General features: G+C 32.9%; 7 protein-coding genes and 1 long non-coding RNA gene across 15 annotated transcripts; 3 read left to right on the forward strand and 5 right to left on the reverse strand.

Annotated features, from left to right (window-relative positions):
* Positions 1–12466: 12466 nt before the first annotated feature.
* Positions 12467–16833, forward strand: LOC108847213 (CMP-sialic acid transporter 2). Its single transcript, XM_018620400.2, has 15 exons — positions 12467–12741; positions 12961–13148; positions 13295–13411; positions 13757–13813; positions 14034–14111; positions 14757–14861; positions 14995–15117; positions 15282–15359; positions 15537–15606; positions 15729–15836; positions 15949–16082; positions 16186–16265; positions 16386–16431; positions 16527–16589; positions 16673–16833. The coding sequence occupies exons 2-14, from the start codon at positions 12981–12983 to the stop codon at positions 16575–16577; spliced, it is 1215 nt and encodes a 404-aa protein (XP_018475902.1). The 5' UTR covers positions 12467–12741; positions 12961–12980; the 3' UTR covers positions 16578–16589; positions 16673–16833.
* Positions 16834–16974: 141 nt separating this feature from the next.
* On the forward strand, positions 16975–19153 carry LOC108847210 (uncharacterized). Its single transcript, XM_018620397.2, has 6 exons — positions 16975–17722; positions 17929–17984; positions 18079–18188; positions 18275–18434; positions 18545–18637; positions 18740–19153. The coding sequence occupies exons 1-6, from the start codon at positions 16999–17001 to the stop codon at positions 18884–18886; spliced, it is 1290 nt and encodes a 429-aa protein (XP_018475899.1). The 5' UTR covers positions 16975–16998; the 3' UTR covers positions 18887–19153.
* A 3003-nt stretch (positions 19154–22156) lies between these two features.
* On the reverse strand, positions 22157–24538 carry LOC108847209 (probable methyltransferase PMT19). Its single transcript, XM_018620396.2, has 6 exons — positions 23745–24538; positions 23459–23669; positions 23101–23389; positions 22638–23018; positions 22480–22557; positions 22157–22389 (listed from the first exon to the last, which is right to left on the reverse strand). The coding sequence occupies exons 1-6, from the start codon at positions 24444–24446 to the stop codon at positions 22188–22190; spliced, it is 1863 nt and encodes a 620-aa protein (XP_018475898.1). The 5' UTR covers positions 24447–24538; the 3' UTR covers positions 22157–22187.
* A 645-nt stretch (positions 24539–25183) lies between these two features.
* Positions 25184–27625, reverse strand: LOC108847211 (probable serine/threonine-protein kinase PBL8). Its single transcript, XM_018620398.2, has 5 exons — positions 27248–27625; positions 26764–27180; positions 26342–26478; positions 26133–26256; positions 25184–25906 (listed from the first exon to the last, which is right to left on the reverse strand). Exons 1-5 carry the CDS (start codon positions 27318–27320, stop codon positions 25437–25439), a joined length of 1221 nt encoding a protein of 406 aa, XP_018475900.1. The 5' UTR covers positions 27321–27625; the 3' UTR covers positions 25184–25436.
* A 2076-nt stretch (positions 27626–29701) lies between these two features.
* LOC108846623 (uncharacterized) lies at positions 29702–31895 on the reverse strand. Of its 6 annotated transcripts, none has more exons than XR_008943501.1 (8): positions 31714–31895; positions 31402–31497; positions 31128–31332; positions 30989–31048; positions 30751–30858; positions 30447–30664; positions 30254–30323; positions 29702–30021 (listed from the first exon to the last, which is right to left on the reverse strand). It is a non-coding gene; the product is annotated as an uncharacterized LOC108846623 (long non-coding RNA). The 6 variants fall into 6 exon arrangements; XR_008943500.1 differs by having other exon boundaries at positions 30934–31048; XR_008943498.1 differs by having other exon boundaries at positions 30741–30858; positions 30934–31048.
* Positions 31896–39794: 7899 nt separating this feature from the next.
* On the forward strand, positions 39795–42106 carry LOC108847342 (uncharacterized). Of its 2 annotated transcripts, XM_018620559.2 has the most exons (7): positions 39799–40231; positions 40512–40996; positions 41072–41194; positions 41278–41419; positions 41506–41708; positions 41792–41828; positions 41899–42106. In XM_018620559.2, exons 1-7 carry the CDS (start codon positions 39910–39912, stop codon positions 42015–42017), a joined length of 1431 nt encoding a protein of 476 aa, XP_018476061.1. In that variant the 5' UTR covers positions 39799–39909; the 3' UTR covers positions 42018–42106. The 2 variants fall into 2 exon arrangements, 1 of the variants encoding a protein (XP_018476061.1); XR_001948947.2 differs by lacking the exon at positions 41899–42106 and having other exon boundaries at positions 39795–40231; positions 41513–41708.
* LOC108847341 (clathrin interactor EPSIN 2) lies at positions 42045–47393 on the reverse strand. 2 transcript variants are annotated; one of them, XM_018620558.2, is made up of 15 exons: positions 47379–47393; positions 47124–47279; positions 46659–46750; positions 46528–46579; positions 46255–46334; positions 46081–46159; positions 45905–45988; positions 45656–45801; positions 45137–45448; positions 44898–44939; positions 44705–44803; positions 44418–44632; positions 44013–44221; positions 43013–43913; positions 42045–42921 (listed from the first exon to the last, which is right to left on the reverse strand). In XM_018620558.2, the coding sequence occupies exons 3-15, from the start codon at positions 46691–46693 to the stop codon at positions 42362–42364; spliced, it is 2814 nt and encodes a 937-aa protein (XP_018476060.1). In that variant the 5' UTR covers positions 46694–46750; positions 47124–47279; positions 47379–47393; the 3' UTR covers positions 42045–42361. The 2 variants fall into 2 exon arrangements, with proteins under 2 accessions (XP_018476060.1, XP_018476059.1); XM_018620557.2 differs by lacking the exon at positions 47379–47393 and having other exon boundaries at positions 47124–47332.
* Positions 47394–55443: 8050 nt separating this feature from the next.
* LOC108845231 (extensin-2) lies at positions 55444–59598 on the reverse strand. The gene is given in 4 exon segments (XM_057004538.1): positions 55444–55795; positions 55882–57836; positions 58173–59198; positions 59201–59598. Coding segments are annotated over 3 exon segments (3189 nt in total). The 5' UTR covers positions 59445–59598; the 3' UTR covers positions 55444–55795; positions 55882–55917.
* Between the last annotated feature and the right edge of the window lie 11469 nt (positions 59599–71067).

Raw genomic sequence — 71067 nt, forward strand, 5'->3', positions numbered from 1 at the left:
CAAAATTAAATTTCAAATAAAAAATATACCCGCCCTTTTAAAGGCGTGTCAAAATCTAGTTACACACTTAAGCCTTCATAATGGATTCATGCACTCCCAATTTATCTTTATATATAAAGAAGTGTTTGTTTGCTTCACTCTCATAAAGCCACATCATAAAGTCATTGATTGGAAGAACGACACCTGTCCTTTCTACCAAAACACACAGTTTCATATATTTTCTTTTTTGAGTTTTGTTAATTTCCGTTTGGGTTATTCATGGGTTTTCGTATTTACATGTGAGCTGTTTTTGGTTTGCGCCTAGCAAAAGAAGAAGGCATAGAAAAAAGCCATAAAGAAGAAGGGATAGGATTTTCTCGGCCGACCAAGTTTCTTCTTAACCATCGACGTCTTCATTTGTGGAGGTGGCAGCGGAAGAGACGGCGGCTGCACCGTTGCAGACAAAGTCATCCTCATGTGAATGATTTGATCGAAATCAGAGTATATGTTCTCAGCCCTAGAGAAACGAGGTTCCGGATTGTGAGCCAGATGGTGATGAACGTTAGGGTTTGACATTGGCTTCATTCCTGGTGGCACGTGAAGTCCACTAGCGATCCGGGCAGCTGAGAGATTCATGAAGGCTCCTCCTTGGATATACTAGAGAGGATGTGAGCCTGTAAATGACATTTTTTATCTCCTGTCCATTGGATTTAAGAAAATAATTTAGAGTCTTTCACAGAGATTTCAAATGGGTTTTGAACCTTTTAGATGAAAGATTGACACTTTATGAAGACCAGAGAACACACTACTCATAATAAAACCCTTTTTGCCCGAGTTAGCAAAAAAATAACAATGGCGGATTTTGTGTGAACCCTAGAAAGAACAAAGCTTAATCTTGAGCTTAAGATTTGGATGAGAGTAAAACTGAGACAACAAGAGAAAGTAACTTATCCTAATATTACATTTTAGGAGAAGGAAAAAATCTAATTAAAAAAGAAGAAGCATAAAGCTTGTTGGGCCGTTTGTATTTAGTTTTTAATTGTTTTTTTTTTGTAATCTGGTTTTGGCCGCTTTATAAACCATCTATTCTATTAATTTTTCTGTATGATCTATTGATAATAGGTTGTGTCCAACTATTATTTTAACAATACATATTTTAAAAAAATTTAACTGCTTCTTTAACGTAACCACCACATATATCCACCTAATAATATCTAACCGTAATTATCATATCATTTGTAACTTCTAATCCAAAAATTTCGGTACCACCTTTTCTTTTTAATACAAATATCACCGATAATTATATAATAATATAAGTATTCCTTCTTTTTGGGTTTTATTAAATCCAGCAAGTGAAAACACGAACAAGTGAAAACACGAACAAGTATTACCGACAGTTTGATCACTGGGTTTCTGTCAATTCAGCAAGTGAAGGCCACTTTTCTAAGCACATGCGCATAAACAAATATGAGGAAAGCTTGATTATTAACTTATAATCGGCTAAAAAGTATAAAATTTGATTATTAACTTATAATCAATTTATATTTGCTAAAAATAGTACAGAATAAAATACTTACAGTAATTTCATTTTTTATTCTCATCTCTGATATTTAAAAATAAAATATATACTATTTTCACTGACAATTACAGTATAATCTAAGATTATAATTAACTTTGATATATTTTATACAAAAATCATTATCACACTATAACAACATCACTTACATCTCAGCCAAGAACTTATATATGATTTATTTAACTAGACATTAATTTATTGAAATTTTGAATGTTATACACACACATTAAGTTTATAGATTAACAAAGTACATGATGTTAAAATGAGTTTAACGGGTTTTAAATGAACTTTTAATAGAGTTAACTAATATTAATATTAATTAATGGTAAAACGGGTTATTAATGACATTTTTTATGATTAACGGAGTTTAACGGGGTTTAACTAGATTTTTAATACAAATAAATATTCATATCAACTCATTTAGTTTAACGGGTTTTGAATAGATTATTCGATTAAAAATATTTATTAAATATGATTTTACTTAAAGTTAGTGAATACCATATTAATTTTTCAAATGTTTTTCAAAAATTATGTTTTGTTTTCGTTGCGGATTAAGTTTGATATTGGTTCAGATATAACACTTTAAGAACCATTCGATTATATAGACCAAATCTAATAGAGTATGAAACTTCGATTTTCAGGTCGATTCCGAATTATAACTTTTGGATACAAATATTCTTGACTAATTATGTTAGATAACTAATAATAAAATATAATATGTTACAGAGCTTAGGAATAAAGTTTAAAATAAATTAAAATACAGCACAAGTATATAGTTATGTAACTTGACATATTTAATATAGTTACCAAAAATATATATTAAATTAAATTAATATTAAATATAAATATGATTGAAAAACACATATATAAAAATAAACTTCTCAAAAATATTTAAAACAAAAAAATATACCCGCCCTTTCAAATGGCGGGTCAGAATCTAGTATTTAATTTAATTTGTAACTAGATTTTGACCCGCGCTTTGGAAGCGCGGAATATTTTACGATGAAAAATTTCACTAATAATTTAACAAATATTTTGGTAATTTTAAAAGAGTGTATTTAAAATATTTTTGCATTTAAATCAGTGTTTTTAAATTCAACCCGATTGTGATTATACCGGTTAATCCGGAGATCTAACAATTCAATTTAGGTTTTTAAAATATACATATTAAAAAAAATCATTAAAACCCGAGACTAACCGATTGAACTGATGGATGACCGATATGTAATCTAATTGGATTTAAATTGTAATAGTTTCATAATTTGTAATCTTATAATCCAAATTTTAAAGTTTATTATTTTTGCAGTTTATGAAATTATAACGTTTCTACAAAATTTTAAAGAGAAAATGATATATATAAAATAACTAAGATTAATTATTGTATTGTTTGGAAACATTGATAGTAGTATAAAAATATATTGTTTGGAAACATTGATAGTAGTATAAAAAATAAGTATATTGTTTGGAAACATGGATAGTAATATAAAGAAAGGAACATTAGTGATTTAATGTAGGTCTAACTATAAAGTATAAATGTGTATTTAATTTAAAAACTTACAAAATAAATGTTAGGTCCAACAAAATGTTTCTGTTTAAATAAGATAGATATTTGGAAACATGGATAGTAGTATAAAGAAAAGAACATTAGTGATTTAATGTAGGTCTAACTATAAAGTATAAAGATGTATTTAATTTAAAAACTTACAAAATAAATGTTAGGTCCAACAAAATGTTTTTGTTTTAATAAGATAGATTTGGTTTGGGCCGGTTAATTACTTTTTTCCGAAAACTACTTCTACTATTAAGTTGGGTTTTCTTGAAATACTAAAATTGTTCTTTGCATATGAACTTTCTTTGTTAATTTAGCAGACAAAGTTGATCTACAATAGTTGTCTCAAGAGAGGAGTTTAGTTAAGGTGAGTGGGAGTGGTTGATCATATTTTGAAAATGGTCTTTTTCTAATTGTGAAACTTTTGTAGATACATATCGGAAGAGATTGTTATAAAGCTCAACTTTGTCCCTCCATATCAAATAAATTTTGTGTCTACGTTGTCCTTCAGCAACGGTTTTCAACTTTTTAAGCAGGTTGTATTCTATTTGTTTAACTTCATAAAGTTCTGATTCTCAGCCGCTAAATAAATCAAGTTGCTTTGTGATGTTGTTGTGTTTCACTTGATAAATCTGATAATTACAATAGAATTTTAGATGTAACAGTATTCTCTGATACGTCAAGTTCTTTATTCTACTGATAATAGTAATGAAATCTGCTAAGACAAATGGTTTAATATAGACAAGAAGGAAGAGATTGTAAAAATAAAGAATGGAAATTGGATTTGCATAATATTAAATAAAATCTATGGTCTTATTATTATTTATTTTTTGTCATAAAATCTATGGTCTTATAAATTAACTTATATAAGTAAGATAAACCAATATTTTGATTATGAGTCCGATTAGTTGGATTGTAAGTGTATAAATTTTTTTTTTAAGAATTTAGTTTGTAGATTTTAGGTTGTAGTGATGTAATTTTAAGCATTTTAATGTAGAAAAATATTACAATTTTAAAACCGGTATTTTAAGAATTTTTTTAAGGATTGTATTTTTAAAGAGGATGGTCAATTAAATTACCAAGAGAATAAGTAAAAACAAAAATTCATTTAAAAAATAAGTGAAATGATACATTTATACAATCCAACCAATCAAACACATAGATAAAATTTAATCAGTTTTTTTTTTCATTTTACCTTATATGTAGTTTCCAACAACAAAACATATTCGAATTTGAATATTTTTTTTTTTGAAATTGGTAAGACAGTAAAAAATAAATGACTGAAAATAATTTTATAATTGTCTAGCTACTTATATTTTTTATAATAGTTATGATATTTATATACAAAAATAAACTTATAAAATATATAATAAAATGTAAAATTTAAGCAACAAACCCGGGCTACTCCGATCCTAGTTTTTAATAAAAGATAAATCAAAAGAGGCTCATATGTGTTTTGAGTCATAATGGATATTAAGGTTCAATAATATTTTATTTCCAACCTAATATTAATATCTTCAATTTATTTTCATTCTTTTAAAATTTTTATGTACTCTGGAACCAATATAATTTTAATAAATTATAACTATATAACGTCGATAATAAGAAAATTACTGTTTGTCGACCATAATAAAATTATCGTTAGCTGGATAATCCAGTAAACTTTTTTTTATATTGAAAACTCCACTAAACATACAATTCCAAATTGTTTTTTTTTGCACTAATCTGTATATCAAATGTTATTTCTGCTAATCTATACCATATTATAATATGTCATTTTTTCTTTTACTTTTTCAATAGCTATAGATTAAAATTTATAATATATTTAAATCCAATCACTCCGCGCAGGACGCAGATTATCACCTAGTACATGAGTATATTATAGTTTCACTTCACCAACACCAAGGAAACAACTGAACCAACTAAAATTGTATTAGAAAAATGTTAAATTTGATGTCTGAAACCTGATTTGTATGTAAACATTCATGTTAACCTCCAATCTACAGTATCTCACATTAAATTTCATAGTCTATGACTCAACAACATACAATAAATGCAATATAAGATCTGGAAAGTCGGTATAGAAATCATAACAATTTTTTTAAGCAAACACTGTAGCGCTAGTGTGTTACCACCAAGAATCAATAGAGTCAATTGTTATTTTTCACTATACCACCAAGAGTCAATAGAATCAATAGAGTATTCCTCTGTTTTCTAGTTTAATTCTAAAATTAATAAATGTTATTTAAAAGAATATATTATACTAAATCCATTTCTATCATACTACAAATCTTCTATTTTAGAGGATGTACTAGTATGTAAATTCTTTTTAGTCCAAGTCTTAACATTAATTAGTATGTAAGTGTGTATTATCATACTCTTTTTGTGCAGCTCTATAGTAAATTCTTGGATTATGTTTTGACTAAAAATCTATTATATTAGATATGAAAGGAAATGTTATATTCTCTTATATATCTTTGACCAATTAAATATTTACTTTTTTAATGAGTGTGTGTCATTATATATATAATCAGACAAAGTAAAGAAAAATTCAACAAACAAGAAAATTTAAAGTTATCACCATGAAAACTTTAGTTATGTTTGTTTTTACTGCTTTTCTCATCGTATCTTTTGTTGATTGTCATACAACAACTGTAGCGGTCACCCCTGCTAATACTCCAGGTAAAATTTATTTTTATACAACATTTTTAATTATAGATACAGTTTTATCCTTTTTGATATATATACTTGTTGGTTTAATAATATTATTTATATAAATAGGTTATGGAATAAATTGGGCGACTGTAATTTGCTTCCATATCTCAGCACCGTGTGATTATGATGGGAAATACGGATGTGCAAAGTTTTGTGACAAGTGGGATTATATATTTGACCGGTGTGAACCGTATAAATGTTGTTGTCACCGATAAGTTTGCGTTCAAAATAAAATAATCTAATAAAAATGTTTTTGGCATTTATTTGAAAATAACATCAACCTGTTTCATGTGTTTTAACAATATATGATCAAGAATTGAAATTATTTGACTGATACAAGTAATAATGTTTTTTTTTCAAAAAGATTTAAGAGAAAAACTAAAATTATTTTCAGAATACAATTTTTTTATTAAAATTTTAATTTATGTAATTAATCAAAAGTCACAAATTACTATGATTTCTAGTCATACAATTTCACATAAACTTCAAAATGTAAGACAATAAGAAATTAACATGAAAACATGAAGATTGCCTATAGTCAACAGAAACACAACTTGATGGTGTAAGATCTTTACAGAGCTGAGTGATATGTGAATAATAATATCTTTACATGTGAATCGTTGGCTATCAGAAACCTTCTCGAGCCTGAAAATATAACGGAACCAGAGTTTCGTATGAGACTATTAGCTAGACATTGCACCTTGTTTCCCATCTAAAAACATCCACATTAGTAAGTTCTTGAGGAATCTCTCATGATTAAAAATGAAAATAATTGAAAAAATAAGAGAGATAATAGAGCAGATTTATTTCCAAAGAGACTTTAACTATTTTTAAACAAACCATTTCTACACTTGTCCAAAAGTTATTAGTCTAATTATTTTATGGTACTAAAATAATTGTACATCAAAAGTTTATTTTTTTATAACTTTTTAGAGCTTTACATGGGTTAATCCCACTAATGATGCTCTAAGGGCATGACCAACGGTAGTATCTAGCATAATATCTAGTTATTAAACAAAAACAACAAAAAAAAAGAATTAAAACGAAGAGACATCGTGAATATCTGAGAAGAAGTTCTCTGCTGCAAACTTTTCTGACTTCCATTAGATACCATTTTGCCACATTATATTCTGAGAGGGTGAATATAACAATTTTCATCATGTAATTTTTCTTTATTAAAATTATTACTCCTTCCGTTTCTTAATATATATCACTTTTATATTTTTTTCTTGATAAACAAAAATGTCATTATACAATTCCAATGCAATTTATATTTACTTTTAGCTCAGTATTAATTGCACAATGCATTGATCTTATATATAAATTTATTTATCTAAAATACTATTCCCTCTATATCTTTTTAAGTAGATTTTAAAGTTTTTGCACAAAGATTAAGAAAATACAAGTCTTATGTAATTTATCTTGGTTACATAAAAATAAAATTAAATAAAAGAACTTCAACCAATAAAAAAATTATAGTATTTTGTAATTGGAAACAAATTTTAAATGACATTAAATCTTATCTAAAATAGTAAAAAATCACTTATTATGAAACAAAATAAAAATCCTTAAACACCACTTAAATTGATACGGAGAAAATATTGGTTAAATAGATGAAATTAATGAAAATATAAATGTATTTTAATAATTTTCTTAATATATGTGAAATGCGTCTAAATGACACTCTTTACGAAACAAGAAAATATTATTTAAACTATGAGATACACTAAGTCACATCTCAACCAGTAATGTTGTTCTAAATATCTCAACCAAAAATTTATTCAAAAATATACATATATTAAAAATAGAATTTTACAAAAATATTTTCCAATAACCATTATTAAAAAATTGTTTTCAATATATATAAGAAAATACAATAAAAAAACCCAATTTCATATACCAATTTAAATAATGGTTTTTATATTTCACATTATGTTTTAAAAATATAATATATGTGATATTTTATATGGTACATATAAAATACTATTAATTATATGATTACTTATATGATAATACGTACAAAAATTGAAGTACATTTGAGATTTCTTTGGAAACATGGATAACAGTTTGAAAAAATGTTTTGCTTGAAAACATTGGTAGAAGTTTAAAAAAAAATTGTAAGGAAACATGAATAGTAGTATAAAAGAGTAAATGTTGTTTGGAAACATAGATATCAGAAAAGAAGTAACGAGTTTATTTTTATTAAGAAAAATTAGAAATCTATTATATCATGTGAAACTATCTTTTATGGGTTAGCTTTAAAATACACAAAAAATGAGTCAATCTAATTATCTAAAAACATCTTTTGTCTAAAATAACCAAAAAACAAAATTGAAACTTTATATACATATTTCAAATCAAAATAATAACAATTATTAAATTTTTTACTAAAATATTTTTCAATAACCATTATTAATTTTTTTAATATATATAAAAAGATACAATACAAAGCTCAATTTCATATATCAACTTAAAATATGGTTTTTATTTTAAAAATATAATATAAGTGATTATTTTATAGATGATACGTATAAAATACTATTAATTATATGATGATACATATAAAATAGGATTAATTATATGATGACACATATATGATGTATAATAGTGACTAGGAGTGAGCATTTGGGTTCGGTTTGGGTCTGTTTGTGTTTCCGGTTTCTAGGGTCAAAGATTTCAGCCCTATACGGATATTTCTAAATTTTGGTTCGGGTTCGATTCAGATATTTGCGGGTTCCGTTCGAGTTCGGATAACCCATCTAAATTATTTTAAAATTTTTAAAATTCAGGATATACTTTAAATTTCTCAAATTCTATAAACAAAATAATATATTACATATAAATTTGAATAAATATGTCTGAATACCTAAACTTAACATATAAATTGGTTTGATTTAAATATTTGGATAAAATAAGTATTTTTGGTGTTTTGAGTATACTTTAACTATTTTAGATATTTACTTTTGATTATTTTATATATTTCCACGTATTTAAACCAACTTAAAAGTATCATATAAATTTTAGATGTTTTTATATACATTAAATCTAAAAATAATTACTATATATAAATTTATAAATCTATTTCGGCTACATTCGGGTACCTGAAATACTTCAGTTCGGATCAGATTTGGTTTTGGTTCTCTAAATACCAAAATTTTGAATTATTCGGATATTTAATCAATTTCGGTTCAGGTTTGGTACTACTTTTTCAGATAGAGATCGGTACGGTTTATTGGATTCAAGTTTTTTTGCCTAGACCTAATATTAACATGAAAAACAAATAGCAACATATTTAAAAAAAAATATGTTCGAACGCACATATCAAAATCTAATTTCAAATTATATAACAAACCAACAAAAAAATACAATTATGAATAACATTAATGTCAAAAAATCCGCGCTAAGGCGTACATACCATTAATCTATCTTATTAAAACAGGAACACTACAATTTCTTCTAGGTGGATTTTTAAAGATGGACCTCATATATTTAAATTAAATGTCTCATCTTTTATATATATAATACGTACCATAGTCTAACTTTGCATTGATGTATTTCCTTAAATACAGTTCTTCTTTTTGTCCATATTCCATATATGATTTTTACATTTATTACATGTCGATTTAAATAAGATATATACTAAGAATACTAAAAATATTAATCGTTCTATAATTACCCTATACAATTCATTTTAAATTGATCAGTATACTTTCATTGGCCATATTAATTTTATTAGTACGAATAACATTAGGTAAATAAGTCATAGACACATACATAAAGATATGACTATTCTTATAACTATGTTGGGTCTAATCTACTTTCTAAAACAAATAACACATAGCTTCATATATTGTATATATTGTATAGAATATAGTAATATTGTATAGTATTATATTTATACAGTAATACTAAAAACAAACCAAACTGAAATATAATATATATCAAAAATGCTTTGAACCATTACACATAAAATATATTAGACCTCAGAGATCAAATTCATTTTGAAATTCCGTAATAATTATTTAAAAAATTAAATTTCGTAATGTACAAAAAAACATAAGTTTTATATAAAATTTTGTGTTACAATAAAAAGAAACAACTCGCGATTGTAAAATGTTATTTTTACATACGAAAGACAGTTTTGATATTGTTCTTTAAACACAAAATTGAATATACAAACTCGATACTACATAAAACTAAATAATATAGAATACATTTTAAAAATAAAACCCGTGCGGGTGTGCATATGTTTATATAATATATAAATATATTATGTTACACATATTTTCATATAAATAATATCCCAATGTAAGTTTTATATGATAAATGTTGAAAATACAAAATATATAGCACTATATATTTTAAATAATATAGAAAAGAATACTTTACGTTATCATAAAATTTAAAAATCAAATTTAGTAATTAAACACATTGCTTATTTAAACACATTAGTACACATTGTTATTTATCAAAATTTTATATTAATACACATTGCGATTATGTATAATATTTAGTAAAAACAAAGATAAAAAAAATTGACTCCCGCTCGGTCGAGCGGGTCATGATCTAGTTTTAATTAATTGAGAACTCCAACAACAAAAACAGATCTTGATTAAAAAAAATCAATGATGAGGCTCTTGATTAATAAAATAAATTCGATTTCGATCCGCATAATCATGTAGGTGTTGATTTTCGTTTTATACTAGATGATAATATGCGCCCTGCGCAGAGTAAATTTTATTACTATGTTGTATTTAAATATAATAAAAATACATATTTTGTTATCAATAACCAATTTTTTACATTTGATTAGGGATGGACATTGATATACTATTTTTCGGTTCGGTTTGGTTTAGTTCGATTTTGTTCCGCTTTTTGCAGGTTCGATCCGGTTAGGATCTACTGGTTTGAGTTTGGATTCGGATATCACATTTAATTTTGTAAAAATAAAATAAAATTCATTTATATTTTAAATTTCTTAAAATCTAAAAATAAAAATTATATATGACATATAAATATAAAATTTTGGTTAGGTATGTTGTTCGTTTTAATAAAGAAGTATAAACAATAAATAATAAATAGCATATTTCAAAAAAAAATAGTATATATAGTCGGTTCAGTTGTATGCATATAAATGCACATGATGACCGAGTTTCTATAATTTGATTCTTTCTCCCTTCGGTATCAATGTTAATCAATACTCACGTATTGTTAGAGAGAGGAGAAAATATCGGTAAATATATGCTATTGAGTAACATATTGTTACAAATATATAAGTTACCAAAGGTGTGATTAGGGCTGGACAAAAAATTTGAATCCTAAGAACCAAACCGAACCCGATCCGCAAATGTAGCACCGAATCCGAACCGAAATTGATTAAATATCCGAATGGGTTCAAATTTTTGGTATTTAAAAAATCGAAATCGAACCCGATCCGAACCGAGTATTTCGGGTACCCGAATGTATCCGAAATAGATTTAGATAACTAAATATATTAATTATTTTTAGATATAATGTATAATAAAAACATCCAAAATATATAAGATATTTTTAAGTTTTCCAAAATACTTAAAATATGTTTAAAATAGCTAAAGTATATTTAAAATACCAGAAATACTTAAATATTTATTGATTTTCTATCCAAATATTCAAAGAAAATCAATTTATATATTAAGCTTAGATATTTTGACATATGTTTTTCAAATTTATATGTAATATATAATTTATTTTATAGATTTTAAAAAATTTAAAGTATTATAATGAATTTTAAAATTCTAAAAATAATTTAAATGAGTTATCCGAACCCGAACCCGCAAAGATCTGATCCGAACCCGAACTGAAATTTAGAAATACCCGAATGAGGCTGAAATCTTTGACCCCGAAAATCCGAAACCCGAATAGATCCGAACCGAACCTGAACGGATACTCGAACGCCCACCCCTAGGTCTGATTGGTAGCGGCTGTGAGTGCTCTCCACAGCCCAATTTATTTCTAAAGCACCAAAATCAGAGCAATCAAGCTTTAATTTATTTTTTAAAACCACAGCTCTTGAAATAACTAACAGCTGTAGAAGTGCTCTGAAGAGCCAAATATCTAAATCAATTTTTTAGTATTTTCCATAAAGTTCAACAACAATAAAATCTAAAACCACAGCAAAAAGTCTACATATTTTTTTTTACAATAATAATTTCGAAGCTACATTCATTGCCAACCGAACCCCAAACAACACTAAATCTATTGAAAGAGTGTAAACAACTTTTATAGGTAATTTTTTTAAGACTCTTTCTCTTTTAATAGTACAGTATTGATAAGATGTATTAACCTTCTAGTCCTTAGTTGATTAAAAACTCATATAATTAGGTATCTAATACAACAACAACAACAAAAATCAATTAAAGTTGGTTTTTACGTTAATGACGTAAGTAAAAAAAAACGACCAATAGTTACGGGAACTCTCACCACCGAACTAAAGCTTCACTACAACTCTTACTCAAATGTCATTGGTCTGTCACATTCACCGCCAAGTATCACCGCAGGAAAGAAACATAAAATAAAATAAAAAATATTTTATTTTATTTTATTTAATTCAAAGAAACGCAATAAAACGGTGTTGTGAAATCAAAGCAAAGCAAAGCAAAGCAAAGGCAAAGGAGGTCGTGCGAGATATTAAGAGCGCACTTGAATCAACCGACGGACTCCTCTTCATCGTCCTCTTCCTCATCTCTCTCTCTCTGCATTCACATCTGTTCTCGAGCTGAAGAGAGTTCTCTAGATCCTTTTGAAATCTCTGCAATTGAGATCTCACAGACGACGTAGAGGAACGTATCGAGAATCCATCTGCATCTTATACGCGGTTTAGGTGGGGGAGGGAGGTTTTGGTTCGGGGAATGCGTCACTGAGCTGATCTAATAACTCAATTGAGGTTAGTTTGATCGATCTGTTCTTCACAATGCGGACACTTTTGATTCTGTTACCAAAGATCTATTTTTTATGCTCATTGTATTATTTTTGTGGGGTTTTACGGATATGGGTTGTATGCAAAATCCACTCTTTGACACTTTTCGTTTTAAAAGGAGTTTCTTTTTTTTTTTGTTTTTGTATGATGAATATGCTTCCTTGGCTGTTGTTATGTGTTGTTTAGCTTTGGGGGGAGATAGGCTGATGAAGAACGGGATGGCTGAGTGCAGCGTGTGTCGTTCAAGGTTGGTTTCTCCCAGTGCCAAAGCTATAGCCAGAGCTTATGATAACCGCAAGATTAGAGTTTCATCTAAACAACGAGCTCTCAATGTTTTTTTGGTTGTCGGTGACTGCATGCTTGTTGGTTTACAGGTAATTTTAATGTTGCTACTACAATACATCTGTGGTTAGTCATGTACAGTCGTAGTAGGTTGTTGTCTTTGTTTCGGTTGTCATTTGCTGTTCAAAATTGTTTAAAAGATTTCTTTTTTTTTTCCTTCTTATTATGCCTCTTACAGCCTGTGTTAGTGTACATGTCTAAAGTGGATGGAAAGTTCAATTTTAGTCCTATTAGCGTCAACTTCTTGACGGAAATCGCCAAGGTTATGTTTGCGTTTGTCATGCTTCTGATCGAGGTACGTTTCTGATTTGACTTTACTTCTTGCGAATCATCATTTCTCTTCGCGCGTAACTTATATTTCTTAGATTTAGAACTAGTTGGTAGATGTTTCTTCTGCACTAGAACATGAAAGCAATTGCTGAGGTTTTTTCCAAGAGGGTTAAAATCATATTCCTTTGCTATTATGCATCTAGATTGTAGGCTTGGTTTGATTGATTAACTGGTAACGGGAGGAGGTGGGCGTTAATTTTGTTTTATTTGTGCGCATAGAGGCAGTTACTGTCACGTGTGTTTTGCTTATTCGGTAGGAAAGTGACCCCCCTTTTAATACTCAGACTTTTTTTTTGTGGAACTATTGTAGGCCAGGCATCAAAAAGTTGGGGAGAAGCCTCTACTATCGTTTTCCACATTTGTCCAGGTACCTCTTCGTGGCAGTTAACAGACTGGGATATACTGTAAAAGACTTTTGTACTAGGATTGTGGTATGGCATAGTCTCAAATTTAAAGTTAGTTTCTTTGGGCTCTGAGTGTCTAATAAGTTTTGTGTATATTATACATCTGGTTGTCAAAGCATGATAATTTGAAATGTATATAGTATGTGATCACTACATCTATCTAATACTATACTTTTTTCACAGGCAGCTCGGAACAACGTGCTTCTCGCTGTTCCAGCAGGGTTGTATGCCATTAATAACTATCTAAAATTCACAATGCAGGTACACGTGCTTCTATTTTGAACTTTGTCGATCGTTTGGTCTAATTAAGATTCAGAAATGCAATTTCATTGTCATAGCTGTTATAAGTTTTGCTGTAAACTTTTTTCCAGCTTTCTGGTGTCTATTGGTGCTTTGACACTATAAGAACTTAGGAATGGTTCCATCTAACACAAGAGTAAAAGCAGAGACCTTAGCTATGTCTCATTTTCACTTCTTAAATAGAGTTGTCAGGAGCATAAGCTTTTTTGCTTTGGAGATTTTCTGTTATTCCGACTTAGGAACCATAATTTTGGAATGTCAGGGAACCTAATATGGTTGTAAAATAATTCTTGGTTTCTGTGCGACTCCTTTCCTATGTTGCCTCTGTAGAATATTACTCTGTCTGATCAAATTTGTTGATCCTTGATATATTATCATCTATATGTTTCCCAAGTCTTGCTTAGCATTCTGCAATATGTTTACTTTCTGGTGATAGATGTTTTGTGTTTGTTGTTAAAGCTTCACTGGACAAATGCTTTGAAATAAAAAAAAATTACATCATGCTCTACTTTTTTTATTTGTCAAACCTTCTTGTCTACTATTTGGTACTCTCTATCTATCTTAATTTTTAGTTTCACAAAGCAATTCACTTTTCTGGTGTGACAGCTATATTTCAATCCTGCAACTGTGAAGATGCTCAGCAATCTTAAGGTTCTGGTAATTGCTGTACTACTGAAGATGATAATGAAGCGACGGTTTTCCATCATACAGGTCAGATTCAATTATTTTCGGTTGTTTGTATATGTATGGTATCAGACACATTACTATGGACATTTCTGTTTGACCTTCCTTGTCTCCTCCTACTCTTAAACGGAATTGAGTTTGTTTTGACTTTGTGTTGTAGTGGGAAGCACTTGCTCTGTTGCTGATAGGGATTAGTGTAAATCAGCTGCGTTCTCTTCCTGAAGGTGCTACTACTATTGCTGTTCCAATTGCTACGGGTGCATACTTCTGTACCTTTATCTTTGTAAGTTACACTTTTTCGTGCTTCTATCTACTTTTCTTGGAAATATAGTATGGAAGTGATTCTATGCACACACTCTTTTAAAATTCTTGCAATCGCTCACCTAGTACTGCAAAAACAAAAGTTGTAGTTCGTTTTAGAGGCTTATTAAGCACATTATCTTGCAGGTTACTGTCCCATCCTTGGCATCTGTCTACAACGAGTATGCTTTAAAGAGCCAGTATGAGACGAGCATTTATCTTCAGGTTAGCTAATCCTCATACATAGTTTCTTTCCATATAGCATCAGAGTAGTGAGATGCTTCTAGTAATATTAGAAGACTTGTGGCAACCGTTGCTTGTAACTTGTGGTTAAAGGCTTAAAGCTATATGCTTAGTTTGTTTGTGTGTTTCTGATTGTAAAGCATTAATTTACTGGTGCAGAACTTATTCCTTTATGGTTATGGTGCAATATTCAACTTTCTTGGAATACTAGGAACTGTTATATATAAAGGTATGGGTTTTTTTCTAATAGTCAGAGTAGAATATGATAAATGTTTAAGCGAATTAAATGCCAGAAAAGCTTTTCCAAATTATGTTAAGACATATTGCAAACGGTTTTGCCACTGTCGACAGGTCCGGCCAGTTTTGACATCCTGCAAGGACATTCTAGGGCTACCGTGTTTCTGATAATGAACAACGCAGCACAAGGGATTCTATCCTCCTTTTTCTTCAAATACGCAGGTATAGAAAGACCACTTTAGAGAATTTTGAATTTGCTATATATACATGAATGAAAAATATTCTTTCATTGATATTTACGGTAGTTGTCTTACATTATTGTGTATGTTGTCAGATACAATATTGAAGAAATATTCATCCACGGTTGCCACAATATTTACTGGCATAGCATCTGCAGCACTCTTTGGACATGTATTAACCATGAATTTTCTTCTGGGCATTTCTATAGTTTTCATTTCAATGCATCAGGTAAATCCATACAAAACCGCTTTCGGCTTGTATCAATTAGCTTATTAAAAGAGAGGAACCTCGTTCCCTAATGTTTTTTTTTCTTCTTACTCATGCTATGCAGTTCTTTTCACCCCTTGCAAAAGTGAAAGATGAGCAACAAAACGGAAACCTAGAAATAGTTAATGCAAAGGATGGTCATAGGTCTGTTGTTCATTGATGGATGATCAGTATTCTTTCTATGATACCATCTCATTGCAAAGCGTGTGAGATTCATTTGCCACCATCTAACTTTTTCTCTTACTCTGTTGTTATCTCCACCAGGGGTAAAGACTCATTCATCAACATGGCAGCAGGAGCAAATGAAGAGGTGAAGTACACAGCACATACATTTTCCCATCTTATGTGAAATCTAGTTCTTGTAATGTTCTAACTTAAAGCTGTCTTTCTTCTCCGTATAAGCAGGCTACTCACCGTGTTGAATCGAATGATAGAGAGCCACTTCTTCCCAGATAAAACTCTCTCACCGTAAGATCATCGTCTTCTCAATCTTAAGATTAATACTCTGGAGTCTCCAATGTTTAATATGACATCTAAACTTCCTATTGCAGGATTTTGTTTCACATAATTCTTTAAGCCAAGATTATTTAGAGACCAGGGACGTTACCGTATACCACCTTGTTCCAATGCAATAAACATGTATTCTTTTGCATTTCAGACACAACAAAATCAAAAAACAGCTCGTTATAGCAGTTATGTATTTTTTTGCAGATCTCTCTTTGTAATCCCTTTTTGTTTTATTTGCTCTATAATATATACAGTATTTTTTAATTAAATAAAAAGCGTCTGAACCGGTTCAAACCAGTTTGTACGACCAAACCGGAGCTCTTCAACTAACTCCATTCATTATTGTCCACAAGCGAAACAACATCACACAATGAACATGACCACTTCGTGTTCCTCTTCTTCTCCATCTACCACGCGACTCTTCGCCACCAAACCTCAACTCTACAAATCTCCTCTCTCATCCTTCTCCACTCCAAAACGCCGCCGCTCCCCTGCTCGCCGTAACCGAAACTCCAATGACTCAACAACATACAGCAGCGACGGCAACCTTCTTACAATCTCCACTTCGTCTTACTCTGAAGACCAAAGCCTAAGCTTAACCCTAGACGTCCACCGTATCTCCTACCTAGCCTCTTCCCGCTTCAAGCTCTTCCTCGATTCGGGGAGAGACGCCGTCTCCGACCTGCAAACTCTGGTCTCGCTAGACGACAACAAGCGCGTCGTCGTCACGTGCAAAAAATCAACTGTGCAGTTCGTTGGAGGCGTGGTCTTGCTCGGATTGGTGTTTGGTTTTGCGGTTAGGGTTCTTGTCCGGTTAGGAACAGCTTTCAAGGGTGGTTTACAAGGGAGGCCAAAGTTGGTAGTTAGGAGAGATAGGAGTCTTGGTGGTAAAGAAGTGGTTGTAGCTGTTGATAGCATTCGTTCGTCTTCTTCTTCAAGCTCCGTAGCTGCTTCTCGAAGTAACTCTGTTGCTAGAACCCTCAAGCTTAGAACTCAGAACAGTTTGCCGAAATGGTGGCCTGCTTCATTGCCTAGACAGAGCTTTGAAGTAGACAAAGAAGACTATCAAAGAGAAGCCAACAGAATCGTTCGAGGTAGCTTCTTTAAACTCTTTCAAAGTCATCTCTTTTGGGTTTTTCAGGACAAACTTTTGCTTAAAGATAACTTCTTTTTGTCTGTTGTGTTTCAGGTAGAAAGCTTTAAAAGCTGAAAGATTTGATTTTTTTTTGCAATGGTATTAGTATTGCTTATGTGTTTATGGTTTCATTTTATAAATGTAACTTATCAATTTAGTTTCCAGCAATCGTGGATAACAGAACCAGTGGGAAGGACATCACTGAGAATGATATCGTTCAAGTTTAGTATATGCTTCCTTTCTTTTTTTCTATTATCACACTTGATTGTGTGTAACTAACTTGAATTAACTATATTAGATTACTTGTATATACAGCTGCGTAGAGTATGTAGGATTGCCGGAGTACAAGTCTCTATTGAGCCAACAAATACTCGAGATTCCTTTTACAGAACATCTGTTGATTTCGTCCTAAATGCTTGCAGCAGGTGCTGACTCTCTATTCACCTTTACTTATTGAGTTGATTTTGTTTCTGGTGTGGTGCTGAACTTGTTTAAAACAAACTCTTTGTAGAGCTCCTTGGGAATCTTCTTCTGTGGAGATTTGTAGTGAAGATGCTCGAGAGTTCATCGCCGGGCTTGCTGAGAACATTAGACTTGCAAAGATAGATGCTGCTAGGATGGTTTCTGCTGCTGTTGCTGCACGGACACGTTCATGGTTTCTACAAGCTTGGGTAGCTTTCTGTTCCTTCTTTTAGTGTCTACTAGTTACTGCAAACTTATAGATGGTATGATCATAATCGAACACTAAAGTATACTTTGTGTCCTGTGCATGCTACTGCAGGCTCTGGAAATACAGGGTAAACCTTCTGAATCGGTGGGAGAACTATCGAAAATATGCCTCATTCATCGCATATTTCCTCCCGAGGAGTACTCTGTATGTGTTTTCTTTTCAAGTTTTCACCATTCAGTCTCCGCTTCAGTTTCTCATTGTTTTCACTAAACGTCCTCGTCCTCGCTTGTTTATATGATCCATCAGGCTGAGATGGAAATGGTAGCACGAGGGTTGGAGAAACTCATGAAACTCGAAGAGAGACAGTCTCTACTGAGAACGTTTGTTGGAATGTGTTGCAGTGAAGAGAGTCAGAGAAGCGCAGCTGAGGCTCTTGGTTTGATTCCTTCGTAGTTTAAACTGCTTCTACGCCATTTTTTTTTCTCAACTCCATAGTGATAATTTAAAGCAACCATTTCCATACACATGTGTCCTAATCAACTTAACTTAATGATTTTTAATCAGATGACAGAAGTTATTGAAACATTTTGTCCTAGTATTATGTCTTGAAGTGACTCTTTGAAGAACAAAAGCTACTAAAATAATGTATGATTATGATATTGTAATATATTCATATGTACTCAGAAAAGATTTGTGATAAGTTTGTGTACATTTGAATGATTTCCATGAATCAGTAAATCATGAACCCAAATCCAAACCTAGTCTTCCTCATCTCTTTCAAAAGAGCCTATGAAGCCATGTGAATCCAATATGCAAGAACCACAAAGAGAGCAATCACTTGTCTATGAGGAGCAGTAGCTGTTCCTGAAGACCTCAATAGCGGTTGAAGAGCTTTTACTACAATGCTCATCATGTTTGGCCTACATTCTGCTTCATATTGCGCCTGCAACCACTGCACGCTGTTGTTTATCATCCAAACGCAAGTTTTACCTTAAAAGAGATGCTCAACTGATTATAGAATGAAGAGTTTCTAACTTCTATACTTTTGCAAACTGCTTTAGGATAATACTCTCCTTTGAGTGTTGGATCAATACATTGCTTCACTTTGTCTTTACTCAGCCTTGAAGTAGCCTGAATATAAACTGCTTTAGCGTAAATACTCTTTCTAGACTAAACTGCATACGGTCTTACCATATTTTCAGACTTGTGAATCCAATGGAAGTTGTACAATGAACAGATACACTTGTGTAGATACCAGAGACAGATCTAGAAAATAGTTTAATGTGTGACACAATAAGTAAAACATATATATATATATATATAATATTAAAATATTAAATAACTAAGTGAATTGGACTTTAAAAAAAAAAGTTGCATTAGGCACTAAAATTTCACATCTTATTTTTAAATGAACCATATAAAGAAATAAAAAAAATTCATAATTTTAAATCTACATTTTAAGTAATGTTATCAATTATATACTGCATATAATAGTTAAAAACCTTTATTCCTTTTAGTCTTATTAGATAGTTAGTATTAGAAAGAAAAGAAAAATATTATGAAGAAAAAAGAATAGCTTATGTAGCAAAAAGGTTAAAGAAAAGAAAAATATTTAACTAAAAGTGTGTAGAAATTTGAAAACAAAAAAAATTTAGGTAACAAAAATAAGAGGAAAAATAAATAATACCTGAGAGTGTAGAACAAAGAGTACGTCCCTTCGGGGACATCCGATAAAATTGGAACGACAGAAACAAAGAGTACAAAGACATATTATGATGTGGAAGCACCTTAGCCTAATGGTTAAGGTCTAAAGGCTTCTACACCCAGGTCTGGGGTTGGATTCCCAGACTATGCAATTTATTGCAAATTTTCTCAAATCCAGGTTTCAAGTCCCGGAGAGAGCGCGATTTATTAGGCAACTATGCAGATTATGGAAGGAAGGATTACAGGCAACTATGCGATTATGGAAGGAAGGATTACAAGATATCTTCAACATGGTATAAGTAAATCTGGTCAGGCGTGGATCTTCATAGGACGGCTCAGATGAAGCAGTTAAACGTAGATCTTCATAAGACAGGTAGTTTGTCGGTTGTCGAATCGTCTATGTAATGTTCCTAATAATTGTAATTGTAATATCATAATAAATCAGCGTTAAAAAAAAAGACATATTATGGGGGTCAAACGGTAATTTAAGGTAGAGCACAATATAGCCATTAAGTCCAAAAGAGCTAATCATTTTTATCTGTATCAGCATTTCAAAGAAATGAAAGCATAGTAAATAATATGAAAACATAAGTTCTATAACCAAGAGCAATACAAAAGTAGATTTTAAACGAGAGAGAAAGAGTGATAATAGAGCAATACAAAAGTAGTTTTTAAAAGAGAGAGAGAGTGGTAATAGAGTGAGAATGATCAGATCGGAGAAACTTCACTGGACGAGGGGAGGCGGATGAGGTTGCTGGTGAGCGTCGCCTTCTCGGAGTCCATGAGAGGAACGCAAAGTGACTTGCAGAAGAGGTGAGCAGACTCGAAGTCACCAAGAGGTAGACGCCCGATGAGTCACTCCAACTGGGCCCGAGAACAAGCAGGGAGCGCAGCAACAATCTCCTGATTTCAAAGAAGAAAGAGATATTTTTTATAGTTTCAAGCCGATGGCCGGAGGTTCTATAGCTTCGTCATCAACTTATTTGTTTCGTTATGCTTCTTTTTTTTTGGTCTGATTTACTTTTGGTTACTTAGTTTATTTGTTTGCCAATTTATTTCAAATCTGGCAAAGTTTTCTATTGTTTTTCTATATGCTTCTTCCAATACATTTGGTAAGACAAAAGTTTTGTTTCAGTTGAACCGTTTTGAAAAGATAATTGACAGATCTACTGCAGATGGTGGCGACAGGTTACCGGCTTCAATTGTTGATGGTTTCTTATGTGATGGTGATGAAATTCTTGCTGTAAACTATGGTTACTTCAAAAAGCAACATCAAATTTTATAGAACGGTAATCTATTTGACTCTATTATTATCAATAGAATAATATAAAGAATTGTCTTGTCTCAGTAACTCCTACTGGAGTATTAAAAAGAGATTGACAATCGTTCTTAGTTCAGTCCGAAGCACGGTGTTTTTGGATTAATACGAAGATTATCTCTCTTGAGAATCAACAATTCCAAAAACAAATATGGAGTTTTTATATGAAAATCTTTAGTCATCCATACGCATACTATGTGTTAGTTTCCTTTGGATCCTTATTGGTGTATTCATTTTCTATTTTTGTTTTGATAGTTCTCGTTGTTTAGAAATTTTTCGTCAAAAATGCTTAATAATATAATCGAGTGTTTTAAAAAAAAGCATTTCAAAGAAAATTCAATAGAAATGAACTTGCACTACACATGCACATAAATGTATAGTCCTAGATATATATGCCAGCTAAACAAATAAACTTATACCTAGCAATGGAAAATGATCGTAAGTAAATTTCACTAGAAGATTCCAGACGTGTGTTACGGTCCATTCTTTCTAAAATGTTGTGTACTCTACCACATAGTACTTGTAGAAAGCAATACAAACAAGATAATGTTATGAATGAACAATGACCTTGATTTCAGTTTCATTATAATTGAGGATGCGAAGTACAAACAAGAGATTCCTACAATGCATCAGTCCATGTCAATTTGTTCAACTAATTCGACTCTTCATTAGTATTAGAGATCAAACTTTTCAGATCGAGATCACAGTATGAATATGACCCAAAATGGGTTTTTATTTAACTGAATTATCTACAATTAGTATTGTTCCATGATCAAAACCATTTTCTTCTTCTGAATACATTGTACTGTTCCATCTCAATTGATTGGTTATAGCCTTCACTTTGATAAGTACATCAAAACTGTCCCTAATTATAACAGCTCCTTCTGGTCTAAGAATCCTCTGCATCTCCAAGAGTATATCAACAATGTCACATCTATCACAAGAACCAACCAATAATAGATCATTACACATTTATTACAAACTAATGTAAATCAAAATCTCAAGTTACATAAAAAGATCTTACTTGTCCATGTACAAGCTGAACAAACCATTGGCATGAATCAGATCATAGGTTCTAGGATATGTAGAGAAAGCTTCACACCTACAAAAAAAAAAAACGAAAACAACTGTATAACAGAGATCACAATTAGATGATAACAGACAAGTTTTTGAGTATTTTACCAGTTCATGTAAGTTCCAATGAGGCCACGGTCGAACACAACACCAAGTGTGTTCGGTTTAAGATCAAACGGGACTACATTCATAACCCACATTGGATATTTGATCAATGCTGTAGCAAAACCGCCTAAACCAGCATTCATATCCATAACGTTTCTGTATTTTCCATTGGTGAGAAACTTAAACTTAGTGTCATAGTACACAACTATTCTCTGCCACAGCTTAGTGTCTGCTTCGAAGCTCGAAATGGTCACTCCATGTACTGATCCAGTTCTGATCCGATGAGGCGTCTGATTTAATCTCTCAGGCCAGTTTCTAAGAAGGCTTTTGTGTGTGTCGTTGACATTTGGAAGAGGAGTGATGCATGGCTCCATCTCTCTGTACCTATTGTTAAGAAAAAACAAGATGTAACTGAGTCAAGCTTAAGCTTCTGGAGAAAGTTTAAGTTATTAGGAAGCAAAGTCACCATGCAGCGTCAGGGTCACCAGAAGAGCAGAGACTAGGAAACTTAAGAGCTTTTAGTCTTTGTCTACACTGCAAATGATTAGAAGGCTTTCTCCATATGACAACTGGGTATCGTTCATCAATCTTCTCCCAACAAAGTCTTCTAAAAACATCATTTAGTTTCTCCATCTCCTTCTGCAAGTCTCTCTTCTGGTTCTTAGATTTAACCGTTGATGTTACAGGTGGTCCAGAAAGCACCCAGTATCCACCAGGACGTAGAACACGATCAACCTCCATCAAGTAAAGCCCATCTGGATAAAAACTCTAGTTCTTTTAGTATCAGAAAGTGTTTAGATGTATAGTTATTATAAAAACATTACCATAGGCAGTCCAATTGACAAGGCACCTAGAACAATGGACCATGTCAAAAGACTTTGATGGGTAAGGCAGTTTATAAGTGCTTAGAACACCGAGCATAGCTGGGAGTCCACGTTCTAATGCAAACTGAACTTGAGCCTCATGTATATCCCTAGGTGCTATTGACATTGTCAAGATGTTATGGTTAAGCAAAAAGGCTCCAAAACTCGCTACCTGACACATGATTAAACCATAAACAAATATCAAGAATAATCAAGTGATGGTTTCTACTTATGTAAGTGAACTCACTCCACATCCAACATCAAGAACAGTCCTGATACTCCCAGAAGCTAATGGCAAAACCTTCATAATCACATCAACATAGTCCTTCACGCCACCGGGAAAAGAAGTCCCACCTCCGGGGAAAACAAAGCGGTTTCCTTCAAGCCTAATCCAGTTCTGAGTCTTTTTAAACTCAGCTAGCTTCTTGAAGGGAACGTTCTTGAACCAAGCGTAGTTTCTACTATCAGGCCAAGGAAAAGGCGTTTTGTAGCCAGAGGGGTTTGGGACCAAACACCTGAGCTTCTCGTGGGATGATTCAGGACAGTGCCTCTCTCTCCGGTAGTGTCTTTCAATGCTGTACTGTCGTGCTGTAGATGGATCGTGGCAGGGCAAGTAGTTTGTGAAGTTCTTGGGACAGAGTGGAAAGTAAGACAATGATGATGATGATGATGATGATGATGATGATGATGATGATGGTGATGGTTGGTTTTCTGGAGGTTCTTGAGGAGAGGAGTAATGGGGAATGGAAGGTTCTTGAAGAGATGAATGGTGGGGCATGGAAGGTTCTTGAAGCTGAGAATGATGATGGTGAGGATCTTCAGGAGAAGAAGAGATGGTGATGGTTCTGATAGTGGTTAAGATGTAATAGAGAGAGAAGAGTAAGACTAGAGTGAAGAAGAATACATGCTTAGAACAGGGCTTTGGTAACTGTAGTTGTGATGGATTCATCCTTCTTCTGCAATTAGGTTTCAAGATTAGAGAGGACAAACAGTTAAGAAGTCAAAGACTCACCTCGCTTTCCGAAATGGAATCTTCAACTGTTTGTCTTCATTAATGGTCACCAACATGGATTTCTTTATTATTTATTTTTTGAATTCATACACTAATAAACATTAATTGAAAAATAGTTTTACACAGTGGAGTACTATTCATACAAAACTAAAAGATATATTACAGTAAATGTCAGATCCATCAGGAAAGCTTTAAAGTACAATCTTGCAGGATTAGGATGCTTTAGTGGTCATCAGGAAAACAGAAAAGATGAGCTAATTAGTTATTGCATCAACGTTGAAGAACAGTCTCTTAAAGTACACTTGTCTCCATGTAATGTGATTTTCCAGCAGTCAAGTTGGATAATGAAGACTGAGACCTTCTTTGGTACAACTGAATCAGATTGATTACAGCAAACCAAGTTAAACTGAACCTTCCTGCAAAAAGTAAATTCTGACCTAGAGCTTCTACATCAGGAAAGCTTTAAAGTACAATCTTGCTGAGACTAGGATGCTTTAGTTGTCATCACCAACAAAAAAAAAGACAAGAGATTCAGTTTTGCATCCACGTTCAAGAACATCGTCTCTTGAAGTTTTAGGGTAACGATCGCACCATTTAGTAAGCAAGCTAGGCTACATAGTTCTCCCGGGTCAAGATGTTGAAGATAAATTAGGTGATACCAAGAAAACCAATACTGCTTACACACAAAAAAATTCACATTGGAGTGATTAGAGAAATTGTCAGAGACTAATACAAGCACTACATCAGAAGAGCGGATACAAACAAAGAACCACGCTCAATCATAATCATACAAAGATTCTAGATTAGATCAAGTGGTGGCAACAAACAGCAGCAGCAGCAACAAACAAAAACAACATGAAGCAAACCATTATTTTTAGCAAAAGGAGACACTGCGAACCGAGATTTTATGTACACTTCACACACTGATCACCGCACTCTGCATGCTGTAGGTCCACTCGGAGAACAACTTTGGCTAGGTGATGACCTGCAAATGGCACCAGGCCCAACATTCTTTGCAAACCTCCTGTGCATTCTATAATCAGGCACCCCTCCCATTGCAAACGCAGCTCCACCAGGGATTAGGGAATCACCTGTGCACTGCAAAGGCTCCAAAGTCTCAACCACATCACTCATCAATGGCCTAGCTTTCGGGTTCTGACTCAGACAATAATACGCTAGGCTGCATGCCTTCTGAGCTGCCTTGACTGAGTATTGGTTCTCCAGCCTCGGGTCGATTATTTGCAGCAGTTTTCTTTTATCATTCAGCTTCGGCCGAGCCCAATCAACCAGGTTCTGCTCTTTTCTAGGTCTTGTCTTGTCCACTGACTTTCTTCCCGTCAACATCTCCAGAAGAACAACTCCAAAGCTGTACACATCACTTCTCGCCGTCAGGTGTCCTTTGTTCATTAGTAAACAAAATCAAGTCAGTGTGTATTTGTGTAAATGCTTGAGAGTCTTTAGATGCATGGTTCGGCATCTTACATATCACATACTATATGGTAAACAATAGCAAGCTAGTGAAAGAGAGAGAGGTAGAGGTGCAAGCAAGCTCCCACATGACATCTAGTTAACAACTTAAGCAACTACTCTGATACATCTAGCTATGCTTTATGCATGTCATACCAGTCATCACATATTCTGGAGCAGCATAGCCGTAAGTACCCATCACTCGAGTTGACACATGGGTTTCATCACCTTGAGGGCCAGCTTTAGCCAAGCCAAAATCTGAAAGCTTGGCTGTGTAGTCCTGCAGGTTCAGCAGCACAAGCATACATACATTTAGATGTGGAAAGGTATTCACAGCAACGAAAGAAAAAAGAAGAACTAGTTACCGAGTCAAGCAGTATATTGGAAGTCTTGAAATCACGATAAATAACCGGTCTTTCGGCGTTGTGGAGGAAAGCAAGCCCCTTTGCAGCTCCAAGAGCAATCATCATCCTTCTAGACCAAGATAACGGAGCTGTGGTTTCTGTAGAGAGAGAGAGGCCATAGTTACTGACTTGGTTAGTTATACAAAACCATGATCACACTTAACAAAAACAAAATAACACATCTCTAATAATCAATGTTCAATAAACTGTTAGACCTAGGGACGTATCCTAGTCGCTGCCTAAACCGATATTCCTTTCTTTTATGACAGATTTGCCACCTAGACACCAATTTTTAGGACATTGATAAGAATGCTTTCTCATCATCAGTATGGTCTGACTTATAAACTAAACAAGAAAATGAATAAAGAAGGGTGAGTGATTACTTCTAAAGAGGTGATTCTCAAGGCTGCCTCTAAGCATAAACTCATAAACAAGCAAACGATGATCATCCTCACAGCAGTAACCAATAAGCTTAACGAGGTTGTAATGACGGAGCTGTCCAAGGAAGTTAACCTCAGTAAGCCATTCACGGTGTCCCTGGAGACCTTCCTTGTTCAGAACCTTGACGGCGACGGGGAGGGACTTGAGACCAAGGCGGAGATTGTCATCAATGTAGCCTTTGTAGACGGTGCCGAAGCCGCCTTCGCCGAGGATGTAGTCGGGGCGGAAGCTCTTGGTGATGGTCTCGAGCTCGAAGAGAGTGAAGGGGATGACGGAAGGAGGAGTGCGAGAGGAGGGGGTTGATGATGGATCGCTCAGATCTGAGACGGAGCGTGAGTGCTTCCTTTGTAGTTGTTGAGCTGCAAGAGTTAAAGATAGATCAGAATCGATATAGTGAAGTAGAGATAGAGATCGAGAGAAGGAGACCTTGAGCTTGAGCTTGAGCTTGAGCTTGGGGAGTTAAGACGGAAGCTTCGTCTCTAGTGTTGCAGTTGCCCATTGTGTCAATGTAGTGGAAAGGATCTCATTTTTTTTTTTCGATTTCAAGCAGACATGTTTACTGATTTTCTCAACCCTAATTGTAATCGGAGAAGATGACAACGAAGCGCTTCACATGTGAACTGATGCACGGAGAGTTACTGAAGTGAAGTTTAAATCGGATGAAAGGGGAAAAAGATAGCGAAAAAAGGTTTTTTTTTTTTGTTTTTTGGGTGTTTGTCTGAAGTCGGGCCCGATGTAAGAAGAGATGAAGGTGTTGAGGAAGAAGAAGAAGGAGATGGTCACGCGCCCCCGCGAACCCTAAACACACTCACGTGACATGCTTTAGCTTGGTTCGGTCTAGGCAGGGGGGGATCTTACTGGTTCAGGTTTGGATAAAAAGAAGTTGGATTTTTGGGTTCAGTTTACTATGCTACATTTGAATTTTATGTATGTTACAATCGGTAGAAAATGTAACTGTAGCACAAAAAATGTAGCACAAAATATGTTACAATCATATTTTGCAACTGTAGCACAAAAAATGATGCAACTCTATAGAAAAAAATATTTTGGATCCTAACTTATATCTAACTTGTTTAAATTTCATATATTTTTATCTATTCTACTAAAACAAACAAAAAGTTTAATATTCAATTTCTGATTTTTCATTTTTCAAAAATTTTGTTTGAGTGGTCTAACTAATAATCTTTGCAGAAATATTATGAATAAATAGAAAAAGAATAAATATGAATAAAATTTTAGAAATGGTAATGAATAAATAAATAGAAAAATAGATATGAATAAACTTGTAGAAATGATAAGGAATATTTATTCTTTATCAAATTTAACGAGAAACTTTACAATAAAAATAAAAATAAATGGAAATGAACAGGTCGAACAAATAAATCGAATCTGATCCGATAAAATTGAATCTGAACCGATCAGAATCTGCCATGAATATCGAATGCATTTGTTTTATACTCCCTCTGTTTTTTAAAGATACATATTCTAGACTTTTCACATATATTAAGAAATCACATTAAAAATGCATTGATTTTTGTGAATAACAATTTTCCATAATCTTTAACCAATAAAAATCCAATAAACACAATTAATTTTCTTGAAGTTAACAGATTTTCATTAAATAATACATTGAAAAAGTAAAAAATGTATCTTTTTAAAACAATTTTTTTTCCTAGAACATGGATCTTTAAAAAAACAGAGGGAGTAGTATTTTGGTTATGAATTTTATCTGAACGGAATCCAAACCTAAATAGATATAAATTCGAAAAGTTCAGAATCCTAAAAAAAACTTGTACCAAACATGATCTTAATTCTTAATATGTATCCAAAATACACCAAGATATTATCGCTTTTTGTCATCATCATATACATATTCATATTGACTCTGTAAACCAGTCCGGTAATTCATCATCCATGTGAACTATAAATAATGATCGTGTTCTCACACTGCATGCTAGACGCACTAAGAAATTATTGAATATCTAAATAATTATCTACTACGTAAATAATTAACTCAAATACCTATATATATATATTGGTATTTTGTTAATATTATAATTCTTATATTTTGACAATTGCATTTGAAATTCAGTTATGAATAAGTTTACTTCTCAAGTTTAAACAATGTTTTTCAAAAAGTTGAAACAGTGTTTCTTAGGTTTATAGAGTGTCTAGTTTTTAAATAACTAGAGTCGGCCTGGGCTACGCCCGGGTTTTTTGTTTAAATTTTAGTTTTTATCATATATTCATATGTTTATTTTTGAAATATAAATATTATAATCTAGTATAAAAATATAAGTAGTTACACAATAATAAAATTATTGTCAACTATTTCTTTTTTACTGTTTTATGAATTAAAAAAAAATATCCAAATTTCTGATATTTTTGTTATTGGGAAAATTATATATAAGATGATGACCAAAATAAAAAAAAATTGATTAAATTTTAGTTATACATTTATTTAGTTGGACTGTAGAAATGTTTCATTTCACTTTTTTTTTAATTTTGTTTTCAATTATTCTTTTAGTAATTTAATTGACTCTCCCCTTCAAATCTACAATCCTTTTGAAATATATATTTTTTCTTTAAACTTTTTAAAAGTTGCAAAAACCCGACCCGGCCCGAACTCGAACTAAACCCGCCCAAAAAATATCCTAGACCAGAAAACCCAAAAAAAAATCCGGTATCATTAGGGTAAACCTGCGAAAAATCTTAATATTTTAGGGGTGACCCTATGACCATTTTTTCAAGATTTGTGTTAGACCTTTATAGTTCTAAACTAAATTTATATGTTTATAAAAAAGTAAATTAATATTTGTTGAACATTTAATTTTTATCATGTTTTGTATACAATTTGATTAATTTTCAATTTGCAAATTTATTGTCTACAAAAAGTAACAAATAAAATTTTCAACATTTATAATTTTCAATTTACAGAATTATTTTCTTCAGAAAAGTAACAATTATGCACAAATCCACTAACGATTGCTAACAAAACCAACCAATGATCTATATAGCAGAAAGATAAAACCCACTAACGTTGACTTTTCTTTTGCAAATTCAAACTTGTTGCACGACAGTAGCCACGAACACTCAGAACGTTCTTGTGCCGGGAAAGAATCTCGACTTCAACGGCGAAGTCTATCTCTTCTCTGTTGCTCCATGCCTTGAGTGTCTCGACTGTTTCCACTTTCTTTTACCTACGTAACCGTGACATCAAACCAAAATTAACCTCAGTTTTGTCCAAAAACAAACCTTTTTCAGAATACTTCATCAACAAATCAAGAAACAACAAATAGAGCCATTTCTGATAGTCATCACTTTCAACAATCAGTGAAGTTTATTCAAAACAGAGTATCTGTTTGTTTTTTTTCTAGAAACTTTCAACAAAAAGAACATGATACAAAGAATATTAGACATGATACAAAGTACCTGTTATTTATTTGGCTAGGGACTTAGTAAGTTTCGCTGCAAAAACTTGAGAAGCCATGTATGTCCATAGCTGTACATCACTAAATCATAAGCATTACATTTACTATAATCATGGGAACAAAAAAAAACATGAATCTAAGTAACAGTTGAGACATTAATATACACTTGGGAAAGAGAAACAACTCTTACACACCTTCCCAGAAGTGAACACATCTGATGATGAGATTCCGTGACAAACTAAGGATCATTGTGATGTTTTAACCCACATGTATCTGTTTTGATTCCGTCGCCACCGCATTTTGCTCCTTTCTTCGTGCTGCTCGCGGTCTCGCCAGATTCCTTATCACCAATTCCTTATGTTCCTTCATGACTGTAGTTCTCATTAGTATGTTCCAGATTCGTTAGGTTGACCTGCAAAAAGAGCCATGCTGACTTCGAGATACGAAAGAAAAATGGAGACATTTGAGCGACATCTCTAGCTCAAAACCTCAACACACCACAACCGCAACACTGAGCTCGCAAAATTTAGGCAAATGGAGAGATTTTTCAAGTAGCGAATGCGGCAAGAGAACAGTGTTGTAAGACTATATAGAAGCAGTAGAAACCTGAGATAAAAAAAAAAGGTTTATTTTGAGGAAGGCCTCCAGTTTCAGAGTAATTAGTAAATTCTCGAAAAGTACCAGAGGAGAACATAAAATCCAAGTTTAGACTCCTGTCTTTAGAATGTCTACTTACGCATATGACTTCTTCATCTTTCTTGAGTGTGAAAGTCCTAGTGGATGCTCTGGTGTACCTCTGTGATTAATGCAAGGTAGCGAATCACATCAAACACAAATCTAAGTTAATCAAAAAAGCAAAAAGAGCAATGACTTACCAATATCAAAGACACATTAATATCCTTGGATGAAACCCAAAACTTTATCATCATAATGATGAGTTCAATTGAAAATACATCCTTATTTATAGGAGAAGATTTCTTCGGTAACCATGGAGGAGGGGGTATTGAATGCGTCCTAGTGCAAACCAATCGTTCTTCTTGGCTGAGATGTTATGAAGCCGAATTGCAGAGGAGGTGTAATCTACATATTAAGCACATAACATAATGTTCAAATGATTAATCCCATTGTTCTTCAAATCGGCGGAGATACCTTCGAGTCAAGAAGAAGCATCTGGGCGAGCCTCTTCGCACATTCTTGGCTTCCCAGAATCTGAGCAGACATACTTCGACGATGGTCTATAACAACCTGATTTCAAATCGATCAGAAGGATAGACGAGTTAGCTATTCTGCCGAAAGATTTTTTTTGGTTTGTAAAGAAACCTTTTAAATAAATGGAGATTCACTGACTGAAGAGAATAATGATGCATTGAATGAGAATCATGATAGGAATGGGATAAAGGAGTTAATATCGCCGTTATTGACAACGTTTGAATGCATCCATAACGTTTCAATTTCCCTTACCCGGTGTTAAAACACCAATGACAAACTGCTCATGAGATTCTCCGTAAATAGTCGTCTCTCATCACCATCCAAAAACTCCATGGACAGTTTATCAAAGCAGAGAATGAAGAACACTATGAACTCTAGATATCAAAGATGAAAAATGTTGAAGACGAAGAGGGTTGCTATCGAGTTTATGTCATTGGTTTGATCAATAAACACAACAAATTTCAAAAGTCCATCTATCTTATTAAAGGTGAAGTATAAATTCGGTGCGTTTGGATACTTGGATAAGATTAATAAAAAAATTTGGTGTGTTTGGTTATAGCTATAAAAAATGGAGTGTTTGGAAACTTGAATAGTAGTATCTATTAATTGTGTTTCCATATTTCACTTAGTTTAACAATTTAATTAATTATATTACCTTAATAATAAATTACATCATTAATTATATTACCATAATAATAATAGTGCATATTTTTATTTATTAGTTAATCAATATTAACTTTGTGCCAATTATAAAATCAAAAATGCTAAATAATTAGGTTTTACATATGATTAAACATTTGGTTTATTTTATTTTACTAAAATATTTTTATTTTAGTTACAATCGGTGGAAAATTACGTACCCAAAAACATAGTTCAAAAATATGTTTTGTGAATAAAATAATAACTTAAATCAAAATACTTAAAATGTCCTACATTTATTGTCACTTAATTTTCCACTCCATATAATTATTTTACTTGATAAAAAAACTCTTTCTATTTCACTTAATTTAGCAAAACACATAAAACAGTTTTTTATTAATTTATATAATCATTTAGACATGAACATTATCTGTCTATTTAGATACATGTTGTTTTTTTCGGGTATCCTTTTTTTTTGGTAACCAAGTCCCGCTTGAATATTATAAACTTATGTGTGGGTTTTGAGTTGGATCATTCTAGATCTGGATAAATTCGGTTCTGATGTATAGGAACCTAAAAATATCTAAATAACCAATGTATCTAAAACGGGTTCGGATATTTGTAACAAAAATAACCATATAACCTGATTCGGTCCAGATCTTTTGAGTATCGTTAGTTACCAGATCTTTTGAATATCGATGTATAAAAATATATTTCACGGGCCAATTTAACAAAATATTAATTGGTTCAGTTGAAATAAATATATTTTAAAAAATTATATGAACTGAAAAAATCACTATAAGAGTACTTACATTTGGATTCAAATCATTTTTTTAATAACAAACTACACAAATATGTTGATTTGTATACAAATTTAAATTACAATGTAAATATTTAATTGAACACAATTAATACAGAAATATGTCACATTGTTTAAACAAAATATCAAAGTAAACAGTTGCGTTCTAAAATCATTTATTTTAACAACAAGCCAAATAAATATGTTGATTGGAGAAAGAATAAAATAAAGCCAGATAAATACATAGTTTACCAGAGACACTCTATATGTCAAATTTATTATAAAGAAATTTTTACTAGATAAATACATTCAATAATTACAAACAAATAATATATTTCATAAAAGTAAAAAATAATATCCGCGCTTCGATATGTTGATTGGAGAGGGAATAAAACAAAGTCAGAGAAACACATAGTTTACCAGAGACACTATGTGTGTCAAATTTATTATAAAGAAAATTTTACTAAAATAAATATGTTCAATAATTACAAACAAATAATATATTTTATAAAAGTAAAAAATAATACCCGCGCTTTCGAAGCGCGGGTCAAAATCTAGTTTAGTTTATTAGTCAGGTCCAAAAATCACAGCTTAACGTGAGAAGAAAAATGAAATACACGTTTCACGCTAAAGCGAAATGAATTACTGACGTGGCTTCTTGAGAATGAGAGAGTGGTCTTCTTTATAGTACTAGCTGGCCGGCCCGCACCCTGTGCGGACATTGTACAGATTCAAATTATATAGTAGAGTTGGATCTGCGGATCGACCCACCCCGTCCGTCCCGCCAACCCGCGGGTCACCTAGTTTTTTGACTCATAATTTCGATCCGCATGACCCGCAATGAAAGATTCAAAATACCTGCACCTGCCCCGCCCAAATTTGCAGGTAATTCGCGGGATCCGCGGGTTAAATATTACGGAATATTTTGTATCTATTTAAGAGAGAGAAAGAGAGAGAGAGAGATTTAGTGTTTAACCCGCGGGTCCCGCGAGTTAAACACTAAATCTCTCTCTCTCTCTCTCTCTCTCTCTCTCTCTCTCTCTCTCTCTCTCTCTCTCTCTCTCTCATCGTAAACCTTTTTTTAAAAAAAATATAAAAATGTAAACATTCTTTTAATTCACCGATTATTTTTTTAACTACCACAATTTTGATTTATATAGGAATGTTTCCTAGTTTAATATTTTATCATGAATTTTTCTTGGGTGAAGTACCAACTAATCATAGTTTGCCAAATAATATACAACATTTTTTAAAGATAATAAATAAAAAATAATAATTTGTGTTAAGTTTTTAAAATAAATGAAAATATTATTAGCTGCCAAAACATGAATTTTTTTAACAATTTTAAAACCGTCACAAAAGAGTAAATCATAAACACTAAACAATATACCCTAAACCCTTGGACAAATCTTAAACCCTTGGGTAAAAATCCAAACACTAAACTCTAAAATCTTGGATATACCCTAAACCCTTGGATAAATCCTAAACACTAAACCGTAAACCCTTGGATATACCCAAAACACTAAATATCTCTCTCTCTCTCTCTATCTCTCTCTCTCTCTCAAATTTGTGTTACTTTCCTATTTGTAATTTGTTAATTTTTTTATTAATAACTTACCTTATTTTCATTGTGTATTATTTACGCAACTTGGTATCATATTTATTGCTTTGTTTAAATAATTTACCTTTAGTTAATTTGGTTTTAAATTTTAATAACTTACCTTATATTAAATACGGATTGCTTTGGCAAGTTGATATCATATTTACTGCAGATCAATTTATGATAATATAATAGGTATCTTAATGTTCTAAGATCACCTTTCCTAGAAATCAAACAGATAAATGTTGTAATAACATGTCAAACAGATGAATGTTGTAATTCTTGGGTGAATTACCAGCTAATCATAGTTTACCAATTAATGTACATCTTCTTTTAAAGATAATAAATAAAATAATAATAATTTGTGTTAAGTTTTTCAAATAAATGAAAAATATTAGTAGCTGCGAAAATAAGAATTTTTTTTAACAATTTTAAAATCGTCACAAAAAAGTAAATCATAAACAATAAACACTATACCCTAAACCCTTGGACAAAGCTTAAACCCTTGGACAAAACTTAAACCCTTGGGTAAAAAACCAAAAACACTAAACCCTAAATTCTTGGATATACCCTAAACCCTTGGATAAATCCTAAACACTAAACTGTAAATCCTTGGGTATACCCAAAATACTAAATCTCCCTCTCTCTCTCCCCCTCATCGTAAACCTTTTTTTTTGAAAAATACAAAAATGTAAATATTATTTTAACAGTAATTTGAATCCCAAGAGTATTTACTTCACGATTTTAAATGTAATTTACCATGTTTGTAAATTGTTAACTTTTTATTAATAACTTACCTTATTTTCAATGTGGATTACTTGCGCAACTTGGTATCATATTTATTACTGTGTTTAAATATGATTGCACGACAAGTTAGTATCAAATAATATATTCATACAATTTATTACATTCTTTTTATTGCTATATAGATGTTTTGAATTTAATGCGTTAACATAATTCATTCTTATTTATTACCAATCAATCTTGTGAATTAAATATGACGAATATATGTTACGTGATGTTGTAATCATCATTAATTGGTAATCATTAATGTTATAAATATGGACATATTTTTCATTCAAGGCAAATTGTGATAACTAAATAATAAACAAGTAATAATATAATTGTTAAATGATGATAATAATAATTATAAAAATGACCTTATTATATATTGAGATCTGAAAACAAAAAATAATCCAATAAAAAAATATAACTAAAAAACAATAACGAATACATTGACTAAATAATAACATGTCATTAGAACGAAAATTAGATAATTTCATCTCTTCTAACAGATTATTACTAAAATATGGGCGTTATTACAATGCAATTATTTTAAAAATTATCATGAGCACAAGAAAAAAAAAGACTAAATGTGTTTTTCTTTGAAATAAATAATAATGAATAACGCGGATAGTGACAAAAACCATTGCAACATAAGTAAGTTTTCAATAATCAAAAAAATCCCAAGCTACATATGATAAATCAAATCCATTTTTATCATTGTAAGAATGCGGAAGTAAGACAAAGCCATAACGATAGGAAATAAATGTTTTTAAAAATCTTCAAGAGAGTGTTGATCCTCAAGGCTACTGTCATGATCTTTTTGGCTTTTTCTTTTAGACAAGGGAGTTCCTGAAAAATCTAGAACCAGAGAAAATATCACCTGAGGACTGTAACATCAGGACCTGCAAAAAAAAGAGTTCATCTCATTAGTATGCTATTGTAACTCTAAAATGTAAGCAAACACTAAAGTGTAATACATGTTTAGGAGGCAAAGCATGAAATATTAATTTTTCATAATAAACATTTAAATTGAATAAATAAAGTAAATAAATGTACAGTATCATAAGCTGATTTGAATTAAATATTAGTCCTTTTGTGCAAGTTAGATTTATTTAAAATAAAGCAACAAGATTAAAAACGACTTTGAAAATTTATAAAGATTTAAAAGTCCACTTAATGTGATACCACATTGCGCAAAAATAAATAAAGTTATTAAATATACAATATCATAAAATGATTTCAATTAAATATTAGTCTTTTTCCGCAAGTTATATTTATTTAAAAAAAGGCAACAAGATTAAAAACGACTTTGAAAATTTAGAAAGATTTAAAAGTCGAATTAATGTGATACCCTATTGTGCAAGAATAACAGATTCTCAATAAATATCAATAAATGTGATTAAAACTTTCGCAAGAATTATTCAAATAAATAACGTAAATTACATTTATAATAGATTCATAAGAGATCATATTAATTGCGCTTGAAAATAATTAATAATCAATGCATGTTCTATCAAAAATGTGTAGATATGTGTTCGAGACTTTCCCTTACTCCGTTTAGTTTTGTTTTAGTATAAAGTGAAATCGAGAAGAAGAAAGAGAAAGAGATGAGAGAAAGAGATGGCGTAGGATAGGTTTTTAGAAAAAGAAAAAATTTAAAAAATAAATCAGCCAATCAATTTATAATATAGTTGACATAGAACTATATAGTTTATGATGACAAAAAGAACTATATAGTTTATATATATGAATTTATAAGATATACATTTTATAATATGATAAATTGTATAAAATCATATTTGAGTACAAAGTTGATAATATGTATAAAAAGTTATACTAACTTTTATAATAAAATATTGATTAAAGATTTTGTTCTTTAATGTATAAGCAAATAATTATTTGAAAAACATAAAGAATGTAACAAAGCATGAAACTTACATTGTAGTTTACGTGTTTTGGATGATATGATCATTTAAGTACATATGGATCCACATGAGGAAAAAAACCAATATAAAAATACATATTAAAGCATTATTCTCCTTCTAAGCTCTAACAAACAATCATTTCTAACATATTAAAAAAGTAAGAATTAGAATTCAAATAAATCTACGATTAATCAAATCATATAGAGAGATAAAAAAATTTACCTGCATCGTGGTGAAATCGTTACAATAGGGCATCTGCATATAAACCAAAAGAAAAGTCAGCTCTGATGAAATATGTATATATAAAAGCTTAATGATGTAAAACAACAAAAACAATATGAAAATAAAAAGTTGAGAATAAAAAGTCAGTGGCTTCGTTTCTTCTACTGTGAATATCTTATATATAGTAAATGGTCGACATTTATTAATATTCTTGCGCAAGTTATGATTAATGAGATTAGAAATTATTGTAATTCTTGCGCAAGTTATGATTAATGAGAGCAATTAATGTAATATTCCGATTAGCAAGTTATGATTAATGAGAGCAATTGGTTAATGAGATTAACAATTAATGTAACTTTCCGATTAGTAGCTTGATTAGAAAAATAAATCAAAAAAGAAATTACAAAAAATCAGGAGAATCAGCCCAAAGAATCGCTTGGTTGATGAGGTTATTACATTCATGAAATTGGTTGATGAGCTATTACAAAAAATAACCAATAAAACCAATAAATCAAAAAAGAAACTACAAAAAATCAACAAAAAAGAAATTACATTCATGAGGTTCCAACAATGAATTGTGACGAAACGTCAATGATGGTGTTTATTGTAATTCTGCATATAAGAAAACAAAGAAAAATATATTATAAAATACATATAGATTCAATCCCAAAACTTAGACTCAAATCCAAGGCTTCAGCTCTGCAAGATCAGTTTCATCAAATTTAGTGACATTGATTATAACAAAAAGATTTGAAGATGTATACAATCCCGAAACAAAAACAAAATTGTATAGTTGATAGAACAAATCCGATGAGATGCATCATGAATGGATGGAGGAAGTTTTGTGGTCTTTTTGGTGACAAAAAAAACTTTTTCGTCTCAAAGATTGATAGAGAGACAATGTGGAGAGCAAGAGAATAAAATAATTGGAGAAGAAAAGTCTCGAATAAATTACCAGTAACGATGTTCGTCTATGAGCTAAGTATTGATTATCATCCCTTGGATCATAAACCTGCTCAGGATCACAAAATATAATTTAAATTAGAACGATCAAAAACATTAAAAAAACTTAAACAATAGATGCGTGAGACTAAAGAATGGTTGTGTTGCTTGAACTCGACATTGAACTCTATATATATAAAGTGATGGTGAAAAGTATTAATGACGCCAAGAATATTACTTGCTAAATTTGTGAAAGTAATTGGTTATAATAAGGTATGTAAATTAAATTACGTTTGATTAAAGGAAACATATTAAATTTGTAGTGTTAAAAACGATTATGCATATTATATGATGCGAGACTTGCGCAAGTAATCAGTATAAAGTATAAATAAGGTATGTTAATAATAATAAGTTTCCTAATTAGATATAAAACGTATTATGTCATTAAGACATTTAATGATTAGTCGACATTTATTAAAATTCTTCTGCAAGCTATGATTAATGGTCGACATTGATTACGATTCTTGCGCAAGAAATAATTAGTGCGTTTGACAATTAATGTCACTTTCCAATTAAAAGGTCGATGAAAAAAATAAATCAAAAAGAATAATTAGAAAAATTCGAGCAATAGAAACGCGAGAATTTTCGTGAGAAGGATTCTGTGAGTGCCACGTGGCATTTGTACTTCTCTTTTAATATATAGGAGGATTAGATTTGTTTGCGTTTTATTATGTATGATTTTCGTTCATACAAGATTTTGATTTGTCATGCTATATTTTGTTACGTATAGTTCAAAAAAAAGTTTTGTATGGTTGATAGCCAAGTCTCCCAAGATCTTATTTGAAAGAAAACAATATGGTTTAAAAAATCCACCTGAGTAAATTTATCAAAATTATTATAAATATATTGAGTTTAATTAATTATAAATCAATATTTTAGAACTGATAATCCGATTAATATCTAAACCGAAACTATTTAGGGTACAATCAATCTTGGATATGTAACTAAATGCGAACAGAATTTGACTAAATCCGAAACCAAATCTAATCTGAACTTTTAGAATATCTAAATATGGAACTAAAATTTATGAATCCGAAAATTTAAAACCCGAATAAATTCGAACAAAATTTGATTGGGACCCTGATTGTCCAACCCTAATGAACAATTATTCTATATAAATAGTAAACTTCTGTAGGTATACTAGAAAATGTAGTGTTTTTATTTATTCATTTGGTCACCAGTTAGACTTCGTATTTTTTCAAAAAAACGTCGTTCATGTATTTTTAGGAATTTTTGATATTTTGGATATACCGTCCTACAAAATCTGTTTAGGTAATATTTATGGATCAAGATTCAGGTTTTTTCGGTTTGGATCTCGGTTCGATAACCCTGCTTCAGTACAGAGCTAAGCTAAACCGGAGTGAGTGGAAAACTCTCTCTTTCAGTTTATCCAATCTCGGTTCGGTTTGTTGTCCAACAACTCTTCCTTCTTCTTCAATCAATTTTGTTTTCCGAATCAAAGTGAATCCTTTTCAATGGCGTCACTAAGCTTTTACACCTCTTCCCCTCCTCGAATTCTCCACCAACAATCTAAACCCATCCTCTTCCCTCCAGACTTCACACCCTCCATCAGACATATATATACAAAACCCATCTCTGTCTCAAGGCGATCACATGGCGCCATTAACGCCACCGCAGCAGCTTCCGACCCCTCTGGAAACTCAAACCCATCTTCTCCGGCGAAGAAGCTAAGAGAGATTATGCAGTCCCCTGGTGTCCTTCAAGGTCCTTGCTGCTTCGATGCTCTTAGTGCCAAACTCGTCGAGCGAACTGGGTTTCCTTACTGTATCGCCACTGGTAATTGATAAATCTAATAAACCAACTCCTCTTGATCTTAAAGTTGAAGACTTTACAGTTTTCTTTAGCTTAAAATTTAAGAAAGATGTTTGCTTTTTTGATCTTTATGTATATATGTTGCTTTTGCTGATTACTTTCTACGCAAGTTAGGGTTCTCAGTTTCAGCACTGGTTATTGTCTCGTCCATTTAAAGTTGAAGACTTTACAGTTCTTTAGGTTAAAACTCTAAGAAAGATGTTTGCTTTTATGTATTGCTGATTCATCTTTCTATGCAAGTTAGGGTTCTCTATTTCGGCGGCTCGGATTGGTTTACCTGATAAAGGACTCATTTCTTACGGAGAAATGGTTGACCAAGGTCAACAGATCACTCAGTCTGTATCCATTCCGGTGATTGGAGACGGTGGCAACGGGTTTGGTAACGCCATGAATGTTAAGAGAACAGTCAAGGGGTATATCAGAGCTGGCTTTGCTGGAATCATCATCAACGATCAGGTTTCTTGTAGTGGCGGCGGCGAGAGAAGAGTGGTTTCTAGAGAGGAGGCAGTGATGCGTGTTAAAGCTGCGGTTGATGCGCGGAGGGAGTGTGGATCAGACATTGTCATTGTAGCGCAAACTGATTCTAGAGAAGCGGTGTCTCTGGAGGAATCGTTTAGTAGGGCGAGAGCTTTTACAGATGCTGGAGCAGATGTTCTCTCCGTGGGGTCTCTTTTATCTAGAGAAGAGATGAAATCGTTCTGCAATGTCTATCCACTAGTTCCTAAACTGGTAACTTCACTTTTGCGCCTTGGATTACTCTCTAATCTTGATATGAAGTTACATATTTTTGTGCTGTTTATGTAGGCTAATATGCTTGAAAGTGGTGGGAATATTCCGATGCTGAACCCGCTTGAGATAGAAGAGATTGGATATAAGCTAGTTGCATATCCACTTTCCTTAATTGGGGTATCAATTCGAGCAATGCAGGTGAGTGAGTGAGTGAGTGACAGTATTTTTGTCAATAAATGTGTCTTTGGCCAAGAGACTTATAGCATGTAGAAGTATTGTAGGACGCTCTATTGGCGATTAAGGGTGGTAGGATTCCTCCACCTGGAAGCATGCCGTCTTTGGAAGAAATTGAAGAGATTCTTGGCTATGACACTTACCGTGAGGAAGAGAAGCGGTATGCTACATCCTCTTCATCAGACAGAGGTGAGAAACAGGGAGGGTTATCTATCATCTTTGTGGAAAATATCAGTCAAGGGTAACTATATCGTTTTATTAAAACCATTTGTAAGGATCCAGCAGTAGTAGCGTATATGGTAGCCAACGAGTGGCGCAAGATGAGTCAGAACAGAGAGTGGGTCCGGTTGTTGAAGTCATGATACCTGAGGTGGTTTCTAATGAATCAAGAAACCCCTTTTCAAGAATCTGGTCAAGGTCTCTGAGGATCAAGATCATTGGACGTGATGGGATTGAGAAACTCGACGTCAGAATCCCGGTACGTCTTGTTACTTTCTGCGAATGTATGTTCTGTCTGAACTGATTGATTGTAAGCAAATCGTGTCCTTATTGTTGGTGCAGGCTGGATTCTTGGAAGGTGTCACCAACATTGTTCCAGGTAAACCGACTCTTATTCGTTGTTCTGCTTGTTCAGTTTCAGTTACTGACGGGCCTGAGGCTTTTTGTAGCTTTAGGAGGCGTGAACCTGAAGCAATTAATGGACGATGCAGCAGATGAAGTCGGAGGGAAACTTCTGCTAGACTTTAAAGACACTGCTGGCGATAGAATCCAAGTCTTTTTGGAATGATAACAAAGTAAATAGAGTCAAGTAACATGTAAAAAAGAGAGAACATATCTTATTTGTTCCGTGTATGAAAAATGTTTACACATTCAATACGTGAAATCCTCAAAAATAGAATCTGTGTAATATATATCAATTTATACCCGATATAGCAAAGGTAAAGAAGACTGTAGAAAATCCTGATGCTGGCATGATTAATGTAACCTGAGTACTTCCGTGAAGCGGCTGACCAATCCCACTATTTTATCGCCTGATATTACATGTCCCAGGTAAAAATGCAAAGAAGCACAGAGAGGTATGGAACCAGAGTGTTCTGTTCTTGATTTTACAAGTGGATAGTCGGCTTGATCTTACCTGTATCCACCACCATAGGATTGTTGAGGGTTATAACCGCCTTGACCCATCATTGGATTATAGTTGTTGTTGTTTCCTGGCATGTTCGGACCAGGGACCATTCCTTGGTTTTGTGGTTGCATCGGATAACCTTGGCCATATCCTCCTCCCATGTTCATGCCTGGTCCCATTCCCATACCCAGAGGTTGGTTTTGGTTCATGCCTGGTCCCATTCCCATACCCATAGGTTGGTTTTGGTTCATGCCTGGTCCCATTCCCATACCCATTGGTTGATTTGGGTTCATGCCTGGTCCCATTCCCATACCCATGTGTTGGTTTTGGTTCATACCCCCATATCCACCAGCACCCATGGGCATGCCAGAGCCTACCATTGGATTTGGAGGAGGTCTCATAGCAGTTGCACCGGCACGCCCTAAGCCAGTGCCTGATCCCATTGCTTTACCCATGTTGATAGTCGATGTTGCTGGTGGTGCGTTTGTCGGTTTCTCAAACCGTTTCTCTCTCCTGTTGATCGCATCAAAGTCAACTCCTATGTCTGACAATGGATTTGTTTTAGCTGCATATAAGTAGAAAAGGATGTTAGAAAATATTGCTTAAAACCGGGTTTCTTTTTCCTTTCATTTTACATGTTGTGAATTCTATCTTACGTCCAGATATGTTGAAGTTAACAAGCCCCCTGCTCAATGTGTCTGCCCAGACTGATGATTTTGGCTCGAACTTTTTCTGAGGCGGAGGAACGATCTCAATCGCTCCTGTTATAGGTGTTAGATCTGAATGGGATGGCGATGATGCCACTGAGCTTGTTGGTCCAGCTTGTGTAAACATGTCTCCCATGAAATTGTTGTTCCCTTGCAGAGTAACAGGCCCGGATTGAGTTCTTTGTGGAGCATGAGAAGGCGGCATTCCATGACCCTGGTGTGCCATGAACTGACCAGCTGGCCCACCGGGGGTAGAGTAAGGGGTCTGTGAGCTCGATGAAGTGGCAGCAACTCCAGGATTGTAACCGGCTGAGCCAGGCTGGTGCATGAAGCCTTCATTGTAAAACGGTGTGGCTCCCGTCATATTTTGCGAGGGAGGAACCATGTTATATGGTTGTCCAGTTTGTCCAAATGGAGTTTGTCCAGACATGTTTGGACCTGTAGATACTGGCTGAGGGTGATATCCCTCGTACATGTTGTTTCCACTGGGAGGAAACTCAGACGTTGGTATTGAAGCACTTGATTGTTGAGGGACTGAAACTTGAGGACCAGATGGTGGGAGAATGCCAGCAAGAATATCAAAATCATTCTCAGATGTGTCAAACTGCTCTTGAGGAAAACCTGGTGAGTTTGATGGTGGTTGCACATTCTCAACACCAGGTTCAGGATTAGCAACAGCGGAAAATGAATCCCCAAAGCCAAAGTTATGAGCTGTATCAGGATGTGAGACCTCCGAGGTGAAGGCTGGTGGTGTTGGCTGGAAAGAAGTACCAAAGCTTAGCTGCGGGTTTGAGTCGTCCGTAGAAGTGAAGGCTTTGAAAGGAGATTCACCAAATGGGTCATCAAATGGCTGTATAGTGGGGAATGATTTTAGTCAGTAATAATCAAAATGTTTCAAAGAAAAAGAAGGCCATCCCCGAGTTCAAGTGGTTAAGCCCTCAGTCAATACCTGAGTTGATGGCTGAGATGCAGAAAACGATGGAGCATTTGCTTGTCCATTGGTTTCAACAGAGGTAGACTCGGTCGGTACTACGGCCAAAGCATTTGATGAAAATACGTCTGCAAGGGAGTCAAGCAAGTCCATCTCAACACTGTCTGTAGAAGCCACTGTTGGAGGAGCTGAAACACCGTCCGCAGATGCATATGCTGGAGGGCCAGCTGGGAGAAACGAAGCACAAAGCTCACAGTCAGAACGAGCAGAGTGGTTTATGGATAACAATATAAAAACCAAACTAACAATGAAATTTTATCTCTATGGAGCAGAGGAGTTTGAAAAGCAAAGAAAAACTAAGGAAAATTCCAAAGATGTTACAAACTACGAACTACAGAATCGCAAACTTCGAGAACTCTGTACCTGAAAACGCACCGCGTGGATCAAACTCATCAAAAGCCTCAAATTTCTGAGAAGATTCATTGACAAAACCAGTAGATTTATTGTCTGTGTTGTTTCCAGCAGGAGGAGAAGCTACTTGTGGGGGAGGGGGAGAAGAATCTCCTGGAACAACAGTTTGTGGGGCAGGGGGAGAACCAGCTCCTGAAGCAGCAGCTTGTGGGGTCTCCCCACCATCCCTGGCATAAAAAGATTCATCAGAACCAATAAAACCAAGGTAGCTCTAATTCTGCACAGCAGAGAATTATCACCTTTCACTATATACCGGGCTCCTTGAGTCACTGACAGCTTCTTCATAACTAGGTGGAGCACCAATATTTTGTTCAGAAAACTTCCTCTGGAGCTGCCCTCTGTCATATAATCCCCAAAGAAGAAGTTATGACCTATTAGTTGACATAAGTCCACAGACTTAATACAATAAGAAAAAGGCCTAAACTTAGTTACCTTCCATCCTGAGAAGTGTCATCAGCTCGAGCACCACTACCCCTACACGATAAAGATGAATGTTTCATTGTACAAGTGGAACTAGGCTAAGAAGAGGCTCGAGACATGCTTTTTGACATCAATTACTGCTAGCTACTAATCAAAATCAAATATTTTGTCCAGTGTATATATTTAATCTCAATTTTTTTCGTCTTTTTAGATCAAGTCCAAAGGCAAGCTGAAACTTCAGATCAACATACCTTGATGAATGGCCATCATCCTCAAACGTCCGTTCCCTTTCTGAACTTCTACCTCGTGACCCATTTTGGTAGTTATCAACACTTCTGCTCCTTCCTCTGTAATCATCTTCCCTGTTACCATCTCTCCCATACCGGTCTTCAGAGTCCCTGGAGTGACGATCTCCATCACGGCTATTTCTATCATCATCCCTATAACCATATTCCCTTTCTCTTCCATAACTACTTCGCTCTTCATCCCGGGATCCGTAATCATATTTGTCCCCATATCCTCCAGAAGGCTTATACATTCCACCTGGTTCTGAGCTGCGATACCTGTTGTGTAGTTTAAGGTTATTATGTTCAGCTCCTGAAGCCTACTTTTAAACTACAAATTTTATAGACTACTAGGATGCATTATAACAGCTGTGACTTGTGAGGCCACTAGCAACCACAAATCAAACAAGTGTCCAGCGAGGCTAAAATAGAGAGGAAACTACAACAATTAAAGAAATAAAAGAATACAATTACAAGCAAGCTTACTTATCTCTGTTAGCTGAAGCCTTATCTCTGACCTCAGCTATTCTCTCTTTGTCATTAACCAACGCCACCAGACTCTGTGATTTCTTCCTAACATTGCTTCCTTGGTCTCTACCACCGGAATCAATATACTGGAAATCAGACAATGTCTGCCACATGGAAAATGGACATAATGTAAGATAGTCAACTGTCAAGATACAGCAAGAAAGGATTCTTTTGATGCTAATATATTGTACTCAGTGTGGTCATTACCGAAATTTGGTAAGCGCGCTCTCTAATCTCGTCTATAACACGTTCTGACCCATGGCCGACCATGTAGTCCAAAACTGTCAAAGCCTGAAGAGGAACACCAACAGGAAATCGTTTCATTCACTGGATACAGCAATACAAACAGGAAATAAGACAAGAAGAGATTTATTTTTCTTTACCTTATAGACATGTCGCCAGTTCTTTCCAGTGTCGCTGAGTCGTTTCCATAAGACCCCCATGATGAGCTGGTATTCATGGCTGCAAGAGAAGTAAACATTTGTGTTATTCCTGTGAAATATCATCGTTACAGAAAATTAAAAAAAAAAGAGGAGTAGGAAGGAGGTAGTAGTTACTGATTTCTTGAAGCTTGCGCAATATCAGCAAGAAGAGATCCATGAGGACCCCATGGCTCATTGCTAGTAGCATCTAGAACCTGAAGGAGAGGTCAGAAAAATTGGTAACCATATTAGCCAGACAAGGAGTGCTACCAAGTTAAGCTTCTCAATTTAATTTTCTTGAGCCTTTTAGCTAAACTCAACCAAAAGAAATCAGAAAACAGCACCTAAATCTCAGTTTCAGCAGAAGTTTCAAAGAAGAGAAGAAGCAGAGAGGTATCTCCTTTTTACCTTTTGTTCTATTCCAGGCACTTTGAGCACTTTCTTGTTAACCTCTCTCTTGCTACGATAAATAAACACAACATATGAGATCAATCAAGCATCGTCAATAAAATAAAAAAAAATCATTATAAAATACTCACAGGTCTCTGACAGTTTGACCGAAGACTTTCTTCATATTCGTACGAGTTAAACGCCCTCTACGAAGAACTTATATGATCACCTTTGCTGTCAACTGTTTCAAACAAAAGACATATATATATCACAATGCCATAGAAGATGAATAATATCACAATGAAATCTTTCTTCAGCAGAACTTGGCACTTATTAGACTCATAATTGAAGATAGATGAATTCAATAATAATCACAATCCGTAATCCAAGCAAACATGCATCAAATCAAATGATATTATAATGGAGGAAGGGGACACAAATCAATCCAGTTAAATAGATATGAACAGGATCGATTGCTTTCTTCGTCCAGATTCAACGCAACTGAAATCAATCAATTAGGTTATATTGACATTCAAAATGCAGCGTTACTTCCACACAAATCTATCTCCTAGAGAAGAATCACATAGATCTAATGAAACTCGAATATAAAGCACCTTCCGAAATGTACACTCGAGATGAAATCGGATGACAGAGAAGAGAGAAGAGGAGGAGGACGAAGAAGCAACGCCGATGTAGAGAGAGATTGAGCTTATGATCTCTCTCCCTCTCTCTCCCTCCCTCCTTGCTGCGTTTGAGATTCAATCAAAATCCTGTGAGAGGAAAAGAAAGAGCAGCCAGAAGGGGAAAAATCAATAGTAGATTAATAAATAAATAAACAAAATAATTTAAGACAGCGTAGCGCATCTAACACGCAGAATATTAAGGAGAGGCCTCCCCAAAATCACTCTTCTTCTTCATTTCGTTACCTATTTAATTGAAGGTAACATTAAAAACCAAAATTGAAGATAACATATGATTATTACATTGGTCTTACCACGTTCTATATTTGAATTTCATGTACAACAACTTAACACCAAAAGATATGCTATTTTCCGTATGAAATCATTACTTTTTTTTTAAGGCAAATGTTGGTTGCTTTATTTAAATTAACCGAAATAGAAATAATTAAGCGATATTTATATGTTTCAAATTAATATATTTTCAGCTATTTTTACATTTTAAAAGTAAACCAAAGTTTGATTATAAATTTATTATTTTATATAACTAATATTTTTATAACTTTAAATACCCATCTCAACAGTTATGGTTTTACTTTTACGTAAGGACATTCCTCACATCTTAAAATTAATTACTTTTGAAGTTTATAAATTATCAGTATTAGTTATATATGTAATTTTAATTTTTTTCTTTTTAAAATGATTTTAAATATCTATTTCTGAGGACAATCTAATCTATTAAATTAACTCTCATCTCGTTTTTAATATTACAAGTTTATCCGCTGACCTTTTAATCAATTGCAGTTCCTATATTTATACAAATACATTAATTAATACAATATAAATATTTAAAATAAAAAAATATGCACTTGTCTTACTTATAGAATATTATTTTTTCTATATACTATCAAATAAGTAGGAGACATGTCAATTTAATCATAAATGAAAATTACATTTAAAAACAATATTTCACATATCTATTTATGAGGAACTAATTATTTTCGTGGAAAGAAAAATGTTTGCTTATCAAATTGAACTTACACGATTTTTATTAATTATTTTAGCCCATGCTTGTTACTATTATATAATAATTACCGATTTAGATTATTTGTATGATTAGGTGGGTTTAGTACAATTTATTAATATAAATCCCCAAAATGTATGTAATTTTAAAATAATAAAGCAATTGACCTATTTTATATAATATAGTTTAAAATATAACATATTTCACAAAGTACTTATTTTAAGAAAAGTAGGTGTTTTACTCGCACATGCGAGCATAATCATTTTACTAATAGTTACTAATATATGTATTATAATTTAAATATCGTGATAATTTATTTTTTATATTCTTAACTGTTTTGGTTTTTTTTATTTTTATTTCGGTCTATGTATTCTTAACAAAAATGAATGGTATAAAACAATGAGATCCATAAGAGCATAATTACATATCAAAAATATTTCACACAATAGAGTAAAGTGAGAATGTGAAATTCTGGTCTCTCTTAATCTACTTTGTATTTATGAACCAGAAACATGTATTAAATTACCAAAAAATGTTAAAACACACAAAATGAGAACAAAATAAATAAAAAGTAAATAAAAACTAAAGTTCAATAATAATTAAGAAGAAAATCTTTTTTTTAAAACGAACTGAGATAATGACAATATTTCATTGGTTTACTTGATAAAGATATACATCGACTTATCTTAATATTTCATAAGTTTACTTTTTATAAAAGAAAAAAGTAGATAATGACAGTTTTATTATTAAAGTTAATTTATGGTTAATTATATAATAATAAATCTAATTTTTCGTTAAAAATATATAATTTAGCCATTTTAGAAATTAAACCATTAAACACATGTTCATAACATGATTACATATGCAACTCTCTAAACTTAATATCAAAGCATGTTTTTCTTATAGATTAAACATTAATAAAACATACACATGAAATAACTTCCAAAGTAATTTTTAATTCCAAACTCCATGTAACAAAACCGATTTGCTCATAGTCTTTCAAAGAAAGAAGAAAAATATAGAACTCCAACTAAAAAGGCAAATATCAAAAGTACATAAATACATATATCAAAAAATATAATCTAGACAACTTGGAATGAATTAGAAAAATGAAACTATAGAGTTTAAAACATCTTACATCATATGAAAATAAGAATTGATACTAACTTGTTTAAAATAATTAAAATTGTAATTCCAATTAAAAAGTTTGAGACATCTATATTATTTAAATTAATAAATTAATTATTTAAGATAAAAACTTATAAAAATCTTGTGAAAGTTAAAATAATTATAATTATAATTAGAAATTTCTAGATATTTATATTATTTAAATTAATAAATTAATTATAAAGTTCGAAATATTTATATTATCTAAATTAAAAAATTGATGATTTAATCTAAAAACTAATAAGAATATGACAAATAAGCAAAATTAGCTAAAACCATGGAGAATGTGACAAAATCATAAATTAATTATTTAAGCTAAAAACTAATGAAATTTTGTGAAAGTTAAAATATTATAATCTTTATTACAGTTAGAAATCTTCAGATATTTATATTCTGAAATATTTATATTATCTAAATTAAAAAAAAATTGATGATTTAATCTAAAAATTAATAAGAATATGACAAATAAGCAAAATTAGCTAAAACCATGGAGAATGTGACAAATCAGCAAAATCACTTCATAAATAATAGCATAGATTAATTAGAAAGTCTGAAATATTTATATTATCTAAATTAAAAAAAAATTGATGATTTAATCTAAAAACTAATAAGAATATGACAAATAAGCAAAATTAGCTAAAACCATGGAGAATGTGACAAATCAGCAAAATCACTTCATAAATAATAGCATAGATTAATTATTTAAGATAAAAACTTATAAAATCTTGTGAAAGTTAAAATAATTATAATTACAATTAGAAATTTCTAGATATTTATATTATTTAAATTAATAAATTAATTATAAAGTTCGAAATATTTATATTATCTAAATTAAAAAATTGATGATTTAATCTAAAAACTAATAAGAATATGACAAATAAGCAAAATTAACTAAAACCATGGAGAATGTGACAAAATCATAAATTAATTATTTAAGCTAAAAACTAATGAAAATCTTGTGAAAGTTAAAATAATTATAATCTTTATTACAGTTAGAAATCTTCAGATATTTATATTATTTAAATTAATAAATTAATTATAAAGTTTGAAATATTTATATTATCTAAATTAAAAAATTGATGATTTAATCTAAAAACTAATAAGAATATGACAAATCAGCAAAATTAGCTAAAACCATGGAGAATGTGACAAATCAGCAAAATCATTTCGTAAATAATAGTATAGATAGATATATATAATAAATGTGTATAATTTTATAGGAAAATATCATCTAATATCTATTTATCTAATCTATTAAGAACTAAAAATATTTATTCGACATAAAAATGAATTATTATCATAAATAAATGACATATAAACAAACAAACAAATGATAATTCACCATTATTGTTATATATATATTTATAAACAACTAAAATAAATGAAAATTTAAAACAATTAATAAAATTGATTCATATAACTATAAAATTATATTAAATATTTGCAAGTGGTAAAAATACATAGAATCAATCATAATGAAAAAAAAATTGAACAACAATTTAAAATACACCCTCACGTCAGAATCTAGTGAGATAATTAAATTATCACAGAATCATATTCCTATCCAAAGAAAAAACTTGGAAGTGACAAGAAAACCATAGTACAACTCCTAGTTTCGTGCTCCCGCGGTGGAAAACCGAGCAGCTTTTTGGACAAAAGTCTCGGAGATTGGAGCAGGACGAGACTCATCATGGTTATTAACTGGCGACTTTAACAAGATCCTTGATAATTCGGAAAAAGAAGGTGGACCACAACGTTGGGAGGGCTCCTTCACTTCTTTCCGGTCGTTTGTCTCCCACAATGGACTTTGAGATCTAAAACACTCCGGAAACCAATTGTCTTGGCGGGGAACTCGTTACCTACACTTCATTCGGTCCCGATTGGATCGCTCTATGGCGAATTGTTCCTGGTCGGAGAGTTTCCCATGGGACGCTGCTGTTATCTCAGTTTTGAGGGTTCGGACCACCGACCCCTTATCACCTACTTTAACTCCTCCGGTCCTAAACAGCGAGGTCTGTTTCGTTTCAATCGCTCTCTCACGGAGAACCCGGAGGTTACAGAGCTAGTGGACTCAGCTTGGAACCACGATCCTCTTGCCTCAGTGATTGAGAAGTTAAACTCATGTCGAAGGAGTATTATCCAATGGACTAAGGATCGGAACAAGAAGGCTAACCAAGTGATCCACTCTACACAAACAGCTCTCGATGCTGCACTATCGGCCTCCACTCCCGATACCCCACGCATTGAGCACCTTACGAAGACCCTTCACGATGCATACCGGGAGGAAGAGCAATTCTGGCAACAGAGAAGCCGCATCCAGTGGTTGAAAGACGGAGATCGCAATACTGGCTTTTTTCACGCTGCTACCCGGACGAGACGAATGCAGAACTCTATCTCTGTTATTGAAAATGACCAGGGAGAAGAGTTCTTTGATGAAAAGGGCATTGTCGCCGTAATTTCGGATTATTTCCAGAAAATATTCACTGCCGGAAGCATAGGCGACTTGTCACAAGAGATTCAGGTTCTTCCAGTGAAAGTTACGGCTGAGATGAACTCCTTTCTGACCCAAACCCCGACAATCCAGGAAATAAAGGAGGCCACCTTCTCTATCAATAGTGGCAAGGCACCTGGGCCGGATGGTTTCTCTGCGAAGTTTTACCAGGCATATTGGCATATCGTCGGCGATGATGTATCCAAGGCGGTTCTCCACTTCTTCGAGACCAGTGAGATGCATCCTCGCCAAAACGAGACACATATCCGATTGATCCCGAAGGCTTCCGGTGCCCGCAAAGTGGCAGAGTATAGACCTATAGCCTTGTGCAACACGCACTACAAGATCATTGCGAAAATCCTCACAAGAAGGCTAAAAGGTTTCTTAACGTAGTTGATCTCGGAACCGCAGTCAGCCTTTGTCTCCGGTCGAGCTATTACCGATAATGTCCTGATTACACACGAGACCCTCCACTATCTACGAACCTCGGAGGCCAAGAAACATTGCTCCATGGCGGTCAAGACAGACATGAGCAAAGCTTATGACCGGATTGAATGGGAGTTCCTCCGGGCTGTCCTGACACGGCTGGGTTTTGACGAGAAATGGATCGGTTGGGTGATGGCATGTGTTACTTCGGTATCATACTCTTTTCTTCTTAGTGGTGCTCCCCAAGGCTCCGTGCTTCCATCCCGTGGTATACGGCAAGGCGATCCTCTCTCTCCATACCTCTTCATCCTTTGCACCGAGGTTCTTTCCGCTATGTGCAACAAACCTCAGGCCTCCGGATCGCTACAAAGGATTAAAGTTTCCCGAGGAAGCCCGGCAGTGAACCATTTATTGTTCGCGGACGATACTATGTTTTTCTGCCGCTCCACTGCCTCTTGTGTTAAACTTTAAAGAACATTCTGGAGAAGTACGAGGCCATCTCGGGACAGTGTATCAGTCTAGGAAAGTCGGCAATCACTTTCTCCGCAAAGACCCCACCTGAAGTGAAACTACGAGTCAAAGCCACCCTGGGGATTGAAGCGGAAGGCGGCATTGGGAAGTACTTAGGCCTTCCCGAGCTGTTTGGGAGAAAGAAGAGAGATATATTCGCGTCTATCCTGGACCGAATCCGGCAACGTATCCAGAGTTGGACGACCCGGTTTCTCTCGGGAGCAGGGAAGCAAGTGCTTCTCAAAGCAGTCCTCGCTGCTATGCCGTGCTATGCTATGTCTTGCTTCAAACTCCCGGTCTCCTTGTGCAAACAGATCCAATCCCTTCTTACTCGATTTTGGTGGGATGCTAACCCGGAAAACGAAAAATGTGCTGGGTTGCATGGTCTACGCTTACCAGACCAAAGTTTGCCGGTGGTCTAGGCTTCCGGGATCTCCAAAGCTTCAACGATGCTCTCTTGGCAAAAATTGGATGGCGACTGATTAAAGAACCCACTTCTCTATTGGCGCAGGTACTCCTGGGTAAATATGCTAGAGACTCTTCGTTCCTGGAATGCACTTTATCATCATCACCGTCTCATGGATGGAGGAGCATTATCGAAGGGAGAGATTTGATACGCAAGGGCGTTGGTTGGGTTGTGGGTAATGGTGAAAAGATCAGGATCTGGCAGGATCCCTGGTTGTCATATGTGACTCCAACGGCACCTATAGGACCTTACTCACCCGCAGCTTCCTCCCTTCGAGTCAGTGAATTACTCTGCCCACTCTCTAACACTTGGGATATTCCCCAAATTCGACTGCACCTGCCACAGTATGAAGAAATGATACTCAAGATTGTCACTAGCACTACTCCAGTGGAGGATGCCTTAGTCTGGCTCCCTGAAAAATCAGGCTCCTACTCAACCAGATCAGGATATCGCTTAGCTACTACCTACGAGCGCGAGTTTGTCCCCCCAGCTCCGAATTTTGATTGGTTTAAGCATGTATGGAATGTAAAAACCAGTCCAAAACTGAAGGATTTCTTATGGAGAGTAACCAGCAAAACTATCCCTGTTAGTGCCAATCTGGAACTTCGAGGATTCCCACCGTTTTGTTGCAAGCGTTGTGGAGGTGTAGAAGACGATCTACATACCTTCCTCCTCTGTCCCTTCGCGAATCTCGTTTGGGAACTCGCCCCATTAACAGAGAGACAAGATGTCTCTCTTCCCTCTTTTGCTTTACTTCTTTCTCTTGGTTATAAGAGCGTTACTTTACCACCAGTGGGGCTTCATGTTCCTCTTTGGCCTTGGATATTGTGGAACTTATGGAAAGCCCGTAACAAACTTACTTTTGATGACAGATCTTTTTCGGCTCCAGAGGTTATCAACAAGGCGATCAAGGATGCCAAGGAGTGGCAGGAAGCACAACTCAAAGAAGCATATCGCCCCAGCGAGGTTGCTCGAACCATCCGCCGGAACCACGCTCCTCATTGTATCGATGGGCTTACCTGCAATGTCGATGCGGCTTGAAGACAGGAGACAGGAAGCTGTGGAATAGGAGGGGTGTTCCACGGTCCAGGCTCTGCTTCTCTACCACTCATCAGTTACTCTCGTCAATTCGTAAACTCAGCTTTAGTAGCTGAAGGCCTTGCGGTCCGTTCTGCAGTCTTATTGGCTGTTTCGTCGAACATTCAAAACTTTACAGTTCTATCAGATTCTCAAGTCATCATCTCGCTGTTGAAGTCGAAGGAATCCAGACCAGAGTTGTATGGTATTGTGTCCGATATCTATCATGTTTTCACTTGTTTCAGACTCTTACTTTTGTTTATGTTCCCCGTTTGAAGAATTTAGAGGCCGACAATGTGGCTAAGTCGGCTCTCTCTTGTATGATTAACTCTCCCATTAGGGAATGATACTCTGTTTTTAATGCAAGTAGTAGTTCGCTAAAAAAAAACAACTCCTAGTTTCATGTGAGGTATTTATATCCCAAAGCCCAAACTACAACTCCTAGTTTCGAGTAATACAATAACCAGGTTTTCCACACATGTCTTAGGCCCAGCTAATTTCGTCTTTTGGGTTTAAGTTCAACTAAAGAAAACTATCATCAACTAAAGAAAACTATCATCGTTTTTTTTTTCTTTTTTCTGAAAGATAAAAAAGCTATCATCATTAGGAAGTCAGTATGAGATTTACATTGGTTTCTCCAGCGAAACAAAGCAGTATCATTCGGATAAGTTTAGATTTGAAACTCAAACAAATCAGATTGATTATCTACTGAAATGTACTTCAGTTTGATTTTCTTAATCAAATTTAATTTTGTAATCCGGCGGTTTTTTGCAAATAGTATTGCTTAATAGTCAAATATCAAAAAAGCAGGTAGAAATTAGTTGAACGAAAGTGATTCTCTTACTAACTACACAACAAAATTAATTAATAAGCCAATAAGATGGCAAAAATGTTGCTGCTTCCACTTTCCAGCGTTTGAAGCAACGCTAACCTCCTGCATGTTCAATAGATAGCAACTATGTCTTGGCCAACTCACAAGAATGTATAATTTTAACTTGTTTATTCTTTTTTTTGCTAACTTTTGGAACTTGTTATTCTTTCAAACTATGTTTCAAAAATAGAATAAAAAATAACTGAATTTGACAATAGTAAGAAATAAGAAACTGAACGTTTTTTATTTGCTAACTCTCTCATTACATTAAAGAAAAGAAACACATAGAAACTATATGCACAACCAATAAATAACGTAACCCATTTCTTTCACTTAACAACAAGAGGGAGCAAAGAAGAATATGATACGATCTAAAAGGTCTTAGAAACAATTTGACTTGATGAAGACGCGAAAATGATGATGCACCAGTGGAAGATGAGCGACATTGACAAAGATGAAGTGATGTGGACCTCTGTTATATATCTATTGTTTCTCGTTTCCACGCGACGATCCTTATTTGGTTCACTTCCTCCCTTTGACTTAGACCCTTCCTTTATTTCATTTTTAAAAAGAAAACCTGTGACGAAGAAACTGAGATTTGAGACAAAGTTCTATGGAAATGGATATAGAGCATATTGAAAGTGTTGGAGCGTTGGGACTTACTTGAATAATGTGGAAATTTGGTTGAATTTGATGAGTCTAGTAATGGGTAGGAGGTGGAGGAGAAGCGTAGATGTATACTGGAGGTGGGGGAGATTTTACTGGTGGTGGTGGAGAGTTGTAATGGTATGGTGGTGGTGGAGATTTCATCGGAGGAGGTGGTGAATGGTAGTAGTATGGTGGAGGAGGAGATTTGACTGGAGGAGGTGGTGAATGGTAATAGTATGGTGGTGGTGGAGACTTTACTGGTGGAGGTGGTGAGTGATAGTAGTATGGTGGAGGAGGAGATTTCACGGGTGGGGGTGGTGAGTGGTAGTAATATGGTGGTGGAGGAGATTTGACCGGTGGAGGTGGTGAATGGTAGTAGTATGGTGGTGGAGGAGATTTCACAGGTGGAGGTGGTGAGTGGTAGTAATAGGGTGGCGGAGGAGATTTGACCGGTGGGGGTGGTGACTGGTAATAGTATGGCGGTGGTGGCGATTTCACCGGTGGAGGTGGTGAGTGGTAGTAATAGGGTGGCGGAGGAGATTTGACCGGTGGGGGTGGTGAATGGTAATAGTATGGCGATGGTGGCGATTTCACCGGTGGAGGTGGTGAGTGGTAGTAATAGGGTGGTGGAGGAGATTTGACCGGTGGGGGTGGCGAGTGGTAGTAGTAAGGCGGTGGTGGCGATTTCACCGGTGGAGGTGGTGAGTGGTAGTAATAAGGTGGTGGAGGAGATTTGACCGGTGGGGGTGGTGAGTGGTAATAGTAAGGTGGTGGAGGAGATTTGAGCGGTGGGGGTGGTGAATGGTAGTAGTATGGTGGTGGTGGAGATTTCACCGGTGGAGGAGGTGAATGGTAATAGTACGGTGGAGGAGGAGCTTTGACCGGAGGAGGTGGTGAATGGTAATAATATGGTGGTGGTGGTGATTTCACTGGAGGAGGTGGGGAGTGATAGTAATATGGTGGTGGTGGTGACTTTACGGGAGGGGGTGGTGAGTGGTAGTAGTAAGGTGGAGGAGGAGACTTCACCGGAGGAGATGGTGAGTGGTAATAGTAAGGTGGAGGAGGAGACTTCACCGGAGGAGGTGGAGAGTGGTAGTAGTAAGGTGGAGGAGGAGATTTCACCGGAGGAGGTGGGGAGTGGTAGTAGTAAGGAGGAGGAGGAAATTTCACTGGAGGAGGTGGTGAATGGTAATAATATGGTGGTGGTGGTGGCGAATGGTAATAATATGGAGGTGGAGGAGATTTAACTGGTGGTGGTGGAGAATGGTAGTAGTATGGTGTAGGAGTGTGTGTTGGAGGAGGAGGTGATTTGTAAACATAGGTTGGAGTTGGTGGTGGGGGTGACTTGTGGACATATGTAGGGGTTGGTGGTGGTGGTGATTTGTATACATAAGTCGGAGTTGGTGGAGGCGGCGACTTGTAGACATAAGTAGGGGTTGGTGGAGGTGGTGACTTGTAGACGTAAGTCGGAGTTGGTGGTGGAGGAGATTTGTAGATGTATGTAGGGGTTGGTGGAGGTGGTGATTTGTAGACATAAGTCGGAGTTGGAGGAGGTGGTGATTTATAGACATAAGTCGGAGTTGGTGGTGGTGGAGACTTGTAGTAGTAAACTGGAGAAGGTGGTGGTGGAGACTTGTAGTAGTAAGGAGGATGGTAAGGAGCCGGCTTGTGGCATTCTCCGTAAGGTTTCTTAGATGCATAAGCAAAGGACTTAGCATAAAGCACAACCTCGTACTTTGTCTTTGATTTCACATGGAGTTTAGCACCTTTGTTTCCCAAATGGTAACTTGTAGGAATGTTACATGGCGAGCCCTTAGGTGGAGCGTGGAGCTTGGCCGTGCAGACTTCGCCACCGTATTTACGGTAGTTGTATCCCTTAACGGTGATTGCGTATTTACCGTTGATCTTGGTCTTTCCGTACGCCTTCACTGTCTTGTCACCGGCCTTACAAGTCACTTCCACAACAGCACCTATATGACCAAAGAAATTATTTAAATTTAACCTATCATTTTATGTCCTTTTTATTGCTATCTACGAAATCGATTTTGCTTGTTTTATCTCTTTGGATTGTTTAATTGGTCAATAACAGATTTTTGTTTTTTCTTGACTTAATCGTTTTCTTTTCTCCACTAATAAAGAATCTAGACTTGCAACTACCACTTCACAATACATATATATATGCTAGTTTATTTAAATCTTATAAGCCAAGCCTATTATCATTCTATAATCATCAAGATAATATTTTCTGTGATTAAGTTAGCTAAGATTAAAAAATTAATTATTGAACACGTGGAAGACTTAGTTACCTTTGAGATGCTTCTTATCGTGGGACTTTTTGGGGTAAGTCCAGTCATAACATCTGTAACAATACACTTTACCAATAACTTTGAAGACAAGTGGATGTGGATGTGGCTGAGGATGAGGGTATGACACCGGAGGTGGTGGCGATGAGTAGTAGTACGGTGGGGAGTACGACTTTGGTGGTGGTGGTGGAGATGAGTAGTAGTATGGTGGAGGGTAAGACTTTGGTGGTGGTGGGGATGAGTAATAGTAAGGTGGGGGTGGTGATTTCACTGGAGGAGGCGGTGAGTGGTAGTAGTATGGGGGTGGAGGAGATTTGACCGGAGGAGGAGAAGAGTGGTAGTAATAAGGTGGTGGTGGAGATTTGACTGGAGGAGGAGGAGAGTGGTAGTAGTAAGGAGGTGGAGATTTGACGGGAGGAGGAGGAGAGTGGTAGTAATACGGTGGTGGTGGAGACTTTACCGGAGGAGGAGGAGAGTGGTAGTAATACGGTGGTGGTGGAGACTTTACCGGAGGAGGAGGAGAGTGGTAGTAGTATGGTGGTGGAGGAGACTTAACTGGAGGAGGAGGAGAGTGGTAGTAGTATGGTGGTGGAGGAGACTTCACTGGAGGAGGTGGAGAATGATAGTAGTAAGGTGGTGGTGGAGATTTTACCGGAGGTGGTGGGGAATGGTAGTAATAAGGGGGTGGGGGAGACTTCAGTGGAGGAGGTGGTGAGTGATAGTAATATGGTGGTGGTGGAGATTTCACCGGAGGTGGTGGAGAATGATAATAGTAAGGAGGAGGAGGATATTTCACTGGTGGTGGAGGAGAGTGGTAATAATACGGTGGTGGTGGAGACTTCACCGGAGGAGGAGGAGAGTGATAGTAATATGGTGGTGGTGGAGACTTAACCGGAGGAGGAGGAGAGCTATATACATAAGGAGGGGGAGGAGACTTCACGGGTGGTGGTGGAGAGTGGTAGTAATAAGGTGGTGGTGGAGACTTCACCGGAGGAGGAGGAGACTGGTATACATAAGGAGGAGGAGGGATTTCACCGGCGGTGGCGGTGAATGGTAGTAATACGGTGGTGGAGGAGACTTAACCGGAGGGGGAGGAGATTTATATTCATAAGGAGGTGGAGGAGACTTAACCGGAGGGGGAGGAGATTTATATTCATATGGTGGTGGCGGAGAGTTATAATAGTAAGGTTCGGTAGCTATTGCCGAGCCAACGAGTAACGCCAACATGGCTACTACCCATTGACCACTGGCATGACTCCATGCCGGAGTCGCCATTGTTTAGATCACCGGATAATTCTCACTGGCTGCTAAGGCCTTTTGTGTCCAAATTATTAAAGAAAGAAGAACTTGGAGAAAATGTTTCGTGTTTGAAGAAGATGAAAAAGAAGTGATTGATTGTATTTCTGCATGGACAAGAGTTGTTTTTATAATGAGCAAACTAGTCGTTTGAGGTGGCCTTTGTTCATAAGGGACCGATTCAATACCTACGTTTTTTTCTCCTAATTGTTTAGTTATTTTAAAATCGTTATTAGCTGGCAATTATCGGTTTTATTATCTTTATAATCAAAAATTCAAACGAGTTGGAAATTTCCACGGACTAGAAAACTAATCTTCAACCACCGATTGATATAAGCCAAAATACTAATTGACAATTGTAATTTTCACCAGACATTGTTTAAAATAAATGCTACTATATTGGTTGCTTGTTAAGCTATGTTAATAACGATGACATCTACCTAATAGTATAATTTATTTGTACTGACATTCTGTAAATGTTATCTTCTAATTTTACTTAGTCAAAGAAATTCACTATTAAGTATCTACCAATCATGCATATGCACATTATAGAAAGCTCTAACGTTCTTACAAAATTTTCAATGTCATATAGTGGAAGTTATATTAATATACATTAACAAAAAATTAATCCAGCTGAAAAAACACCATTTACAAAAGTTAATGCTACTGAAAAACACACCATTAACAAAACTTAATGCTACTAAAAACATAGGGACATTGATAGAAGATTTTGTTTGGCAAGAAAAAAAATAGAAGGTAATTAAAATGTTCCCAAGCAAAAACAAAATGTACAGTATAGAAAAAGATGATTAATAGTAAAGTCAAATTATGTCCTAAAATGGCTGACATTTAACCCTTCGCCATCAATAGGAAGACAGCTGTTTTTGAAGATGAAACCGAGTTATGATACCAAATCCAATAGAACTAAACTACTATAGACCGAATTAACAACAGCGACTTTGATTAGTAACATATAAGACTGTGATTTAATATAGGACAAGACTTGGATTCACCCCCTATGGTGAATCTTCAAATTCACCACCTCTCTAATAACCAATTAAAGTGCCAACTAGATTAATGATTAAAAATATTAAATAATTTTTCAAAAATCAAAATAATTAAAAAAAACAAATAGTGTCAATTTTAATAATGCTAATATCACTATCTAATCCATAAACTCAAACTCTATACCCTGAATCCAAAATTTAAATCTTAAATTATAAATTATAAACCCAAACTCTATACCCTAAACCTAAATTCTATACCCTAAACCCAAACTATAAATCATAAACCCAAAAACCTGAACTCTAAACCCAAACCTATACCCTAAACCAAATTCTAGACTCTAAACCCAAAACGTAAATACAAAATCCAAACACTATATCCTAAATTTTGGATTAATATTGATGTTGTTCTTTTGAAATTTAAGGTTAAGAATTAAATTTTGGATTTAGAGTTCATGGTTTGGGTTACGGTCTAGGGTTTGGTTTAGGGTCTACGGTTTGGGTTTAGGGTTTATGGTTTGGTTTTAGAGTATATGATTTGGGTTTAGGGTCTATGGTTTGAGTTTAGGGTATAATTTTGGGTTTAAAATTTAGATTTCTTGGTTTATGATTTATGGTTTGGGTTTAGGGTTAAGATTTTGGTTTAGGGTATAGAGTTTGGGTTTAAGATATAGAGTTTGGGTTTATAATTTTAAATTTAGGGTTTAGAATTTGGATTTAGGGTATATAGTTTGAGTTTAGGGATTAAATAGTGACATTAACATTATTAAATGTGATATTATTTATTTTTTAATTATTTTATTATTAGTCTAGTTGGCACTTTGATTGTTACTAGAAGGTGGTGAATTTGAAGGTTCACCATAGGAAGTGAACCTAAGTCTTGTCCTTTAATATATGCTAGGTTGCGTATTGTGACTCGGTGTATAAAACCGCGTCGACTAGCTTCACACTTCTCGACTGTAATAAACAATACTCCAATATGATAGTAACAAATATCAACATACTTTGCCAGATCGATTCATTTTATTTGATTCGACCGCACTGATCTGAAACTACTGTGGTGTACTTCTTCTACTCCATTAATTCACATTATCCACATCAAGTTTTCGTTTGAATTACTTTACAATTTTCTATGTCGTATGTCTCCTCTTCATTTTTTTTTGTTTTTTTTAATCCCATGTTCTTATTTATTTTGAATATCTATGTATACAGTTTGTATAATTCATCCATTATGTGTACATAACGATTTATGAGTATAGGATGCATGTGAATCTCAATTATGAGAATTATAGCATGTGGGATTAACCTTAGTGGCATTGTAGTGTTTTTTTTCCTGGTCGTGCGGTTGGAGTTATAAAGTGAGACCTAAACACAGTGGCGGAGGCGGGAAATAAATTTAGGAGGTCATTATATTATAAGGCCAGTTAACAAAATTTTATAGGGTCAATTAACCAAATTTTGCAATATTTTCCAGCTTTTTACATAAATATACATGTAAGTTTTTTAAAATCAGAAATTCACCAGGGTCAATTGACCCCCTTATCAACACATTGGCTCCACCACTGCCTCAGCATATATCTTTTCTCAAAAAGCATGGTCATATATAATTAACAAAAAATATGAATCTTTTTACTAAAATTCAATATATGAATTTTTTAAACTGAATTTTTAAATTTAATTCAAAATAAAATATCATTTTTACATGTGAAATTTACTAAAAGTAACATAGAAAATTTGTTATATGACTAGAATAACATTATGAGTGTCAAAATGAGTTACCTCGTTCCACTTAACTCAGCTCATCTCAATTCATTTATTATATGAGTTTCAATATATAAACTCGAATTCAGATCATCTATGGAGATGAATTAAATGAACCAACTAGCGATCAAATATTAAAAAGTATTACAAAAATGAATAATTTGCATAATATACTTTAAAATTTAACTATTAAAAATCCAAAACATTAATATTAAATACTGAATAAAACCAATACATAATAGTAAATTATATCAAAGCTAAATCAATAATCCAAAAATCTATTCCATATAATTGTTTTAAGATGATTTATCATCAAAGTTTTCATCTATTTAAATCATAAAGATTTATTCTGCATGAGAGTCTTAGGGATATTTGTTTTATATTTTAATTCTAAAGATATATGATGTGAGGATTGATATCAATATTCATTTTTTATATATATATATATATATATATATATATTTAAATTTTAATTTTAGAAGATAAATATGATTGATATAGAAATCATATTTTCTTACATAAAAAACAGAAGTCATCTATATATATGTATATCATAAAAACGATTAATCTCATGAGTTAGTTCATGTTTATTAAAGATCGTTCATATAACTCGTATATCTAATTTAAACTCAATCACTGAACTCATTTATTAAATTAGACTAAGAAATATAGATTGTGCTCATGAAAAATCTGAGATGAGTTAGCTCATGAGTTATAACTCATTTTGACACCTGTAAATAACATACATCTTTCGTGAATTACTAATATTTTTTAATCTTAATTCGTCATAAATAAATCTTAAATTTGTCAATACAATATGTTTAGTTAGATAACAATTAATTAATTTGGATTATCTATAATTGAGATCGCTTAAATGTTCTTTTTAATTTCAATTGAGACGAGGAGAATCAATCATAAATTATTGTATTATTACCGTTATAAGAAAATAAAAATCTTTAAAATTTGAACCAAATTTTCGTGATACACAATTTTATAATCAAGCTCTTTGGTAACTTTAAATTAATTGTTTTTATACCAAGCTGTTTAAATAAATAAGAATTTTTTCACCAAGTTAATGTTTCCACCGAATTTTAAACTTGGTACAAAATTTTGAACAAGTTCTATATGGTAAGTTAATTTAAGATAATATACTTTGTCACAAGTCTATAATTTTGACCATTGAAAACAACTTGCAAATTTTTTGTTGTGGTTATTGAAAATTCACATATATATTTGTTCAATGTAACACACTAAATATGGTTTCTAGATGATTAATGCTAATTGTTTAAATTTTCCAAAACAATCTGAAAACCTACTTATGCCTACTATATATATACACGATTGAGTTTTTCTTTAGAAATACCATCAAAATTTTTCACAACTCTTAATTTATGATTATAGGAATATCAATAATATCATATTTTAATTGTTTCATTTGAGCATCTATAATTTTTTATGTGTAGCAAATATCTATAGTTAGTTAATTATCCTATATTGAGAAAAACATAAATATCAAATTATTTTGATTATAAAAAACATGTATTCAGAAATTATCAGATTTTACTATGAAAACATAAGTTTTTTTAATAAATAGTTTACCCTACACAAATACAAGTCTTATCCTAATATATATATATATATATATATAATATTTGACCGCAGTCGGTCTATATTAACGTTTTGAACAAATTACATTATTGATTTCTCCTTTTTGCAAAAATGTGATATTTCTAGGATTTTGACAACATCAATTATTAAAGTTGAAGGGTGGTTAAAACTTTCAAAGAATTAGCAATAAAGCACATGGAAATAAACACTTATTTTCCATAAAGATAAATTGTGATACACCAAGGATTCCCATAATCTAGTCTAGACCAAAATAAAATTCAAAACTTTTTACGATAAAGTGTTTAAATCAAATCTACGCACTTATAATTGCTCACATGTATAAGTCAATTAGTGTCCTGTCCACGTAAAATAGTACATATAATAAACTTTTCAGTAAAATCTATAATGAATATGATTACCAATAAATAATCTATAATGAATATCTCGTAAAAGAAAAGATTCGTTGGTAGCATATTAGTCGCCGTTGGTAAGCTTAGGGTCACATCAGAGAAAAAGTTATGTTGGAAATTTGATACCATTATAAAATTATTAGTATTAGTACTATTTAACATGTACGTTAGTTTTGTAATTTTATTCGCTAGTTAGTTACCCCATAGTAAGGGCCCAACTCTAAAATGTTCTAGGTATATATAGATAGTTGTATTAATGTAGAGTAATTTTAAAAATGAACGTTAAATTTATTCAAGACAAAAAAAAACACTTTCAGTTCAAAAAAAAAAATCACTTTTGAACAATAGATGTGTCTTTGTTTTAAAGAATTTAAAAATTTAAAAGCACTCTAGAAGAAAAAAATCATCTAGTGCCAAATCCTCCTGGTGATATAGAGTATTAACTATCCTGTGGACTGTAGTACTTAACAAGATTAACTTCTCTGTAACAATTAAGACCAATTAACACTTTAAATTGTTCTAGGATCCTCTAGTACCCATTAGTCAATGTCGTGCCGCGAAAGAACTCTATAGTGAAGTATTGTTTTAAAGTATTTTTGGGATTGTAGTGTTTATTTAATATTTTCTTGCAACAACCCTATTTTATTTATGTCATTTTTAATTATTTCAGTTTTATGCTTTTTAATATTAGAGCATCTCCAAAAGAACTCTCTATTTTAGAGTTTGCAAAACTCTAAATTTAAAGTTTCAATGTGTTCTTCTCCAAAAGACAAACTTCAAACCTAACTTCAAAATTATTTATATTTTATACTATGGTCCATATATTTGTTATAATTAATATAAATCCATAAAACTTATAAATAACTAGTACATATATAAAATATCACATTAATATTAATTAATAAAATCTTACAGTAAATATATAAATTATAAATATAAATACATAACTAAATATTAAACTTGCAAAAAATTCATATTTGAAGTTTAAAGATATTTTTAAATTTTATATTTGAAGTCTAAAGATTTTTTTAAACCTTAATACTTCTTATTTTAAGGTTTATATTTAGTTTTATGTGTAAACCTAAAATTTATGAAAACAAATATGAATATTATAAAAATATGATTTTTTAAAAGATTAAAATGATAAACAATAAATATCTAAGAATTATAAAATGTAATTTATAATTGTAAGGATCAAAATGCAAATAAAAATGTGAAACTTCAAATTTGAAGTTTTGAGTAGTGATACTCTATATTTGAAGTTTCACTACTAAAAACTTCAAATTTAAAGTTTTGAAGTTTCCTTTTGGAGAACAAAAAACTTCAAATATGAAGTTATAGAGTGTCTTTTGGAGATGTTCTTAGTAGCCCACACTCAAAATTAATTTCTGTTGTAGTTTAAACAATGGTCATTATTCAAACACTATTCGGTCATCATCTAATTCTTTAATTTTAGTACAGTTTTACTATAGCTAAACTTCTCTTTACTCATCAATAAATATCAATTAATTTGGCATTGCAAGAAAAGGAACTAACGATATTGAAAATGTGGTCTACAATTATTTTACTGCGCTACATTGAAGTCAATAAACACGGAGGCCTACTTGATTATTGGAACCGTATTCGGTCATCATCTTCTTGTAAATGAACTCTTCTTTACTTAAATGAAATCTTCTGTACAAAACAAAACTTCTTTACTTATCAATAAATTTCACATTACCAAAAGATAATGAATGCGATTGAGAAATATGGAGTAAATGGAAGGAAATTAAAAGATGAAAATGTGAGGGCAAGTACAAATAAATTGAGAGAAAGAATAAAGTCGAGTAAATATATTTCAATTTGTTTGAGTTGAAATAAACTTGTTTGTGTATTATACTTTTTCAACAGTAACTGGAGGGAATAAGATAAAAGCTTTTTTACCTGATCGATAAATTTTCAGAATTATAAGAGTAATTAGTTTTTTTTTTTGTAAACTGGCTTGAGTAATTAGTTTTTCTCCTTGAATATTTACTTTAAATGTGACATATAGTTAAATCCGTTAATAATATAAAAGGGATATGTTGTGTACACTAAAAGTATTTTTCGTAACAGAAACATGAATATAATATGATTGCTTCAAGGACGAACTACAATCAAAACTCTAAACGACAAAAGAATTGTTATAAAATAAAATAAAACTAAGTAAACACCACATGTATGGTAGTAATATTCTCGTGTCGTTAATCACGGTTTCAATTCTTTTAAGATAAAACTATCTTATTCATATGTCAAATAGTGTCTTAATATTATTTTTCAAAGCAATGATTAGCTTTAGTTCTTATTTCAACTGACTAACAAGTCTCTTGATTAAAAGATATTTTGCATCCAATTATCGTATATGTCTTTGTCAGAAACCTAATCGATGTAAATAATCATTTTGAACTTAAAATTAAACTTGAATGACAAAATGCCTGCTAAACAATCTTTAGCCGTTGAGTCAAAAAAAAAAACAATCTTTTACCATTAGACTAACAATGGTGTTGGAATTTACAAATCATGCGCTACTTACATACATTTTGTGCATATACTTACTATATATCTTTATTCTAACATAATTTGTAAATAAAATTTAAACGCATCTTCGGTTGTACGTACTTGAAACTTGTATGAATTCTCTACGTAGAGAATTTTTTAGGCCTTAACTATTCAAAATTTAAACAATTCTATACAAACCATGCACTACGTACACCTATTCTATATGAACTCTGGTTAAACAATTTTTTATATATATCTATCTTCTCCGCGTTCTTTTTCTGGTTTCATTATTCTAGAACTTATATTTTCTAATATACATCAATGAATTCAGCAAAAGATTGTATCAGAGCTTGTGTGTTTGATTCTGGTTCTAGGTTAAACAGTTTTGCTATTTTATGGTTGTTATTTCAACAATATATATGCATATGATATATTTTCCCCAAAAAAGTATATATATATTGACATTTATGTGTTGATTGTTTATAGATTTTACAATATATTTTGATTTTAGATTTTGGAAAGGAAAAAACACTATCTTGCTTGGCAATTTTGGTTCCAAATAATTAACAAATATCATGTGTATCATCTCCAAATAATTATTTTAAAAATAATTCAACCCAATTGCTATTTACTATAAATACAACATTATCATCTAGTAAAATTATTACACAACATCAGTAAACAAAAAAATCATATTTTATAAAGAAACACTATATATACAATTTTATATAAGTAATTAATAAAAAGTTGAAGTAAAAATGAGCTTATTGTACTTGTTCTTCTTGATCAAGCTAATTTTTAGAAATAAATATTTCATGCTTTTCAATATACAAATACTAGGGTCGGCCCGCCCTACGGGCGGGATGTAAACTATAAAATAATTTCAACGGCTAATATACAAATTAAAACATTAAGATCTCGATACTGAAATTTTAGGCATGTATATCCGGATCCGGACCAGTTATATATTTTTAAATATTTAAACATAATTATATCTATATATGTATACTATAAATATTTAGTTTAAAATGTCTATTTTTATTTTGTTTAACATTTAATATATACTTATTTTAATGTGATGTGTTCTAATTTTATTTATTTTGTATATGTTGTGAGACCATACTATATATAATTATTATTTATATTTTTTGTTGTGGGTTTTAGTTTGATGAAAACATAATTTTATTACAATTGACCAATTTTCCTATACAGTATAGTTTTATTTTAGAAATGAGAATATCCAAATATGTTTTTATTGTTTATTTATATTTGATCTAACTTGTATTGTCAATGTTTTTCCCTTTTATATCATCTATATCATTCACAATGTGTAATTATAAAGATTTATACATCATATAAGTTTTTTTATTCTACTTCATCTATTCCTATTCTTAGAAGAAATAAGATTAATCTTCTATGTCATTTGATTGGATTTTGTAAGTTATTCTATAACAGTGATTTATATTTATATTAAAGTTTATTAATATTTTTAAAAGCATTAATACATATAGAACTTATAGAAATTTCATTTGTGAAAACATAGTTAAAATATAATATATATTTTTAAATTACTTTTGTTTGTATTTATAATCATACATTTGCAAGTTAAACTATAACCATAAAATAAATAATTATATTCCACGAACGGATTATGAGCCTCACAAAATTTAGAGTATTTTAAACTGGAAAAGAAAAAGAAAAATTGGAGTATCTTATATATTTGATAATATATCCAAGGTTTGAGAATACCCATAAGCGTATGGACATTGTATAGTCAGAAAACTTGAAGTTGTGGTTGCTCCGGGTAATGCCAATGGTCGCTGGCCTCACCTGCTCGCCGACGAATAGCTTGCTAACCCCACAAGACGCTGCCTTTTTCAGAGAGATGAAGAGATCGCGATCTCTGGAAGATTATAGATTTTGCCGGAAACGACGCATCGAAGGTTTATATATATAAGGATCTAGCAGACGAAGAGCGCAATAGGTTGATTCGTAGTGGGATGGAGAATAAAGACGATTTAAGATTAAACCACAAACACCGTTACAGAATCTAGAAAGTCTCAGCGCCAAATAAAACAGACGAAGAACACGAAGGAGAACATCTATTTAGGGATTCTATAGAACAGTGTCGATGGGCCTAGTGCCGAAGAGCATTTCATTTGCGCTGGACGAAGCCCACTGCGAAGCCCATTTCGAGAGAACAAAGTTTAAGTGATACGGTGCGTATCTGATGTGTCAACTCGTGAAACTTCTAATTTCTGACGTGGACGCTGATGTGTCAGCCGGAGAGATTCAACTCTCTTTTATATATATCTTCTCTATTAAAAGAGAAGTACAGATTTTATCTACCATTTAAAAGTTACATTGGACCATTTCCTAGAAATCACAACTGATATTTATCTATTTGCATAATAATATCATAACAATAATTGTTATTATAATTTATTATTTTCTTTCCCTAACAATTAATTAAAAGTATTAAAATTTTAATTTTGTTTCTCCTTTAAATGGGCCAATTGTTAACAAATTATTATATCTTTCTTATAAGATATACTATATTATGCTATATACATATATATAATTCTCCATTAGTGGTAATTTCATTAATAATGTTTGTATTTTAGATATATTTTTATTGTGGTCATTTAGATAATCATACAAGTTAATAAATTGTATTAATAAATTTAATAGAATAGATGATCCGTTTAAAAAAGGATGTCGCTATCTATTATATATCAAACAAGGATACAAAATGAACACACTCTAACATATAGAAACACGTACAAAATAGTTTTACGACATATCCAAAACAGAAAAATTTATAAATGGTATATTGTTGAAAAAAATAACACCCGCCCAGTCGGGCGGGTTAGAATCTAGTAGATAATTAGATGAAAAGAACTCAAAATTTAAATTTGTTCGGGAGACCCCACTGTGGCGTAATTCAGACAGCAGCCTCTAACAACTAACTTAGCCCTTTCCTCATGTGCCTTGTCCTTTTCTCTATTTGTTTTGTTCTATGTTTTCTTGCGAAACATATATAATAAAATCTTCACTACTGTTTTTGCTTGTTTTTATTTTAATTAAAATATTGAATGAATGATATAGAATGGAAAAATTGTCTTTTAAATCACGAACTTTCAAATTTGATTTAAAAAAAGCCTGAACTTTCCACGTTAACTCGGATAACAGAATGATTAAACAGAGTTAAATGCCATCTCTAATCTCCGTTAAGTTCAAAACGACGTCGTTTAGAAATCTTTTAAAAAATCACATCTGGGTGGATCGAACCTGTGACCAAAGACACACAGATATAACACGCAAGCCACTAGACTACTTGCACTTTTTAAACTTTATTGACTACTAATACCTATTATTGTGAAACCTCCAAATCATCTTCTTCCACTATAAATCCCTAAATGATTTTATAAATATTAAAACTTGTAAATAGCTTATTAGTTATTTGAAATTTTGTGAGTATAATAACTAAATAATTTTTAATTATAATTTTTAACTAATAATAATACAAAATGATTTTTAATTATGATTTTAAAAAATATAATCTTTTAGTATTATTAAAATTATAATAAACAATTATAGTTAATAATAACTTGTCTTATTTATAATAATAATTAATTATATTTTAATTAATAGTATACTAAATGATTGTTAATTATAATTTTAATTACTAGATGATTTTTAATTACTAATAAAACAAAATGATTTTTAATTGTGATTTTTAATTAAAAATTTTAGTATTATGAAAAATTATAATTAAAATCATAATTCAAAAATCATTTAGTATTGCTATTAAATTAAAAATCATTTAGTATCATATAGTTAATTATAAGTAGTATTTTTAATAATACTTGTAAATTATACTTAATATTATAGTTAAGTTAATAATTATTATAGGTTTTAATATTTTTAGTAATGTTCACAAATTTTGAATAGTTAATAATTTATTTACAAATTTTAATATTTATAAAATTATTTAGGGATTTAGGGTTGAATAAGATGATTTGGAGGTTTCACAATAATAACTATTACTAGTCAATCATGTTAAAAACAATTTAAGTGGTCTAGTGGTTTGAGCCTTACATGTGTGTGTCTATTGTCATGGGTTCGATTCCACCCAAATACATATTTTTAAAATATTTTTAAACGACGTCGTTTTGAACTTAACGGAGATTAGAGACGGCATTTAACTCTGTTTAATTATTCTGTTATTCGAGTTAACGTCGTGCTTAATTTGGTTTAGTCAAACTAAATTGATGTTTAAAATGGCTAGTCAAATTAAAT

The sequence above is a fragment of the Raphanus sativus genome, chromosome 3 (assembly GCF_000801105.2).
Source record: "Raphanus sativus cultivar WK10039 chromosome 3, ASM80110v3, whole genome shotgun sequence".
In the NCBI taxonomy this organism is placed as follows: domain Eukaryota; kingdom Viridiplantae; phylum Streptophyta; class Magnoliopsida; order Brassicales; family Brassicaceae; genus Raphanus; species Raphanus sativus.

Bases quoted from the DNA above. Each gene is read 5' to 3' on its own strand.
- LOC108847213 (XM_018620400.2), top strand. From the start codon at position 12,981: ATGAAGAACGGGATGGCTGAGTGCAGCGTGTGTCGTTCAAGGTTGGTT. The intron at 13,814-14,033 runs GTACCTCTTCGT...CTTTTTTCACAG, and splicing joins CGTTTTCCACATTTGTCCAG to GCAGCTCGGAACAACGTGCT. The intron at 15,837-15,948 runs GTATAGAAAGAC...GTATGTTGTCAG, and splicing joins CTTTTTCTTCAAATACGCAG to ATACAATATTGAAGAAATAT.
- LOC108847210 (XM_018620397.2), top strand. From the start codon at position 16,999: ATGAACATGACCACTTCGTGTTCCTCTTCTTCTCCATCTACCACGCGA. The intron at 17,723-17,928 runs GTAGCTTCTTTA...TTTAGTTTCCAG, and splicing joins AGCCAACAGAATCGTTCGAG to CAATCGTGGATAACAGAACC. The intron at 18,638-18,739 runs GTATGTGTTTTC...ATGATCCATCAG, and splicing joins TTCCTCCCGAGGAGTACTCT to GCTGAGATGGAAATGGTAGC.
- LOC108847209 (XM_018620396.2), bottom strand. From the start codon at position 24,446: ATGAATCCATCACAACTACAGTTACCAAAGCCCTGTTCTAAGCATGTA. The intron at 23,670-23,744 runs GTGAGTTCACTT...ATCATGTGTCAG, and splicing joins TTCTTGATGTTGGATGTGGA to GTAGCGAGTTTTGGAGCCTT. The intron at 22,558-22,637 runs GTAAAATACTCA...TTTTTTTTGTAG, and splicing joins ATTGGAACTTACATGAACTG to GTGTGAAGCTTTCTCTACAT.
- LOC108847211 (XM_018620398.2), bottom strand. From the start codon at position 27,320: ATGGGCAACTGCAACACTAGAGACGAAGCTTCCGTCTTAACTCCCCAA. The intron at 27,181-27,247 runs GTCTCCTTCTCT...TAACTCTTGCAG, and splicing joins AGCTCAAGCTCAAGCTCAAG to CTCAACAACTACAAAGGAAG. The intron at 25,907-26,132 runs GTATGACATGCA...TAATGAACAAAG, and splicing joins TCCAGAATATGTGATGACTG to GACACCTGACGGCGAGAAGT.
- LOC108847342 (XM_018620559.2), top strand. From the start codon at position 39,910: ATGGCGTCACTAAGCTTTTACACCTCTTCCCCTCCTCGAATTCTCCAC. The intron at 40,997-41,071 runs GTAACTTCACTT...CTGTTTATGTAG, and splicing joins ATCCACTAGTTCCTAAACTG to GCTAATATGCTTGAAAGTGG. The intron at 41,420-41,505 runs GTGAGAAACAGG...ACCATTTGTAAG, and splicing joins ATCCTCTTCATCAGACAGAG to GATCCAGCAGTAGTAGCGTA.
- LOC108847341 (XM_018620558.2), bottom strand. From the start codon at position 46,693: ATGAAGAAAGTCTTCGGTCAAACTGTCAGAGACCT. The intron at 46,335-46,527 runs GTAAAAAGGAGA...CCTCTCCTTCAG, and splicing joins TGCCTGGAATAGAACAAAAG to GTTCTAGATGCTACTAGCAA. The intron at 45,802-45,904 runs GTAATGACCACA...TCCATGTGGCAG, and splicing joins AGCGCGCTTACCAAATTTCG to ACATTGTCTGATTTCCAGTA.